Below are 72,089 nucleotides of genomic sequence, written 5' to 3' on the forward strand. Positions count from 1 at the left end.
TCGAGCAGTGAATTTCAAACACAGATTCAACCACAAAGACCAGGGAGATTTTCCAATGCCTCGCAAAGAAGGGCACCTATTGGTAAAAACAAAAGCAAAGATTGAATATCCCTTTGAGCATGGTGAAGTTATTAATTACACTTTGGTGGGTGTATCAATACCCCACAGTCACTACAAAGATACAGACTCCCTACCTAACTAGCTTGCCAGAGAGGAAAGAAACTGCTCTGGGATTTCACAATGAGGAGGCCAATGGTGACTTTACATCAGTTACAGAGTTTAATGGCTGTGATAGGAGAACATTGAGGATGGATCAACAACATAGTAATTACTCCATAATACCAACCTAATTGACAGAGTGAAAATAAGGAAGCCTGTACAACAAGGCATTAAAGCAATACTGCAAAGAATTTGGCAAAGCAATTAACGTTTTGTGCTGAACACAAAGTGTTATGTTTGGGGCAAATCTAATAAAAACATTACTGAGTACCACTCTCCATATTTTCAAGCATAGTGGTGGCTGCATCATGTTAGGGTATGCTTGTAATCGTTAAAGACTGGGGAGTTTTTCAAGATAAAAAATAAATAAACGGAATGGAGCTAAGCACAGGCAAAATCCTAGAGGAAAACCTGGATCAGTCTGCTTTCCACCATACACTGGGAGTTGAATTCACCTTTCAGCAGGACAATAACCTAAAACACAAGTCCAGATCTACACTGGAGTTGCTTACCAAGAAGACAGAGAATGTTCCTGAGTGGCTGAGTAATTAATGTTCTTGAGTGGCCGAGTTACAATTTTGACTTAAATCTACTTGAAAATCTATGGCAAGACCTGAAAATGGTTGTCTACCAATGATCAACAGCGAATTGGATAGTGCTTGAAGAATATTGAAAAGAATAATGGGCACGTTGCACAATCCAGGTGTGGAAAGCTCTTACAGACTTACTTACCCAGATAGACTTACAACTGTAATGGCTGCCACAGGTGCCCCTACAATGTATTGACTCAGGGGAGTGAATTAATTGTCAATAAATTTGCAAAAATTGTGATGAGGTGTGAATGAAGGAGTCAGGCGCAGGAGGTAAAACCGAAGTCCAGAGTTTATTCCGTTTACATAAATAAAACGCACCAAGTGTCAAAACGAAACTATCACAAGGGAAATATTCCACCTTGGCAATAACAAATGGAAGAGTAGCTCAACCGAGCTACTCACTCTCACAATGAAACAATCCCTCACAAAGACAAGGGGGACAGAGGAAACACTTATACACATACTAATTAGGGGAATGAGCACCAGGTGTGTGTGATTGACAAGACAAGACATGACAAGTGGAGTGATGAGAATGGGATCGGCAGTAGCTAGTAAGCCTGTGATGATGAACGCCGAAACCTGCCCGAACAAGGAGGGGAGGCAGCCTCGGCGGAAGTCGGGACAAAAATGTCTAAAAACATGTTTTCACTTTGCCATTATGGGGTATTGTGTGTAGATGGGTAAGAACAAAATTATATTTAATCCATTTTCAATTTACTGTAGGTAGATGTTGCCCCTGAAAATAGCTTGGAGGTCACTCGAATGACACAATTTCTGAGTAACCAGAGATTAAATTCCTTCCTCCTTGCTTTAAAACAGCACTAGATGGCACAGTTTTGTGTTTCAAATTGTGCTTTATTGATGACCTTCTAATCCCCTCTCGAGAAAGTTAACTTTGTGAGTGGCAGCGGTGGTGACTGATCAATTACTCCACAACGAGGCAGTGCTGTTGCCTAACCTTAAGAATTCTGAGTTAATCCCTAAACTTAACCTTGGAATGATACAGAGAAGTAACCAAACACTTCGAAATATGACGTTTGAGAAACATGGATGAACGTCTAATTCTGATGTGAGACTGTGAGAGCTTGTTGGTGCTGTGGTGACCATGTACACCAGGTGAGTAATTTACTTCCAGGTGTGATGAATCACCATGGCCCCTGCCTCCTGACACTGCCACTCTGACGAGCCAATGAACCCACAAAACCAATTAGCCCAGGCTCTCTCTCTCTCTCTCTCACACACACACTTTCTTTCTCCATCTCTCTTCCTTTGTTTCAACAACAACTGACAGAATCGCTTCATCAGAGGGCTACAGGACTATTCCTCAACACTTAACACTGGTTCAACACCAAGATTCCTTTGCATGTGAACAACCATGGTTTCTTCAGAGGTCATGCTGTTGAAGCACAGTTTAGTTTGTTCAAAGTGCTGCATTGTAGTGATTGATGGACAGGTTAATTGACTGGGGGAATAAAGGTCATGAATTTTAGATAGCAGGTTAAGTGGTCCATGGAAAGAGAGAAGTTGTCACACACACACACCACACAAGCACGCACGCACACGCACACACACACACACACAGTGATGTTGATCAGAGGATCTTGAGGAAAAGGGAGGATTCATTAGGAAATCAGGCCATTTGAAGATGAATGGTAAATATCTGAGACACACTCTATTAAGATGATAGACATGGACATGGACATGTCCAGACATGGGCATTGGAACCATATGTACTGTACTCTACTGCGTAAATTAGTTTAGGTTTTGATAGGAGAATGACTAACAAATGTAAATTGAGGGTGCAGATTAAGTTAGTTACTGAAGTATGATTTGCTGGGCAGGACGATAAGAATGAACGGGATCTAAAACCTTATACACTCTTGCACATACTGTGTTGTACAGTAGATATTGCAACCACCCTCTAGTCTCAGTACAGTGTACCTTCTATTGTAGATCGTCATACCTGTCCATCACCCATCAGATCAGACAATGAAGTATATTTTCCTCAGCTCCAGCTCTCTCTCTCTTGCTCTTTTGTCTCTCTTCTCTCTCCAACCCCCCTTTGCCCTTCTCTGCAGTGGAGTGTCTCACTAGCCAGCGGATGTTATTCTATATGGATGGACCGGAGCAGACTGGAGCAGCTAGGCCATTTCCAAAGGTCCCCAGAGTGGTTCCACCAGGAACTACAAAGCAACCCAGGGTTTTTCAATCAATGGACCTTGGTTGCTTTGGCCCTGCTATCCATGGCCTCTGGGCACCTCTACAGAACACTGACCCTGCAGCTTATGATGAGTGGTGGAAGCAGTTCAAAGCAAACTCTTCTCTCTCTCTCTCTCTCTCTCTCTCTCTCTCTCTCTCTCTCTCTCTCTCTCTCTCTCTCTCTCTCTCTCTCTCTCAAATTTTAATTCAGATTCAATATGCTTTAAAGCTAGAATCCTTAATTAAAACAACAACCCGCCTCTGTTTCTGTAAAACGCTGAGGGATGGGCCTGGAGAAATGAAACCACTCTGAAATTCATAGACAGTCTATGGATGCGGGGACTGACCATCCATTATAGCAAACATATCGTTTTAACCATGTTTTGAGGCTATACAGTGTTTGTTTACATTTACATTGTTTACAAACATTGGTGTAAAACATGCTTATATTTTGGGTTCTGATGGGGTACGACAGATATACTAAGCTCATGAGTCAAGAGGCATTTATAAGTTATTAGATTCTTCAAGAATCAATGGGTATATATAAATAATTCAAAAAATTGATGTAGCAATTAAGGATTCTAGTTTTAATGGAATGAAAGACAAGGTCAATGTTGCCAAGGCGAAGTGGATAGCCTACACATAACAATTATGAACAATAAGAAGTAGCAATAGTACTTTCTTTCGGTCTCTCCTCTTACTCTCAGATATAAAGGATAACACATACACTATGATAATTCTTTTCAAATCAAATCAAATGTTATTTGTCACATGCGCCGAATACAACAGGTGTAGGTAGAACTTACAGTGAAATGCTTACTTACAAGACCTAACCAACAATGCAGTTTTAAGAGAAATAAGTGTTAAGTAAACAGTAGATAAGTAAAAAATTAAAGCAGTAAAATAACAGTAAAAATAACAGTAGCAAGGCTATATACAGGGAGTACCAGTACAGAGTCAATGTGCGGGGGCACCTGTTAGTCGAGGTAATTGCGGTAATATGTACATGTAGGTGTAGTTAAAGTGACTATGCATAGATAGTAAACAGAGAGTAGCAGCAGCGTAACAGAGGGGGTGGGGGGGACACAATGCAAATAGTCCAGGTAGCCATTTGATTACCTGTTCAGCAGTCTTATGGCTTGCGGGTAGAAGCTGTTAAGAAGCCTTTTGGACCTAGACTTGGCGCTCCGGTACCGCTTGCCGTGCGGTAGCAGAGAGAACAGTCTATGACTAGGGTGGCTGGAGTCTTTGACCATTTTTAGGGCCTTCCTCTGACACCTCCTGGTACAGAGGTCCTGGATGGCAGGAAGCTTGGCCCCAGTGATGTACTGGGTGGTACTCACTACCCTCTGTCGTGCCTTGCGGTCGGAGGCTGAGCAGTTGCCTTACCAGGCAGTGATGCAACCAGTCAGGATGCTCTCGATAGTGCAGCTGTAGAACTTTTTGAGGATCTGAGGACCCATGCCAAATCTTTTCAGTCTCCTGAGAGGGAATAGGCTTTGTCGTGCCCTCTTCACGACTGTCTTGGTGTGTTTGGACCATGATAGTTTGTTGGTGATGTGAACACCAAGGAACTTGAAGCTCTCAACCTGCTCCACTACATCCCCGTCGATGAGTATGGGGGCGTGCTCGGTCTTCTTTTTCCTGTAGTTCACAATCATCTCCTTTGTCTTGATCACGTTGAGGAAGAGGTTGTTGTCCTGGCACCTCCCTGTAGGCTGTCTCATCGTTGTCTGTGATCAGGCCTACCTCTGTTGTGTCGTTGGTAAACTTAATGATGGTGTAGGAGTCGTGCCTGGCCATGCAGTCATGGGTGAACAGGGAGTACAGGAAGGGACTGAGCACACACCCCTGAGGGGCCCCAATGTTGAGGATCAGCGTGGCAGATGTGTTGTTTCCTACCCTTACCACCTGGGGGTGGCCCGTCAGGAAGTCTAGGATCCAGTTGCAGAGGGAGGTGTTTAGTCCCAGGGTCCTTAGCTTAGTGATGAGCTTTGAGGGCACTATGGTGTTGAATGCTGAGCTGTAGTCAATGAATAGCATTCTCACGTTGGTGTTCCTTTTGTCCAGGTGGGAAAGGGCAGTGTGGAGTGCAATAGAGATTGCATCATCTGTTGATCTGTTGGGACAGTATGCAAATTGGAGTGGGCCTAGGCTTTCTGGGATAATGGTGTTGATGTGAGTCATGTCCAGCCTTTCAAAGCACTTCATGGCTACAGACGTGAGTGCTACAGGTCTGTAGTCATTTAGGCAGGTTTCCTTAGTGTTCTTGAGAACAGGGACTATGGTGGTCTGCTTGAAACATGTTGGTATTACAGACTCAGTCAGGGACAGGTTGAAAATGTCAGTGAAGACAGTTGGTCAGGGCATGCTCGGAGTACACATCCTGGTAATCCATCTGGCCCTGCGGCTTTGTGAATGTTGACCTGTTGAAAGGTTTTACTCACATCGGCTATGGAGAGCGTGATCACACAGTTGTCCGGAACAGCTGATGCTCTCATGCATGCCTCAGTGTTGCTTGCCTCGAAGCGAGCATAGAAGTGATTTAGCTCGTCTGGTAGGGTCGTGTCATTCGGCAGCTCGCGGCTGTGCTTCCCTTTGTTCTCTGTAATAATTTGCAAGCCCTGCCACATCCGATGAGCATCGGAGCCGGTGCAGTACGATTCAATCTTAGTCCTGTATTGACGCTTTGCCTGTTTGATGGTTCGTAGGAGGGCATGTCTTATATAGACATGTATGGTATGACATACTGATACACATGCCAAAACTAGTGAAGAAATGTTCTCCCCTCTCTCTCTCGCTCTCTCTGTCTCTCTGTCTGCCTCGCTGTCTCTCTCTCTCTCTCTCTCTCTCTCTCTCTCTCTCTCTCGCTCGCTCTCTCACCTCTCTCTCTTGCATGCACGCACACACAGACTCATAACATATCACCCATACATCTGATAGAGTAATCAACCAAATTATAAATGGTCATAACAGTTTTGGTCAAACACTCTGTGTTGATACAGACTAATGATGATTGATGGTGCTAGACGTTTAAAGTATTTGAAGTGATTCATCACAGCCTTAAAGCTTCAACACTCACTAACTGCACCATTATTACATTAATATGTTATAGCTGTAATTAGGGCACCACTAGGAGCAGGGCTGGGAATAAAGCATCCTCCTAGAAGAGCAGGGGGAAACGTTAAGTTTTTCTGAAGATCAACTTTTTCTGAGAACATTTGTCAAAACCTTAAAGGGATAGTTCACCCAAACTACAACCTAACTTTATCTCATGGGTGTGTTGAAAGTAGAGTGGGTATGAGGAGAGTTGGCTACATCTATACAGTAATGCTTTAGCATGGTTAAGTCCACAAGAGTGAATGGGAGTGGTAAGAGCCATAGGGCCTTTGTTAGCATGTTATAAACAGGATGCATTTCAGCTACAAGCATTTGATAGTAAGAATGTAAATAATCCGATTGTTTGACAAATCCTCTTGAAGGCAACTCTTGATGATACATATTGGTGACAAAGTAATTGTGCGTATTTATACTTTTCTTTCTTCTTCCTCTTTCAGTTTATTTTCCCATGCAGTTAACCTCCGTAGTCAGGTTTATGAGGCATTAAAAAGACATGATGAGGTTGTTGTCTTTTATTCCTCCAGTCCCTTCTTTTTATGACCTCATTATGAGTGTCCCGGGGGAGGACTATCTATGGTGGCACATCAGGGAGAGAGGGAGGAGATGAGAGAAAGGGATGGAGAGAGATAGAGAAAGCTAGGAAGAGGAAAGGAAAAAAGATAAGTGAAGGGGGTAGAGGAAAGAAATAGAGTGGGAGAGTGCCTGGGTTGATGTGCTCTTGATTAAAGCATTTCCTCTGAGCACATGAAAGGAGGACCTTGGGGACAGGAATATTAAAAGTTACCCAGGCTGCCTGAGAAGACGCTTTCCCCCGATCAAACGGTGCCTCCCTGGGGGGGCTGGGGTAAAGGGAGGGGGGGGTCTATGGAGGTGGAGGTGGAGGTGGTGTTGGTGACGAAGGGTGGAGGGGTGTGGACTGAGGATACCTCGTTTCCTCTTCATCCTGTGTCTCATAAGGACTTACGTACACACAGAAAAATTAGGGTTCCTCAATAGTTCTTTGGGAAGAGTGATGGTTCTTTGTGGAACCATACTGAACCAAAGAACCCTTTGAGCCCTTCAATGGTTCTTTGCAATTAAAAAATGGGTTATTTCCTCTTTTAGTGGTAATTAAAATATAGGGGTGGTGGCTCATTAGTATATTTTGGGGAGTAGTTTGTGCACAGCTCTTTTTGTGCAACTGTTAGTGGGAGTGTCATTCCAGTTGACCTAATCTGTTGTGTTATGACATTACAGGTTATGTATGACTATGGCTAGTGACGCATCTTGTAAAAGACTCATGTATGGTCTTGTGCCAGTTGAGAATGATTGATTAAGTCAGTAGTTCTCAATTGTCTCCTCAAGGACCCCCAGCTGTTCCAGAGCTAGCACACCTGCTTCAAAAATAATACAACCTATGGAATTTTTACAATATAGTATCGCTATTAAACCAGAATAATAAACCCTGCATGAGTCTTTATATAACCATTCTCCATAAAGGTTTGATAATGAACCATAGAAAAGTGTTGTACAGTATATACCCCCAAAAAGGGTTGTAACAGAACCCTTTTTTGGTGCTATATAGAACCTTAGGAAAGGGTTATTTATAGCACCCTACAGGTTCCATTTAGAACCTATGAGCATGGTTCTTTATTGAACCTTCAAAAAAAGGTTCTGCTATGGTTACAAGCCAAAGAACCCTTATTTGGCACTATATAGAATAAATGGTTTTTAGTGTATAGAGAGGGTGGTGGTGGAGGGGGTTGTTTTAAAATGAATGGTGTTAGGATGAACTATAGCAGAGAGAGAGAGAGAGAGAGAGAGAGAGAGAGAGAGAGAGAGAGAGAGAGAGAGAGAGAGAGAGAGAGAGAGAGAGAGAGAGAGAGAGAGAGAGAGAGAGAGAGAGAGAGAGAGAGAGAGAGAGAGAGAGAGAGATGCGGAGAAGAGCTACGTGTAGACTGAGGATACCTTGCCTCATATTGTGTCTCATAATGACTTTAGTTAGAGGGTGAAGAGCGGCTGTTTTAAAAGGGATACGAGGGATGTGAAGAAGAGCCTAGTGTGGACCGAGGATACCTCACATCATGCTATGTCTCAAAAGGAGGGAGGGAGGTTCTCATCATGAAATGTATGGTGTTGAGCTGGTATTGTGGTGTAGGATGAGAGAGAAAGACAGAGAAAAGGAGGGGTGTGGACTGAGAAGACCTCACTTCCTCTTTCCTCTTCAAATGTCGAAAAGGTGTTATATAATAGAGGGTAGAGGGAGTGGAGGTGGGGGGTTGTTATACCACCAAGCTTCTAACCAGCGAACAGGGAGATCTATACAACAGCTTCTATGGCAAGTTACAAAGGTCATGGTCATTCATTTGTCTTAATGTGTCTCCATTTATCTAGCTAGTTGAGGACAAAGGGTTAGTTTATGCTGAGTGTGTGTGTTAGAGACAGGGGAGACTAGCAGTAGTAATACATGGCAGTGCTGTGAACAGATAGGGTTGTAAGACAAATAGGGTTGTGAGAGTCTTATGGTAAATTATTCCAGACAGAGGAAGGTCAGCTGTCACAGAGAAATGGAATGTGTTTGTGTGTCTCTGTGTGTGTGTGTGCGCGCGCGCGTGTGTGTGTGAGAGAGAGAGAGGCATGTCAGCAGTCATTGGAACAGACAACCCAATTTCCCCACTGTTCCACACACACGCATGCACACACACACACACACACGCTGTCCTCTGACAATCTATCTTAGGTTAGGATGTAATCTATCATGTGCCGGGTAACTCCACAGTTAGAGTGTTAACAAAATACTAATACGGCATTGTAGTAATTTTCTGCCGTCTGTATCTTTCGCCTAGGGGTAAGAGATAGAGGACAAGACCCCTATATTGAGTCAAACCAATTATTACCGTGTAATTGTGTATGGAATGCACAGCTGGCGGTCAGGATGAGGTAACCACGATTTCTTGAGAAGTCTTGGTTAATCATGTAACCCTACTGTAGCATGACCTTATCAAATTGATAGACAGGTGTGATTAAAATGTCAGCAAATTCATTACATCTAATGATTAACACAGTAGAGGTGCCTTTGTAAAATGATAATGATCATAATGTGTCTATTAAAATGTCATAAACAGTTATTACAGACATACTGTAGCTAATGGTAATGGTGTGTTAATGATGGGTGTGGGTGGTAGGTCATTTTCTCAGCGGTGGCGTAATATTAGATTAGGTAAGTGTGATGAGGTCAAGATAGTGCTCTAGGGTGAGAGTAGAGAAGCATTCTCTATTTGGTATGACTGATTTAGAGTGCAAAGTGGAATTGTACATTCTTCAACACAAACTCCAAACTCCTTTTCTGTGTGGAATTTAGTACAAACCAAGATGTGACAAATACAGTGTCATCGGTTATGACTTGGCTTTTGTCTGTTAATTGCAGCTTTCCTCAGTAAACAAATGTATTATCTCCTGTTCAGAGTCAAGGCATTTGGCTTTATTTGACAACTGAATGTCAATGCTTGTCAGCACTAATACATTTTTAGCTGTACTTGAAAATGTAAAGTGATTTTCTCTGAATGAATGTAGACACCCTTTCTGGCATCTTGACAACTTAATCACTGAAAGTGATTGCATGACACGTGCAGATTTATTTTTTGCATTTCAGTTAGGTCTCCATTGATGTAGCTACTGGCTATGCTACTGACTATGCAGGAACACTTCTAGAACTTCTAAAGCCGAAAAGTATGTTATTTTAATTCCATCCGAAGAGCAAGTTCACAAGGTAAGTACCAAGGTAGGTTCAGCCATATATTAACAAGTTGCCATGTCGATGCCACAGAACAACCCAAACTCATTTAGTCTCTCTCTCTCTCTCTCTCTCTCTCTCTGGGCTGGTAAATCATTAATTGCCTTTCATTCAGGCACTCCTCCCATGGTAGAGTCCTGTCTCTCTGTCTGTCATATTGGGTTACTGTAATCTTAGTAGGGCACTCTCTCTGCTCTCTCCTGGGGCCGGGGAGAAACGCTTACAAGTTTATTGTGTGTGTGTGTGCGTGCGTGCGTATAGCACACTGATAATAGTAATACAGCCTTGCAGGCAGGATGGGATCAATACAGCCCATCAAAACATAGATTTTCCAACATGCCAAACTCTATGGATGATGGATTTAACTCTACAATTCTAACAAGGCGATTATGGTTGGTTGGAGAGGCCATGGAGGGGGTCAGGGTGATTTCCCCAGTAACAATATATACATCACTGTTTCTCACTCACTGTGGTAGGAAAACATCTGCCAGAGACCATGCTTCGAATGAAAACCCAAAGTCACTGCATCTAAGGCTACATGTACACTCCCCTATATATGCCTGTTGCAGCCCCGCAGTGAGCTGGGTTAGGATAGCGAGGTCCTCCAAAGGCTCTGTGGCTCATTGGCGTGGAGCGGCTGGGTGTCCAGAGCCCAAACGTAGCCACTGGAGGTCTCTGGGAAACCACTGCTATGAGAGTTAATCAATTCCACCGCCCTGGCCCCGTTCTTAATTAAATTTTAAATAAATAAATGAATTAATTAATTAAATAAATGTTTTATTCCATTCGTCAAGCTGAGGTAGACTCCATTACGACGCGGATTATGAATTGCGAGCCCCCAGAGGAGGCTTGTCATATGTCTTTCCTCCACCAGCGCTAAAGATGACACGGGGGGGAGAAAAATAAGAGAGAAAAAAATAGATAGAACCATCAGTGATGATGAATATTGATAGCAGCTTTTATGATGGAAAATAATATCTTCTCCTAAGGCCCGAGGGGATTTAACTGTTACAGTCCAAGGATGGGAACATGATAAATGAAGAGCGGTACAGAATAGAAAAAGGAATTCCGTCCCATCAAAGTCACTCGCTCTGTGAAGTGTCCATTTATTGTTAATAAAGTAAAATCATAAATCACTGTTTTATCATGAGTTATGCACTCAACCTCAGACCAGATGCCGGTCAGGTCATTTATTTTCATGACATATATACTCTATGTTGCATTTAAGGATTGCCTTAACACGTCACAGTATGGAATAACACAAACAATAGTTTAATATTATTCTACCTTTACTACAGTGTTGTTATCAAAGTATAAGTATCATATTGTAACAAGGTGAGTAGGATGGAGCCAGGCGCAGGAGGTGTGAATCAAATAATAGGGTTTATTTGGCCAATACAGCAGTCCGCAGCAATGTGTAAACCAAATACAGTGCGACTTCAATGTGAACTGGGAAAACAAAACACACGGGTGAATATCCCGCCGATAAAAGTAACATAATGCTCAACACGAGCTAGCGACATCTCCACATGGAACATTAACACACAAAGACATGGGGAGCAGAGGGAATAATTATACAGAGACTGATGAGGGGATATGTACCAGGTGTGTGTGAATAACAAGACAAAACAAATGGAATGATGAAAAGAGTAGCGGCAGTGGCTAGAAGGCCAGTGACGACAAACGCTGAAGCCTGCCAGAACAAGGAGATGAGGCAGCTTCGGAGGGAGTAGTGACACATAAACATATATTGTAGCAAACAATAGAGTACATGCTTGGGCCAAGAAACACGAGGGTGATGTTGGCCAATAGGGTAAGGAGGTACTTGGCAACAATGTGCAGGCACACGTAGACAATATGGCGTATTGAATAGACAGCGGTACAAATCAACTCAAGATAAAAACATTATATTCAAAATCAGTAAGTTAGACTAAATATTAGCATTTCATATATTCGCAGTTAATAAAATTCAATCTGGATAATAACACAAAACAAATCATAAGGCTAGAGAAATATATCGACAAATATTACAACAACACGCAACACCCAAACATGTCGGAAGATAAACGAGGAGAACCAATCCCCAAGAGAAAACGCGACTCGTCGACTGATACAGATGATTTATGCTTTCACCACTGGGTCTGGTAAGTGTGGAAAGCGACCTGTTGAAGTCGATAAATGACAAACTGGGCATACTAGAGTTGGTCAGTAAGGATGTAAAGGAGTTGAAAGCTAGTCTTGAAATGAGTGACGAAAAAGCTGCGATAATGGAGAAAGAAACCAAAAAATGTAAAGTGACAGTCACTAAGATGGAAACGGACGTTAGGGAACTTAAAAAGGAGAACAACCTTCTGAGAGAAGCCTTACTAGACATCCAAACTAGATCAATGAGAGAAAATCTAGTACTTACGGGTATTCAGGAAAAAGAGGGAGAAGTAACTGAGAATATTATGAAGGACTTCCTTCTTACAGCGCTGCAGATTCCACTCGAGGCTGTCGATAAAGTCCAACTCGAACGTGTACACCGTTTCGGACAAAGAGGACAGAAATACGAGTGTCCAATCGTTGCCAAATTTGCTTTTTTTAAGGATAAAGCAATGGTTAAAAGCCTAGGTAAAAGACTTGCTGGCACGAAAATAGGCATGAATGATCAGTTTCCGAGGGAGATTGCAGAAAGGCGCAAAGTTCTGTATCCAATCTTCAAGGAAAATAGATTAAAAGGGAAACGTGTTGCACTCGTTGTCGATAAACTGTATATTGACAACCAAATGTTCCGAGACACAAAGATTACTCCATGGCTATTCTGAAAGTTCTAATAGAGGAGTCGAATAATGGAACACCCAATACTAGCCAGGATAGGGATTGTAATATTAAAGAACATGCATAGTATTTTATAAAAGGATAAGACGATATAACAAGAAAAGATAACAAGCATAATAATACATCTTCAAATACAACTAATTAGAACATTGCATTTTTGGCAGGCAATTGTTGTTTTGGCGGACGGTTGTTATGGTTGGTCCTGTGTTCTCCCTGGCGTCCTTTCTCCCTTGCGGCAGCTGTGGGATGCAGGCGCGCGCTCGGCCCCTATCCTCCGCAATCAGCCATTTGGAGTGCGTTTTTGTGTTTGGAAAAGTCTGGCGTTAAGTGAGTGAGTGGGGATGGTTGCATATCCCAGAACCAACAGGTGTCTATGAGCAGCGGTTGTGAGAGGGAGCTTTCAATTTTGTGTAGATGAGGGATATACATTTTTAAATATAGTATACATCTAATCAATTTTAGTATTGTCCTATCATGATGGAACGATCCCCAACCCTATATCCTGGACACCCACCTGAGCGACCCACACACCAAAGAGAAGTTCCCATCTGTTTTATGGACCTGCTGTGAAGTGCCTATATGCAGGCTAAACAGAGAAATAAATGTGGTCAGAGACCTACTTGAGCAGCACCGCCCCCTCAAGATTCTGAGCCTGCCTGGCAGGGTTGGTCCTACAAAGCCAGAGCCCCCGATGGGGGAGCATAATATACAAGGAAATTCTCAAAGCTGCTAATGAGAACCTTGACGACCTTGTACCTCCACCCAGGTAGTGGCAGTGCTGGCAACACTGGCTGCAGTAACCCATATGGAGGGGGTCACACTCGGACAAACAGAGAGGGGGCATACTATTGTGGCCCAAGTGGCACAAAATAATCAAAGGTATGACTGCACGGAGATGTTTGGGAAAATGGTTACAACGGGGGACTCAGGTGAAGAGGGTCTCAGGTGAAGTTTGGGTCTCAGGTGAAGAGGGTGTTTGCTGAAGTGATAGTTGCTTGTTAAAAATCTAATGTAATACAATGGCAATTCGGGTTACAGGTTAAAATAGTACGCATGAATGCCGACATTATTACGCACATTAATTGATAATGATGGAAAATAAGATATGCAAGATATTTGAATAGATAGTTTTTAAATAGCTTTATAAATATATTGAGGTGAGAGCATTGGAAATGCTTTTGGCGGTTGACCTGCTTCTGTTTTGTGGGTGGCACTATGTGATGTTTTTGATGGATGGGTCCTGGCCCCTCAGGGGCACAGGGATCTGGGGGGACAGGGGTGGTATGCTGATCACTGGGATGACGGCCCAACTTGGGATGGGGAGGGGTTTTAGCGGGGTAATTAGTGGAGAACAATTGGAGGGTTATTCAGTAACATTGCAAATATCATGGTATAGCTATTTGGACACTCAATCACTATGGTATTTTCTATTGGTAAATTTACAAACATATATAATGACAAATAGATTTGAAACTTGTATCTCATTATGGTATGTGGTGAAATAACTATAGCCAGTTATAATTGTAATGGCTTAGCTGTCACGATCGTTTATATACGGGACGGACCAAGGCGCAGCGTGATATGCGTACATGTTTATTAAATATCAAACACAACGACAAAATAACAAACAAAACGAAACGTGAAGTCCAAGGCAGCACAACACAACATACCTTAACACGGAACAAGATCCCACAACCCACTGGTGCCAATAGGCTGCCTAAGTATGGTCCCCAATCAGAGACAACGAGCGACAGCTGCCTCTGATTGGGAACCAAACCGGCCAACATAGATCTGGACGATCTAGATCTAAACCTAGAAAATACAACATAGAACATAACCACACAGAAAATACACACCCTGACTCAACAAATACGAGTCCCCAGAGTCAGGGCGTGACAGTACCCCCCCCAAAGGTGCGGACTCCGACCGCACAACATAAACATAACAGGGTAGGGGCCGGGTGGGCATTCCGCTCAGGGCGTGACGACCACTTACTCTCCGCCTCCCTGTTGCGCCCCTGGTCTGGTCTGGACCTCGGCGCGCTGCTTCCCCTCTCCTTCCTCCCACGAAATACCAAGCCCTGTCCGGACCCTGGTGTGGGAGACCCCGAACCTGGAGAGGGGCTGACGTCTGGGTCTGGAGCCGCTGACCGGAGCTGGACCGGGCACCGGTGGAGCGGACTGCACAGGCTCCGGACTGGAGCCGCTGACCGGAGCTGGACTGGGAACCGGTGGAGCGGACTGCTCTGGCTCCGGAGTGGAGCCGCTGACCGGATCTGGACTGGACCCCGGTGGAGCGGACTGCTCTGGCTCCGGAGTGGAGCAGCTGACCGGAGCTGGATCAGGCACCGGTGGAGCGGACTGCTCTGGCTCCGGAGTGGAGCCGCTGACCGGAGCTGGACTGGACCCCGGTGAAGCGGATTTCTCTGGCTCCGGAGTGGAGCAGCTGACCGGAGCTTAACTGGGCACCGGTGGAGCGGACTGCTCTGGCTCCGGAGTGGAGCAGCTGACCGTTGCCGGACCAGGCACCGGTGGAACATGCACGGGCCGTGCCGGACTGGACACACGCACCACTGGCTGGGTGCAGGGAGCAGGAACGGGCCGGACCGGGCTGGCGACGCGCACCACGTGCTTGGTGCGGGGAGCAGGAACAGGCCGGGCCGGGCTGGCGACGCGCACCACTGGCTTGGTGCAAGGGGCAGGAACAGGCCGGACCGGGCTGGCGACGCGCACCACGTGCTTGGTGCGGGGAGCAGGAACAGGCCGGGCCGGGCTGGCAACGCGCACCACTGGCTTGGTGCGAGGGACAGGAACAGGCCGGACCGGGCTGGCGACGCGCACCACTTTTTGGTGCGAGGGGCAGGAACAGGCCGGACCGGGCTGGCGACTCGCACCACTGGCTTGGTGCGAGGGACAGGAATGGGTCGGGCCGTACAGGGAACACGCACCACTGGCTTAGTGCGGGAAGCAGGAACGGGCCGGACTGGACTGGCGACACGCACCACTTCCTTGGTGCGAGGAGCGGGACTGGGTTCCTTTATTAACCCCCGCTCCTTCTGCTGCCTAACCAGCTCCTCTCGCCGTGCCTCTACACTTTCCTTCTCCCTTATAGCCTCCTGTAGCGCCTCCCTCTGACCAAATAACTCCTGCTCCCTCTGTACCAATAGCCCCCGTAACATGGTGGCCTCCTCTCCTAACCTGCAGATCTGCCCTTTAACGGCCTCCTGCTGCCTCGTCATCCACACCGTGTGCCCCCCCAAATAATTTTCTTGGGGTTGCCTCTCGGGTCTCCGTCGTCGGCACTGTTGGCGCCATTTCTCCTCTCCTACCTGGGCATCCTCCTTCATCGCCTTCCGATAACAGACGGCCTCCTCCTCCGTAATTCTCCCCCATCCGAGGAGGACATCTACTAATGTAACCTCCTGTTGAATTCCCGGCGTTTGCTCCTGAACACGCTGCTTGGTCCTTGTTTGTTCGGATCTTCTGTCACGATCGCTTATATACGGGACAGACCAAGGCGCAGCGTGATATGCGTACATGTTTATTAAATATCAAATACAACGACAAAATAACAAACGAAACGAGAAGTCCAAGGCAACACAACATACCTTAACACGGAACAAGATCCCACAACCCACTAGTGCCAATAGGCTGCCTAAGTATGGTCCCCAATCAGAGACAACAAGTGACAGCTGCCTCTGATTGGGAACCACACCGGCCAACATAGATCTAGACGATCTAGATCTAAACCTAGAAAATACAACATAGAACATAACCACACAGAAAATACACAACCTGACTCAACAAATACGAGTCCCCAGAGTCAGGGCGTAACATTAGCAGATAATAACAAAAGAAGAACAATATTTACATGGCTCAAAGAGAAGGAACATAATATCTATTGTTTACAGGAAAAACAATTCAACAATTCTAAATGAAGTTGCGTGGAAAAAGGAATGGGGGGGCGAAATATACTTCTCCCATGGGCTAAGAAACTCAAAAGGGGTGATGATATTAATTAACAGTAATTTCGATCCGAATGTGTAAATTGTCCAAACAGATACGCAAGGTAGATGGATTATTTTAAATATGTTATTGGACCATAAACAAATATGGCTCATTAACCTTTACGGACCAAATAATGATGATCCACACTTCTTTGAAAATATATATAATAAGTTATCGAACTTGCAAGCAATTCAAGACTCTATCATTATGGTGGGAGATTATAATACCGTTTTAAATAGCTCAATGGACCGTAAAGGAAATCACACTACAAACAATCACCCTCATGCTCTTAAGGAAATCATGAATGTCATGGATACATTAGAACTAGTAGATACGTATATGGAGGCTTAAATATCCTGATCTAGTGAGATATACATGGCGGAGACTCAATCAAGCTAGTCGTCTTGACTTCTTTCTTATGTCATTCTCGTTGGCTCCAAAAGTTTAAAAAAGTGTTGATAGGGGACAGAATGCGGTCGGATCATCATATAATTGGCATATACATTACTCTTACTGAATTTCCACGTGGGCGAGGATATTGGAAATTTAATCAAAGCCTATTGGATGATAACTTATTTTTAACTAGGACAGAGGAATTTATAACTGTTTTTTTATAACATAGGTAAAGCAAATCCCCTTACTGTATGGGACACCTTTAAATGTGCCTTTAGAGGCCATGCAATTCAGTACTCATCTCGAAAACAAAAGCAATTTAGGTCAAAAGAGTCCACACTAGCAAAGGAAATAGAAGGTCTAACAAAACAGATAGATAGCAATAAAAACTGTAACATAGAGGCTCAGAATAAATTAGAGGAAAAACAAAAAGAAATGGAGAAGCTTATTTAAGAAAGATCAAGTGTAATATATTATAAAAATAAAGCAAACTGGATGGAATATGGGGAAAAATGCACCAAATTATTTTTTTATCTTCAACATAGGAATGCTACCAAAAATAATTTATTGAAACTGGTTACAAATGACGGAGTCACCCATGATTCACCAAATTATATTTTGAAGGAGGAAACAAAGTACTTTAAGCATATGTTTTCGTTTCAGTCGCCTCCATCTCCTTTCACTGAAACAAATTGTAGAGATTTTTTTTCTATTGATAATGTAAAATTAACAGCCATACAGAAAGACTCATGTGAAGGTTAAATTGCAGAGGAGGAACTTCTGGATGCAATTAAAGACTTTAAGTCCGGGAAAACTCCAGGGTTGGATGGCATACCAGTCGAGGTATACCAAACCTTTTTTGATATACTCAAAGGACCATTATTAGCATGTTTTAACCACTCCTATGTAAATGGTAGATTATCAGACACTCAGGAAGAAGGCCTGATTTCATTATTACAGAAACAGGATACAAGTGGAAAATATAAAGATCCAGTCCATTTAAAAAATTGGCGGCCCCTTACACTTCAGTGTTGTGATGCAAAAATTCTAGCAAAATGTATAGCGCATAGAATTAAAAAGGTATTGTCGGACATTATTCATTCTAATCAGACAGGTTTTTTACATGGGCGATACATTGGAGATAATATAAGGCAAGTACTGGAAACAATAGAACACTATGAAAGATCTGGGAAGCCAGGCCTACTATTCATAGCAGACTTCGAAAAGGCAGTTGATAAAGTACGACTGGGGTTTTAATATAAATGCCTGGAGCATTTCAATTTTGGAGAATCTCTTATAAATTGGGTTAAAATCATGTATAGTAACCCTAGGTGTAAAATAGTAAAGAATGGCTATTTCTTAGAAAGTTTTAAACTGTCAAGAGGAGTGAAACAAGGTTGTCCACTATCGGCATATCTATTTATTATTGCCATTGAGATGTTAGCTATTGAAATCAGATCCCACAATAATATCAAGGGATTAGAAATCCAGGGCTTAAAAACAAAGGTGTCATTGTACGCTGATGATTCATGTTTTCTTTTAAATCCACAACTTGATCCCTCCACAGCCTCATCGAGGATCTAGATACATTTCCTAACCTCTCTGGATTATAACCAAATTATAATAAATGTACTATATTACATACTGGATAAATAAAATGGTCTGATGGCGATGTGGATATACTCGGAATACATATCCCAAATGAAATAAATGGTCTTACTCCAAACAATTTTAATAGAAAGTTTGCAAAAATAGATAAGATCTTGCTACCATGGAAAGATAAATCTGTCAATTTGTGGAAAAATCACCCTGATTAACTCTTTAGTATTATCCCAGTTTACCTATTTGCTTATGGTCTTGCCTACGCCTAGCGAACAGTTTTAAATTATATGAGAAAAAAATATTCCATTTTATTTGGAACGGCAAGCCAGACAAAATTAAACGGGCCTATTTATATAATGAATATGAATTAGGAGGACAGAAATTATTAAATATTAAAGCATTAGACCTATCACTAAAAGCTTCAGTCATACAAAAATTATACTTAAATCCGAACTGGTTCTCTAGCAAACTAGTAAGATTGTCTCACCCAATGTTCAAGAAGGGACTTTTTCCCTTTATTCAGATTACAACCCCTCACTTTTAGGTATTTGAAAAGGAAATAATCTCCCAAATATCACTATTTCTAAAACAAGCCATAGACAGTTGGTTGCAATTTCAATTTAATCCTCCAGAAATGACAGAACAAATATTGCAACAAATATTGTGGTTAAACTCAAATATACTAATTGATAAAAAACCGTTATTTTTTGAGAAATTTAAAAAAGAAAGTATAATCTTCGTAAATGATATTATCGGTAGGAATGGTTATGTTATGTCGCACATGCAGCTAACAAAAACATATGGAAATGTCTGCTCTACCCAAAATGACAACCAAATAATTGCAGCAAAAATGGAAGAGGAAAGTGGAAGGAGGAAAAAGTAAGGAACTTGTCTGTCTGCATTAAATTACATAATTGGTTAAAGAAAATTGTGATAAATAAAAAAGTTTACCAGTTTCATTTAAGGACCAAAAGATTGACAGCCATCCCATATAAATTGCTAAATAGTTGGGAAGAGATTTTTGACGTACCGATTCCATTGCATAGTGTTTATGAGCTGATACGCAAAACGACGGCGGATTCAAAACTTAGAATTTTTCAATTTAAATTATTTTTAAAAATTCTTGCTACCAATAGAATGTTATTTGCATGGGGGATACAATCTTCCCAGCTCTGCAGATTTGGCTGTGAAGAGACAGAATCATTAGATAATTTGTTTTGGTACTGTCCATTTGTAGCTTGTTTCTGGACACAGGTCCAGGAATGGCTGAAGGATTGCAATATTTGCATGGAGCTGACCCTGCAGATAGCACTACTGGGTGATCTGAAAAGTCATAGTCAATCGATCAAAAATATAATAATACTTTGAGCAAAGATGTTTATTTTCAATTCACAATCTGTAGAAACAATGAGAATAGAAAGGTTCAGAACTTTTGTAAAACATCACAGTACAGTTGAAAAATATATGGCAAATAGAAATCCAATATGGATGATGTTAAGAGATAGATGGGAGGTGTTGAATGGAGCTGAAGGATGGGATTAATAACAACAACTAATAACAACAAGATAACTAGTGTAAGACATGCTGTGTCCATAATAAGTACAGTGGGGAAAAAAAGTATTTAGTCAGCCACCAATTGTGCAAGTTCTCCCACTTAAAAAGATGAGAGAGGCCTGTAATTTTCATCATAGGTACACGTCAACTATGACAGACAAAATGAGAAAAAGAATTCCAGAAAATCACATTGTAGGATTTTTTATGAATTTATTTGCAAATTATGGTGGAAAATAAGTATTTGGTCAATAACAAAAAGTTTCTCAATACTTTGTTATATACCCTTTGTTGGCAATGACACAGGTCAAACGTTTTCTGTAAGTCTTCACAAGGTTTTCACACACTGTTTGGCCCATTCCTCCATGCAGATCTCCTCTAGAGCAGTGATGTTTTGGGGCTGTCGCTGGGCAACACGGACTTTCAACTCCCTCTAAAGATTTTCTATGGGGTTGAGATCTGGAGACTGGCTAGGCCACTCCAGGACCTTGAAATGCTTCTTACGAAGCCACTCCTTCGTTGCCCGGGCGGTGTGTTTGGGATCATTGTCATGCTGAAAGACCCAGCCACGTTTCATCTTCAATGCCCTTGCTGATGGAAGGAGGTTTTCACTCAAAATCTCACGATACATGGCCCCATTCATTCTTTCCTTTACACGGATCAGTCGTCCTGGTCCCTTTGCAGAAAAAACAGCCCCAAAGCATGATGTTTCCACCCCCATGCTTCACAGTAGGTATGGTGTTCTTTGGATGCAACTCCGCATTCTTTGTCCTCCAAACACGACGAGTTGAGTTTTTACCAAAAGTTATATTTTGGTTTCATCTGACCATATGACATTCTCCCAATCCTCTTCTGGATCATCCAAATGCACTCTAGCAAACTTCAGACGGGCCTGGACATGTACTGGCTTAAGCAGGGGGACACGTCTTGCACTGCAGGATTTGAGTCCCTGGCGGCGTAGTGTGTTACTGATGGTAGGCTTTGTTACTTTGGTCCCAGCTCTCTGCAGGTCATTCACTAGGTCCCCCCGTGTGGTTCTGGGATTTTTGCTCACCGTTCTTGTGATCATTTTGACCCCACTGGGTGAGATCTTGCGTGGAGCCCCAGATCGAGGGAGATTATCAATGGTCTTGTATGTCTTCCATTTCCTAATAATTGCTCCCACAGTTGATTTTTTCAAACCAAGCTGCTTACCTATTGCAGATTCAGTCTTCCCAGCCTGGTGCAGGTCTACAATTTTGTTTCTGTTGTCCTTTGACAGCTCTTTGGTGGAGTTTGGAGTGTGACTGTTTGAGGTTGTGGACAGGTGTCTTTATACTGATAACAAGTTCAAACAGGTGCCATTAATACAGGTAACGATTGGAGGACAGAGGAGCCTCTTAAAGAAGTTGTTACAGGTCTGTGAGAGCCAGAAATCTTGCTTGTTTGTAGGTGACCAAATACTTATTTTCCACCATAATTTCCACCAGATTTTTTTTCCTCATTTTGTCTGTCATAGTTGACGTGTACCTATGATGAAAATTACAGGCCTCTCTCATCTTTTTAAGTGGGAGAACTTGCACAATTGGTGGCTGACTAAATACTTTTTTTCCCCACTGTATATATATATATATATATATATATATATATGCGATAATAAAGAAGAAAAAATACATATGGGGGATTGGAAGTGATGCAGACAATTACATTGATGGAAGTTACAATCTATCTGCAATATTAAAGCTGATCTACCCCCTAAAAAAAAAAGAAAGTAAATGTATAATAAACCATAAATAGTTTCACACATCTTCACACATCTTAATTTAATTCATTACTAATTGCCTGTTGCTCAATCCAGAAATGCTTTGACATACAAATATGTCATGGAATACTCTACCCATCACATCAACTGTTTGTTGATTGTTCAAGTACTATATTGTATTTGATCACCTACCAACCAGTAAGAATTCCGGCTCTCACAGACCTGTTAGTTTTTCTTTAAGAAGCCCTCCTGTTCTCCACTCAATAGCTGTATTAACTGCACCTGTTTGAACTTGTTACCTGTATAAAAGACACCTGTCCACACACTCAATCAAACAGACTCCAACCTCTCCACAATGGCCAAGACCAGAGAGCTGTGTAAGGACATCAGGGATAAAATTGTAGACCTGCACAAGGCTGGGATGGGCTACAGGACAATAGGCAAGCAGCTTGGTGAGAAGGCAACAACTGTTGGCGCAATTATTAGAAAATGGAAGAAGTTCAAGATGACGGTCAATCACCCTCGGTCTGGGGCTCCATGCAAGATCTCACCTCGTGGGGCATCAATGATCATGAGGAAGGTGAGGGATCAGCCCAGAACTACACGGCAGGACCTGGTCAATGACCTGAAGAGAGCTGGGACCACAGTCTCAAAGAAAACCATTAGTAACACACTACGCCGTCATGGATTAAAATCCTGCAGCGCACGCAAGGCCCTCCTGTTCAAGCCAGCGCATGTCCAGGCCCGTCTGAAGTTTGCCAATGACCATATGGATGATCCAGAGGAGGAATGGGAGAAGGTCATGTGGTCTGATGAGACAAAAATAGAGCTTTTTGGTCTAAACTCCACTCGCCGTGTTTGGAGGAAGAAGAAGGATGAGTACAACCCCAAGAACACCATCCCAACCGTGAAGCATGGAGGTGGAAACATCATTCTTTGGGGATGCTTTTCTGCAAAGGGGACAGGACGACTGCACCGTATTGAGGGGAGGATGGATGGGGCCATGTATCGCGAGATCTTGGCCAACAACCTCCTTCCCTCAGTGAGAGCATTGAAGATGGGTCGTGGCTGGGTCTTCCAGCATGACAACGACCGAAACACACAGCCAGGGCAACTAAGGAGTGGCTCCGTAAGAAGCATCTCAAGGTCCTGGAGTGGCCTAGCCAGTCTCCAGACCTGAACCCAATAGAAAATCTTTGGAGGGAGCTGAAAGTCCGTATTGCCCAGCGACAGCCCCCGAAACCTGAAGGATCTGGAGAAGGTCTGTATGGAGGAGTGGGCCAAAATCCCTGCTGCAGTGTGTGCAAACCTGGACAAGACCTACAGGAAACGTATGATCTCTGTAATTGCAAACAAAGGTTCCTGTACCAAATATTAAGTTCTGCTTTTCTGATGTATCAAATACTTATGTCATGCAATAAAATGCAAATTAATTACTTAAAAATCATACAATGTGATTTTCTGGATTTTTGTTTTAGATTCCGTCTCTCACAGTTGAAGTGTACCTATGATAAAAATTACAGACCTCTACATGCTTTGTAAGTAGGAAAACCTGCAAAATCGGCAGTGTATCAAATACTTGTTCTCCCCACTGTATGTGTGCTTGTGCATGTTCACGTGTGTGTGTTTGTAAGTGTGTGTGTGTGTCTCCCTAACCTGTTGTCATAGAGGGTAAAGAGGTCCTTTAGATAATGGATGGAGCTCCTGCGGTGTGGGTTTCTTTTTAATTACTTTGCCTTAATAAGCAATTTGCATTTGGTGAGGTGGCTTACAAAGGCTTGCCAGTTAATTCACACAAATCCTTTTTAATTAATGCAAGGTGGAATTTAGGGCTCTTGGAGGAAATTGATTAATAGATGTAGAAACACAGCGAGTGTTTAACCCCATATGCCTTAAGGTTACTGACCTTAGAATGTTTTGTATTCCATGTCTGTACAGTATCAATTGCAACTTCATCTATTAGCTAATGGCCATTCAATCCATTCATAGTGATGTTGTAATGGCAGAATTGTCTCTCATTGTACTGCTAATGTACATACAATAGATAATGTGTATATATAATTAAGTGATAATGCCCGTTGTATAAAGTCATAATGCCCTCGAAGCCGGTGTTTGGAGGATATATTGATACGGTTTGCCGGCCCTCGACTTCGTCACGGGCCTAACAACACCTGTGCCAGTATATCCTCCAAACATCGGCTTCGAGGGCATTATCACTTTATACAACAGGTTACCAACATATTCAAATAATGATTGACATGTTTTCATAAAAAAAGTTATTTTGATGAATTTATTCATACTATTTCATCCTTCCAAAAGATATAGTCCCGACACAAATCTAGGGTTGCTACCCAAGCCGGCTGGTCGTTCGTTCTATCGATTCGGTTGCCAGAGACGCGACCCAGTCGTACAGTCTTTTTATTCTGTATCTATGGACACGACCCAGTCATTCGTTTGAAATGTTCCATTGCCATACTTGCTGGCAACATTCTTATCCCTTGCTTGCTAGATAGCAATCTACGGCTAACTTACAGTCACGTCAAAAAGTGCAGTTAGAATAAGAGTAAATTAGCTGCATTTTTCGTTTGTTTAAGCTGTTTTCTAGTGACATTTATTTGGATACATCCATAACAATGAGCTAATGATGCACGATTTCGTCTGGCATAGAAAATGTGCTCTCTTGTCAGGACGCTGTTGTTCAGAGGAGCTAGCCAACAACACAACTAACACAATCACTTCAAACTGAAGCTGGAAAGACAGCAAACTAGCTGCACTTCGTTTAGTTTTACCTGTTTTCTACTGACAGTTATTTGTATATATCCATAAAAATTATGCTGATTCATGATTTCGACTTGCTGAGAAAAGCTGCCTGTCTGTTTGTCTCATCCCGACTCCCGACACGTTCATTACTACAGGACAGCTGGAGATCTAATTAGAATATTGAAACAATGTTGCAAATGTCGGAGAGACAGACAGCAAGGTTTATACAAATCTCCACTGTTGAAAACTAAATGTTAGTCTAAAAGAAATGTGAGATAATGTCTGGATGCTTTTTATAGTGGAGATCAAGTTTATAAATTGCCTGTCTGGGCTGATGAGACAGTGGATTGCGCAGTCAGATGGAACAGAGTAAATAGACATTTTAATGTCATGTATTTAGCCGGTGGTAACTTGTGGAATAGACACCGGCTGGCATGCGGTTTTAACCAAGCAGCATTCAGGATTAGACCCACCCGTTGTATAATAAGGTAATATCAACTATGTACAAGTTATAATCTTGCAATGACTCGAGGAGTAGTAGTATTAAAGTCAGAGCAGCATAAAACTTAAAAAAATCAGAGAAGGGAAAAACTGACAGAAACAAATCATTCAGACTTTTCAAGTCAAGACACTTTCCTATTGGTTGTCCTTTACGGGGGTGAAAACATATGTAAATAAAACGTTATTCCTCTTTTCAGAAAGTATCTGTTTTTGAGCGGATTGATGAGTTTCCTTCAGCTTGCCTGGCCAACTGTGTAATCCTGTGTCATACAGCCTCAATTAATTTGTGTGGCGAGCGAGCAGAGAATACTAATGAAGCCTTAGTTTTGCATGCCCTCTTACTGGGAGGAGACTTCTCTTCTTTCATGTTATATCGATCCCCTAAAGTCAGTGTAAGGCAGTGCTCAGTATAAGTCTGCTCAATGTAAATCTCTGTGTATATTTGTGTGTGTGGGGGGGTGCTTGTGTGTTTGTGTGTATGTGTGTGATGCAAGTGGGTACTTCAGTTTGTTTACATGCACTTGCTTGCGTGTGTGTGCATGCATATGCACCCATGCTCTGTATCCACCTCCCTCACGCAACATTCCCTGCTGTTTCACCAACATTCAGGAATTAGTTTACTGTAACACCATAGCATGTTAACTCACTAGCACAACAAATCATCATCACATGTCTACTGTAATTGCTTCTGTCATTACTTGGGTCTCAGTTAAAACAGGGAAACCATGTGTATCTAGCTTTGATGTGTGTGTGTGTGTGTGTGTGTGTGTGTGTGTGTGTGTGTATGTGCCAGTGGAACGAGCTCTGATAAAGTCTTCAGCATTTTCCAGGTCATTTAACTTCTCCTCACCCCTCCAAATTAACGAGACAGGAGGGTTAGGTTCCAGAACATTAAACAGACTCCCATGCTGACAGATCCCCTTATTTATTCATATTTATATCTCGTGTTTATTTCCCCTTCCGAAATGTACAAGTATAATTATAGGTAGGTAACTGCCCACACTTGCTTGGTTTGAACTTGGTTATTCCCCACTGACAGCGCAGTCACTGTGAACAGTCTTCAAGGAATTATGCTTAGACAATTCATCTGACACAAGGTCATCTGTTGCCTATAGTGCACAAAAATTCTTTACCCAAAAGGCACTCTACGGAGAATCCCTAATTTCACGGGTTTGTGTTATGGGTTTTCACTTAGGAATGCCTAAATTAAAGTGAATAGTGAAAAATAGTTGTCAGTTGAATAAAGTTGTAACATACCTGTAGTTGGGGAAGGAAGTTAGTTTTAATAGTTTTATTAAAGTGTCACACATCCTGTTTGTAAAATGTATTTTTTGATGACTCATTGCACTTTAGAAATCTAGACCTTGATAGTTTTAATTAAGTGTGTCACACATTCTGTTTGTTAAAGGCTTTAGGAAGTTTGACTGAACGTTTTTATGTATTATTTAATTACTCATTGCAGGCTTGTTCAAAGCACTTTAGATTTAGGGTACCTTGACCACGGCATTTCTGTCAGATGCTCCCATATCTGCAAATACAGTGGGGGAAAAAAGTATTTAGTCAGCCACCAATTGTGCAAGTTCTCCCACTTAAAAAGACGAGAGAGGCCTGTAATTTTCATCATAGGTACACGTCAACTATGACAGACAAATTGAGAAAAGAAAATCCAGAAAATCACATTGTAGGATTTTTAATGAATTTATTTGCAAATTATGGTGGAAAATAAGTATTTGGTCACCTACAAACAAGCAAGATTTCTGGCTCTCACAGACCTGTAACTTCTTCTTTAAGAGGCTTCTCTGTCCTCCACTCGTTATCAGTATTAATGGCACCTGTCCACAACCTCAAACAGTCACACTCCAAACTCCACTATGGCCAAGACCAAAGAGCTGTCAAAGGACACCAGAAACAAAATTGTAGACCTGCACCAGGCTGGGAAGACTAAATCTGCAATAGGTAAGCAGCTTGGTTTGAAGAAATCAACTGTGGGAGCAATTATTAGGAAATGGAAGACATACAAGACCACTGATAATCTCCCTCGATCTGGGGCTCCACGCAAGATCTCACCCCGTGGGGTCAAAATGATCACAAGAACGGTGAGCAAAAATCCCAGAACCACACGGGGGGACCTAGTGAATGACCTGCAGAGAGCTGGGACCAAAGTAACAAAGCCTACCATCAGTAACACACTACGCCGCCAGGGACTCAAATCCTGCAGTGCCAGACGTGTCCCCCTGCTTAAGCCAGTACATGTCCAGGCCCTTCTGAAGTTTGCTAGAGGTCATTTGGATGATCCAGAAGAGGATTGGGAGAATGTCATATGGTCAGATGAAACCAAAATATAACTTTTTGGTAAAAACTCAACTCGACGTGTTTGGAGGACAAAGAATGCTGAGTTGCATCCAAAGAACACCATACCTACTGTGAAGCATGGGGGTGGAAACATCATGCTTTGGGGCTGTTTTTCTGCAAAGGGACCAGGACGACTGATCCGTGTAAAGGAAAGAATGAATGGGGCCATGTATCCTGAGATTTTGAGTGAAAACCTCCTTCCATCAGCAAGGGCATTGAAGATGAAACGTGGCTGGGTCTTTCAGCATGACAATGATCCCAAGCACACCGCCCGGGCAACGAAGGAGTGGCTTCGTAAGAAGCATTTCAAGGTCCTGGAGTGGCCTAGCCAGTCTCCAGATCTCAACCCCATAGAAAATCTTTGGAGGGAGTTGAAAGTCTGTGTTGCCCAGCGACAGCCCCAAAACATCACTGCTCTAGAGGAGATCTGCATGGAGGAATGGGCCAAAATACCAGCAACAGTGTGTGAAAACCTTTTGAAGACTTACAGAAAACGTTTGACCTGTGTCATTGCCAACAAAGGGTATATAACAAAGTATTGAGAAACTTTTGTTATTTACCAAATACTTATTTTCCACCATAATTTGCAAATACATTCATTAAAAATCCTACAATGTGATTTTCTGGAAAAAAAATGCTCATTTTGTCTGTCATAGTTGATGTGTACCTATGTTGAAAACTACAGGCCTCTCTCATCTTTTTAAGTGGGAGAACTTGCACAATTGGTGGCTGACTAAATACTTTTTTCCCCACTGTATGTTCAAATCTGCCAATATTCTTCTTCTTTACACTACTAGATAAAACTATTTGTTGATTCATTGATTCATCCATTCATTCATTGATTCATTCATTTGTATGACTTGTAAAATATTCTACATAGACTGCATTCGGAAAGCATTCAGACCCCTTGACTTTTCCCAAATTTTGTTACGTAACAGCCTTATTCTAAAAGGGATTATATCATTTTTTTCCTCATCAATCTACACACAATACCCCATAATGACAAAGCAAACACAGTTTTTTTGAAATTTTATCAAATATATTAATAATAAAAAACAGAAACACCTTATTTACATAAGTATTCAGACCCTTTGCTAGGAGGAGACTCGAAATTGAGCTCAGGTGCATCCTGCTTCCATTGATCATCCTTGAGATGTTTCTACCACTTGAAGTCCACCTGTGGTAAATTAACTTGATTGAACATGATTTGGAAAGGCACACATCTGTCTATATAAGGTCCCACAGTAGACAGTGCATGTCAGCGACAAAAAAACTAAGCCATGAGGTTGAAGGAATTGTCCATAGAGCTCTGAGAAAGGATTGTGTCGAGGCACAGATCTGGGGAAGGATACCAAAAAATGTCTGCAGTATTGGAGGTTCCCAAGAACACAGTGGCCTCCATCATTCTTAAATGGAAGAAGTTTGGAACCACCAAGACTCTTCCTAGAGCTGACCCGCCCGGCCAAACTGAGCAATCGGGGGAGAAAGGCCTTGGTAATGGAAATCAGCTCCAGAGTTCCTCTGTGGAGATGGGAGAACCTTCCAGTAGGACAACCATCTCTGCAGCACTCCACCAATCAGGCCTTTATGGTAGGGTGGACAGACAGAAGCCACTCCTCAGTAAAAGGCACATGACATTCCGCTTGGAGTTTGCCAAAAGGCACCTAAATGACTTTCAGACCATGACAAAGAAAATTCTCTGGATGCCAAGCGTCACGACTGGAAGAAATCTGGCACCATCCCTACGTTTGAAGCATGGTGGTGGAAGCATCATGCTGTGGGGATATTTTTCAGCAGTAGGGACTGGGAGACTCGTCAGAATCGAGGGAAAGATGAACGGAGCAAAGTACAGAGAGATCCTTGATGAAAACCTGCTCCAGAGCGCTCAGGACTTCAGACTGGGGCGAAGGTTCACCTTCCAATAGGACAACGACCCTAAGCACACAGCCAAAACAACGCTGGAGTGGCTTCGGGACAAGTCTCTGAATGTCCTTCATTGGCCCAGCCAGAGGCCGGATTTGAACTCGATTGAGAGAGACCTGAATATAGCTGTGCAGGGACGCTCCCCATCCAACCTGACAGAGCTTGAGAGGATCTGCAGAGAAGAATGGGATAAACTCCCCAAATACAGGTGTGTCAAGCTTGTAGCGTCATACCCAAGAAGACTTGAGGCTGTAATCGCTGCCAAAGGTGCTTCAACAAAGTACTGAGTAAATGGTCTGAAAACTCATGTAAATGTGATATTTAAGTTTTTTATGTTTAATACATTTGCAGAAATTTCTAAAAACCTGTTTTTGCTTTGTATTTATGGAGTATTGTGTGTAGATTGATGAGATTTGTTTTATTTTTTATCCATTTTAGAATAAGTCTAGAACGTAACAAAATGTGAAAAAAGTGATGGGGTCTGAATACTTTCTGAATATACTGTATATAGCAAAGCTATCGTTGCTCATTGTGTATTTATTCCTTGTGTTACAATTTTTTTATATTATTATTATAAATGTGTTATTGTATTCTGCATTGTTGGGCAGGGCTCATAAGTAAGCAATTCACTATAAGTCTACACCTGTTGTTTACGAAGCATGTGACAATATTTATTTTATTTTATTTGATTAATGTGATTTTTTCATATATATATTTTTTGTAAGGGCTTACTCCCTAATCAGCATCATCCTTCAGTAGAAGAACACCTCAAATGGCATCCTATTTTTCACAGTGCACATGGAGAAGAGCGTCGTCTACTGTTCGTGTGATGTTGCTGATACACTGATACTCATCGTAGAGGAACAACTGAAGGGCCAGCCTAGACTAGCATCCCCTTGACCTAATTTATCTTCATTTTGCAGCCCAGGAGAGGAAGGAGGGCGGATAAAGGAGAACAAATAAGAGAAGAGTAACATTTGCAGGGTTTATGGGATGTGTAAAAGGCCAGTGCATGTTACGTGATGGATTGTGGTCCCTCGTCCCCAGCCGCACGGAGAGAGGGCCCCCTGAGACCACACATTAATTCTCTCACTCTCTCTCTCTCGCTCTCTCTCTCTCTCTCTCTCCTGGCTGCTGCCTGGCGGAGGCCACTGATGCCTGAATAATCTGTCTTCATTCCCTCCCAAGGCCCTGAGCTGCATCGACATGCACAAGACACAAATGATGCTGGAGCTGGAACGGTCTGTCCGCCTGGCAGCTGGAACCGCCTGGGATTCATTGGATCCTCAGAGGATAAATCACAGCTTTGAAGAACAAACGGGTTGTGGTTAGTGATCAAGTGTGTGTGTGTAGCAGCTGTCTTTATGCAGAATTCAGTCCCACATAAAAAAAATACTACAGTTTACTATAGAATACTACAGTACTTACTGTAGAATACTATACTTCACACTGTAGTATCCCTCGATCATGTGTAGTACTTAGTATAGAATTTTGTAGTATACTGTAGAATACTAAAGTATTATCAAAAAGAAAACACTGTAGTAAATACTATATAAAATGTCCGCAAAAACACTACAGTCTGCAAAAAGATTTTTAAAAAAATCTATAGTAAATACTACCAAATTGAATTTGGATAATACCCATTCCCCTACCCCATATCCCAATGTGTGCCACCCGTAAGTGAGAAACCTACATGCCAAGTATAGATCATATATTGTGTTCCCTATAGTTATAGAAAACAGCAGAAGTGCTGAACTCTCTGATACAGTCCTACAGTATCTACCTATAGGTTATGGAACATTTACTGTTTTAGTATTTCTCCAGTAGGTTTCCTCAAGAACAAAGCCCCCCTACTTCTATGTCAAAGATAATAAAACAAAAACTCTTTAGTAAATACTACAGTAATGCCCCCAAAAACACTACAGTAAATACTACAGTGTTCTACAGTCCACAAAAACACTGCAGTAAATATTAGTGATAGGAAACCAAGGCTTTCTGAAGGCTTCGGCACTTTCACCAAATCTCAATTTCATTATCTGTTCACAATGTATATTAGGGACATCTACTGGTCAGCAATAAATAGCAGCGTGTGATTATCAGATGATTTTGTTCTCCCCTGTTTTCATCAAAATTCTGTGGCGCAGTGGTAAATCGTTGGCATTAGTAGCCTGTAATCAGTTGAAATACCAGGTTTCCATCATGCTTCCCTTTTTTGGGAAACATGATTTCAAAAACGGAATCTATGGCATTATTTAGGATGCTTAAGACAGAAGCTTACACTATACTAAACAAAACTAATTATTTCAACAGTGCAGAAATGCGGTTTCACATACAGTGGGGAAAAAAAGTATTTAGTCAGCCACCAATTGTGCAAGTTCTCCCACTTAAAAATATGAGAGAGGCCTGTAATTTTCATCATAGGTACACGTCAACTATGACAGACAAATTGAGAAAAAAAATCCAGAAAATCACATTGTAGGATTTTTTATAAATTTATTTGCAAATTATGGTGGAAAATAAGTATTTGGTCACCTACAAACAAGCAAGATTTCTGGCTCTCACAGACCTGTAACAACTTCTTTAAGAGGCTCCTCTGTCCTCCAATCGTTACCTGTATTAATGGCACCTGTTTGAACTTGTTATCAGTATAAAAGACACCTGTCCACAACCTCAAACAGTCACACTCCAAACTCCACCAAAGAGCTGTCAAAGGACAACAGAAACAAAATTGTAGACCTGCACCAGGCTGGGAAGACTGAATCTGCAATAGGTAAGCAGCTTGGTTTGAAAAAATCAACTGTGGGAGCAATTATTAGGAAATGGAAGACATACAAGACCATTGATAATCTCCCTCGATCTGGGGCTCCACGCAAGATCTCACCCAGTGGGGTCAAAATGATCACAAGAACGGTGAGCAAAAAATCCCAGAACCACACGGGGGGGACCTAGTGAATGACCTGCAGAGAGCTGGGACCAAAGTAACAAAGCCTACCATCAGTAACACACTACGCCGCCAGGGACTCAAATCCTGCAGTGCAAGACGTGTCCCCCTGCTTAAGCCAGTACATGTCCAGGCCCGTCTGAAGTTTGCTAGAGTGCATTTGGATGATCCAGAAGAGGATTGGGAGAATGTCATATGGTCAGATGAAACCAAAATATAACTTTTTGGTAAAAACTCAACTCGTCGTGTTTGGAGGACAAAGAATGCGGAGTTGCATCCAAAGAACACCATACCTACTGTGAAGCATGGGGTGGAAACATCATGCTTTGGGGCTGTTTTTCTGCAAAGGGACCAGGACGACTGATCCGTGTAAAGGAAAGAATGAATGGGCCCATGTATCGTGAGATTTTGAGTGAAAACCTCCTTCCATCAGCAAGGGCATTGAAGATGAAACGTGGCTGGGTCTTTCAGCATGACAATGATCCCAAACACACCGCCCGGGCAACGAAGGAGTGGCTTCGTAAGAAGCATTTCAAGGTCCTGGAGTGGCCTAGCCAGTCTCCAGATCTCAACCCCATAGAAAATCTTTAGAGGGAGTTGAAAGTCCGTGTTGCCCAGCGACAGCCCCAAAACATCACTGCTCTAGAGGAGATCTGCATGGAGGAATGGGCCAAACAGTGTGTGAAAACCTTGTGAAGACTTACAGAAAACGTTTGACCTGTGTCATTGCCAACAAAGGGTATATAACAAAGTATTGAGAAACTTTTGTTATTGACCAAATACTTATTTTCCACCATAATTTGCAAATAAATTCATAAAAAATCCTACAATGTGATTTTCTGGAATTCTTTTTCTCATTTTGTCTGTCATAGTTGACGTGTACCTATGATGAAAATTACAGGCCTCTCTCATCTTTTTAAGTGGGAGAACTTGCACAATTGGTGGCTGACTAAATACTTTTTTTCCCCACTGTAAAACCATTTTCTAAATAGTGTACCTTCAACAGGATTTGACTTCACACCCTCACAACCCTGAATTATTTATAGCTCCTTACTCTACCTGCTAAGCTACTGGTCAGGTGAAACCTTTTGTACAAAATCCTAACCACATTTGTAAGTACGGTGTCCAGTAGAGGTCGGTGTTTGAAAGCAGCTTATACACAAAGAAAGCACCAGAACCATGGCAAAATCTGTGGGATCTTGCATTTTGCAACACACAGTTAAAAAAATTTTTTTGATCAAACTAAGCTTCGGACATCATTGATGACATACTTCTGATAAAGTGATACGCATCAGCACACTGCCTCGAAGTTAGCTGTTTAGCTCGGAGCTCGGGTGTCAAACGTCACATAATTAGTAAATAAGTGGCTTGCGAAAGTATTCACCCCTCTTGGCATTTTTCCTATTTTGTTGCCTTACAACCTGGAATTAAAATTGATTTTTGGGGGGTTTGTATCATTATATTTACACAACATGCCTACCACTTTGAAGATGCAACATATTTGTTATTGTGAAACAAACAAGAAATAAGACGAAAAAACAGAACTTAAGCGTGCATTTAAATGTTTCCCCTTAAACCACTCGAGTGTTGCTTTAGCAGTATGCTTAGGGTCATTGTCCTGCTGGAAGGTGAACCTCCGTCCCAGTCTCAAATCTCTGGAAGACTGAAACAGGTTTCCCTCAAGAATTTCCCTGTATTTAGCGTCATCCATCATTCCTTCAATTCTGACCAGTTTCCCAGTCCCTGCCGATTAAAAACATACCCACAGCATGATGCTGCCACCACCATGCTTCACTGTGGGGATGGTGATCTCGGGGTGATGAGAGGTGTTGGGTCTCCCACATGGCTTTTGGCGAATACCAAACGTGTGGTAAGCAATGTTAAAAAAAAAAATCTGGCCACTCTTCCACAAAGCCCAGCTCTGTGGAGTGTATAGCTTAAAGTGGTCCTATGGACACATACTCCAATCTCCACTGTGGAGCTTTGCTGCTCCTTCAGGGTTATCTTTGGTCTCTTTGTTGCCTCTGATTAATGCCCTCCTTGCCTGGTCCGTGAGTTTTGGTGGGCGGACCTCTCTTTGTAGGTTTGTTGTGGTGCCATATTCTTTCAATTTTTTTATAATGGATTTAATGGTGCTCCGTGGGATGTTAAAAGTTTCAGTAATTTTTTTTTACAACCCAACCCTGATCTGTACTTCTCCACAACTTTATCCCTGACCTGTTTGGAGAGCTCCTTGGTCTTCATGGTGCCCCTTGCTTGGTGGTGCCCCTTGCTTAGTGTCACGCCCTGACTCTGAGGACTTGTATTTGTTGAGTCAGGGTGTGTATTTTCTGTGTTGTGTTTGCTATGTAGATGTTCTATGTTTAAGATCTAGAATGTGTAGATCTATGTTGGCCTGTGTGGTTCCCAATCAGAGGCAGCTGTTGCTCATTGTCTCTGATTGGGGACCATACTTAGGCAGCCTGTTGGCACCATTTAGTTGTGGGATCTTGTTCCGTGTAAGGTATGTTGTTTGTATGCTACCTTGGACTTCACGTTTCGTTTGTTGTTTTGTCGGGTGTTTATTCAGTAGATAAATAAACATGAATGTTTATCACCCTGTGCCTTGGTCCTTCTCGTTCGTAAACGATCGTGACAGAAGATCCCACCAATCCTGGACCAAGCAGTGTGCCGAGGAGAGAGGATGGACTTGGGAGGAGATGAGCGAGAGTCTGGCAAGAAGGATGGAGGCCATGATCACGGGGGAGAGACAACCACCCAAAAATGTTTTGGGGGGCACAAGCCTTGGACGACGAGGCAGTGGGAGGCCGCGATAGAGCGGTTCCGCTGTTTAGCAGAGGAGGCCTTTAGATTAGGGGGGCCATTGGTTCAGAGGGAACAGAAGGAAAGTGTAGAGGCACGGCGAGAGGAGCTGGATAGGCAGCAGAAGGAGCGGGGGTTAATGAAGGAACCCAGTCCCGCTCCTCGCACCAATCAAGTGGTGCGTGTCGCCAGTCCGGTCCGGCCCGTTCCTGCTCCCCGCACTAAGCCAGTGGTGCGTGTTCCCAGTACGGTTCGGCCCGTTCCTGCTTCCCGCACTAAGCCAGTGGTGTGTGTTCCCAGTACGGTTCGGCCCGTTCCTGCTCCTCGCATCAAGCCAGTGGTGCGCGTCGCCAGCCCGGTCCGGCCTGTTCCTGTCCCTCGCACCAAGCCAGTGGTGCGCGTCGCCAGCCCGGCCCGGCCTGTTCCTGCCCCCTCGCACCAAGCCAGTGGTGCGCGTCGCCAGCCCGGTCCGACCTGTCCTGTCCCTCGCACCAAGCCAGTGGTGCGGCGCCGCCAGCCCGGCCCCGCCTGTTCCTGCTCCCCGCACCAGGCCAGTGGTGCGCGTCGCCAGTCCGGCACGGCCCGTTCCTGCTCCCCGCACCAAGCCAGTGGTGCGCGTCGTCAGCCCAGTCCGGCCCGTTCCTGCTCCCCGCACCAAGCCAGTGTTGCGCGTCATCAGCCAGGTCCGGCCCGTTCCTGCTCCCCGCACCAATCCAGGGGTGCGTGTGTCCAGTCCGGCACGGCCCGTGCCTGTTCCACCGGTGCCTGGTCCGGCACTGGTCAGCTGCTCCACTCCGGAGCCAGAACAATCCGCTCCACCGGGGTCCAGTCCAGCTCCGGTCAGCGGCTCCACTCCGGAGCCAGAGCAGTTCGATCCACCGTCGTCGGGTCCAGCTCCAGTCAGCGGTTCCAGTCCAGACCCAGACATCAGCCCCTCTCCAGGTTCGGGGTCTCCCACACCAGGGTCCAGACAGGGCTTGGTACGTCGTGGGAGGAAGGAGAGGGGAAGCAGCGCGCCGAGGTCCAGACCAGACCAGGGAGGCGGAGAGTAAGTGGTGGTCACACCCGGAGCCGGATCCGCCTCCGAGGCGGAATGCCCACCCGGCCCCTACCCTGTTATGTTTATGTGGCGCGGTCGGAGTCTGCACCTTTGGGGGGGGAGTACTGTCACGCCCTGACTCTGAGGACTTGTATTTGTTGAGTCAGGGTGTGTATTTTCTGTGTTGTGTTTGCTATGTAGATGTTCTATGTTTAAGATCTAGAATGTGTAGATCTATGTTGGCCTGTGTGGTTCCTAATCAGAGGCAGCTGTTGCTCGTTGTCTCTGATTGGGGTCCATACTTAGGCAGCCTGTTGGCACCAGTTAGTTGTGGGATCTTGTTCTGTGTAAGGTATGTTGTTTGTATGCTACCTTGGATTTCACGTTTCGTTTCTTGTTTTGTCGGGTGTTTATTCAGTAGATAAATAAACATGAATGCTTATCACGCTGTGCCTTGGTCCTTCTCGTTCGTAAACGATCGTGAAACTTAGTGGTGTTGCAGACTCTGGGGCCTTTCAGAACAGTTGTATTCATACTGAGATCATGTGACAGATCATGTGACACTTAGATTGCACACAGGTGGACTTAATTTTACTAATTATGTGACTTCTGAAGGTAATTGGTTGCACCAGATCTTATTTAGGAGCTTCATAGCAAAGGGGGTGAATACATATGCATGCACCACTTTTCCGTTATTTATTTTTTAGAATTCTTTAAACAAGTTATTTTTTTCATTTCACTTTACCAATTTGGACTATTTTGTGTATGTCCATTACATGAAATCCAAATAAATATCCATTTAAATTACAGGTTGTAATGTAACAAAATAGGAAAAACGCCAATGGGGATGAATACTTTTGCAAGGCATCGTACATTATACGACAGTCTGCAAAAACACTCCAGTAATTAATATAGTATATAATACTATTTTTTTACTACATTATTTATACTATAGTAAACTGTAAATACTACAGTATACTGCAATAAAGTATGCAAAAACACAAGAGTGAATGCTGTAGTATTTACCAGGTACTCCTTTACAGCAATGACCTGGGGAACAGTTATAGGTATGAATGAGCCAATTCAAAGCTGGGGATGATTAGGTGGCCATGATGGTCAGATTGGGAATTTAGTCAGGACGCCCATTTGACATCCCCCTACACAGGGCAATGTCCACATTCACTGCTGTGGGGAATTGGGATATTTTATTTTAGACCAGAGTTAAGAGTGTCTCCTACTGGCCCTCCAACACCACTTCTAGCAGCATCTGGTCTCCATCCAAGGACTAATCCTGTTTAGCTTCATAGGCAAGCCAGCAGTGGGACGCAGGGTGGTATGCTACTGGGGTGACATGCACTGGTGTCGGAATTCTGCATGACTAAAATTGTGTTTTAGTGTTCCCATTTATTCAAATTCAATACCCTCCCAGCAAAGCCTTGAATACAAATGTAATTGGTTTTACCTTGAGCATATGCTCATAGAAACAGCCAGGAAGCGTGGAATCACCAAAACAGCATTTAATCAAACGTTTGATTGATACTACTGCAGAACTCCTTGAGGGTCAGTGTCTCAGACATAGCCTTTCCTACTAACAGGGTGTTCGTCGGCCCATAAGGCTCTGCTTCTTGGTCTTTATGTCTTAAGGCAATGCAGCCTGTTCTTACAGTGCAGTTGGCTGTATCTCTTCCACTCAGATTTAACCTCTTAAGGATCTGACCTTTTTTTTCAATCTTCGCCTAAAATGACATACCCAAATCTAACTGCCTGTAGCTCAGGACCTGAAGCAAGGATATGTATATTCTTGATACCTTTTGAAAGGAAACACATTGAAGATTGTGTAAATGTGAAATTAATGTAGGAGAATATAACACATTAGATCTGGTAAAAGAAAAAAAAAAAAAAACATGCGTATCTCAGACTGTCCATTTGAATCTTTTATTTTTATTGGCCAGTCTGAGATATGGCTTTTTCTTTGCAACTCTGCCTAGAAGGTCAGCATCCCGGAGTCGCCTCTTCGCTGTTGACATTGAGACTGGTGTTTTGCGGGTACTATTTAATGAAGCTGCCAGTTGAGGACTTGTGAGACGTCAGTTTCTCAAACTAGACACTCTAATGTATTTGTCCTCTTGCTTAGTTGTGCACCGGGGCCTCCCACTCCTCTTTCCATTCTGGTTAGAGCCAGTTTGCGCTGTTCTGTGAAGGGAGTAGTACACAGCTTTGTCCGAAATCTTCAGTTTCTTGGCAATTTCTCGCATAGAATAGCCTTCATTTCTCAGAACAAGAATAGACTGACGAGTTTCAGAAGAAAGTAATTTGTTTCTGGCCATTTTGAGCCTGTAATCGAACCCACAATTGCTGATGCTCCAGATACTCAACAAGTCTCAAGAAGGCCAGTTTTATTGCTTCTTTATTCAGCACAACAGTTTTCAGCTGTGCTAATGTAATTGCAAAAGGGTTTTCTAATGATCAATTAGCCTTTTAAAATGATACACTTGGATTAGCAAACACAACGTGCCATTGCAACACAGGACTGATGGTTGCTGAAAATGGGCCTCTGTACGCCTATTTAGATATTCCATTAAAAATCAGCCGTTTCCAGCTACAATAGCCATTTACAACATTAACAATGTCTACACTGATTTCTGATCAATTTGATGTTATTATATAAAATTGCTTTTCTTTCGAAAACAAGGATATTTCTAAGTGACCCCAAACTTTTGAACGGTAGTGTAACTATAGAGAACATACAAAAATGATATGGTAATACAAAATGTAAGTTTACACACTCCCAGGAATGTCATACATGATTGATAATTCGCTTATACACTAACTTTCACACATCTAGATGGCCGGGCATGGTGGGTGTGGAGCCAGAGACAGCAGGGGTTCAAACTGTAGAACCCAGTTCCTACATTTGAATATAAAAATGAATTTTATCAAACAAAACTATGCTACATTTTATCTCTGGGACCCTTAGGATGACAAATCAGAGCAAGATTACTGAATGTAAGTACATTATTTACCTTCAGAGGGGAATGTATCAAACCAGTTGCTGTTATCATTTTTGTTGCTCTCTCCTCAAACAATAGCATGGTATTTTTTCACTGTAATAGCTACTGTAAATTGGACAGTGCGGTTAGATTAACAAGAATTTAAGCTTTCTGCCCATGTAAGACATGCCTATGTCCTGGAAAGTTTGCTGTTACTTACAACAGTTATGCTAATCACATTAGCGCACGTTAGCTCAACCGTCCCGTATACGGGACACCGATCCAGTAGAGGTTAAAGCAGCATGTAGAAACTATTAAATCAGAGAAGTGTAGTGTGAATATGTTTCTGCTATCACCAGAGGGTTGAGTCCCCTGCCCTTTCCCCCACTGCTTCCAAATTACAGAATGAACATTATATTACCAATGACTTATTGGCCTTTACGCTGAGAGAAGAGTTTCTGTTATCAGGGTGAAACAGACGGCCTCTGTCGAACCGTGGTTCATATGTGCTTAGAGGGGTTAGGGAGAACGCTGCGGTGGATTTGTGCTTAAAGCAGGGGTTAGAAAGGTTATGGTCATAGTATTAAAGTATGACATCAAACTTTTTGAATGGAACCAGATAGTCAGAGTTGCTCTGTTTCACAGGGATATCAAGATAGAGGTACAGCTGATGATGCTTTGGCTAGTGTTTTTTTTTTTTTGGGGGGGGGGGGGGGGGGGGGTTGGCATGTAATGGAAACATAAGCGTTGCTTTCCTTTGCTCTTTCATCTTTAACAGGTTTACCAAGACATGCAAAATCAATTATTCATAATCCATAACATTTTACAGTCAATCAATCATCCAATCAAAAATATTTATAATGAATCCCTGGAGCATTGTCACATATCATTCACTTTATAGTTTTCTCTGTAGGGTGACAGGGGCCCAGGGGGGCCATTCTAAATGAATCAATAAATATCTCCAATCTATCGCCCCAGCATTACAGACTATAGGGGTTTAAGGCACTTCATCATAAAACACATAATCCATCCACTTGTGTATACACACACAGGCACTCACACATGTAAACACACGCGCGCACACACACACACATGCGTCATTAAGGCAGGTCAGGTCAGGAGAGAGATTTGAGCAGTAATCTGCAACATGTTCATATTACAACAGAGATATTACGTTTATTTGTGAAATATTAATCCTACGGATTAGAGGATTTATGTTTCAGCATTTTATTATTCCATCTATCTGGATTCTTCTGGAAATAGAAAAGCCAAGTCTAATTATGGTTGGCTATCACACACAAAAAATGTGGGTTCCTCCAGGGTTCTTTGGGAAGGGTGTTGGTTCTATGTGGAACTATACTGACCCAAAGCCCTTTAATGGTTCTTTGCCATTCAAAAAAGGGTTCTTTCATAATTAAAATGTATTGGGGTGGCGGTGGCTCATGAGAATATTTTGGGGCGTGGTTTGTGCACAGCTCTTTTTGTGCAACCATAAGTGAGAGTGCCATTCCAGTTTCTGTTGTCAAATGTAAGTTGTAGTCATCACTAGTGATGGGAAGCTTTTTGACGTCTTCAGTCAAAATAACTAATCTTTCAACTCATTTCGTGTATTTGAGTCAGTAATGCACAGAGCACGCAGGACCCTCCTACCAGCGAACGATGAACTGAAAACTGGAAAGAGTTATGGTTTTACGACCCTCTCGTTCACATCATTCAACATAGGGGGCTTATTGGAGCTGTCATTTTTGTCTGAGACTTGTAAACCTGTGCTTTAAACAATGTATATTTGTTGATTGCTAGGCACACAGATTATTTATTGATCAATTTGAAACGAAGTCTAGTTGTGTCCGTAACCAGACTAGATTGTGAAAGACTTGGCGGAATGCATTGCTTGACTGCCTTGAGGATGATAAGTAGCCTGACGACACACCCAATTATTGCGCTGCTCTGTTGTTTGATACATACATCTAATTACGGAGAAGAAACTAACGTCCGTGGGCGTGGCATAGTGTTTGGCCATAGCATTTCTATGGCAAGGAGTCTGTGTCTTATAGCTCAGTGGTCTGGGTAGTCAGGCAAGGTGATAAGCACAGCAAAGTTGTTCGCGAACCTTAGCCCCCCCCCCCCAAACGATTAGTTCTCGAGTTCGAGTTTGTTGAGCAGAGGCAGTGAAGGTTTTGGTTCTACAAAGCTGTGTCCATAATTATGTGATAATGCCCGAGAAGCCAGTGTTTGGAGGATATATAGGCACGGGTGTTAGGTCACTTTTATACAACGGGTTAAAAACATATTCAAATAATGATTGACATATTTTCATTAAAAACTTTATTTTTATGAAGTTATTCATGCTATTTCATCCTTCCACAAGTTATAGTCCCGACACAAATCGTTCTATTGGTTCGGTTGCCAGAGACGCGACCCTTTCGTTCAGTCTTTTTGTTCTGTATCTATGGAGTCATTTGTTCTAAATGTTCCATTGCCATACTGGCTGTCAACATTATTATCCCTTGCTTGCTAGCAAGCCAACTACGGCTAACTTACAGTCACGTCAAACAGTGCAGACAAAATAACAACAGTAACTGCATTTACATTTGTTTAAGCTGTTTTCTAGTGACATTTCTTTGGATACATCCATAACAATGAGCTAACGAGGCACGATTTCACCTGGCATAGAAAATGTGCTCTCTCGTCAGGACACTGTTGTTCAGAGGAGCTAGCCAACAACACAGCTAACACAATAACTTCAAACTGAAGCTGGAAAGACAGCAAACTAGCTATACCTTTTTTCAATTGACATTTCTTTGTAGACATCCATAAAAATTATTCCAGCTGATTCATGATTTCGACTGGCTGAGAAAAGCTGCCTGTCTGTCTCGTCCTGACTCCCAACCCCTACACGGTCATTACTATGGGACAGTTGGAGATCTAATTTGAATATTGAAACAATGTTGCAAATGTCGGAGAGACAGACAGCAAGGTTTATACAATCTCCGCTGTTGAAAATGAAATGTTAGTCTAAAAAGAAATGTGAGATAATGTCTAGATGCTTTTTATAGTGGAGATCAAGTTTATAACTTGCCTGATGAGACAGTGGATTGCGCAGTCAGATGGAACAGTGTAAATAGGCATTTTAATGTTATAGATTTAGCCGATGGGAACTTGTGGAATAGAAACCGTCTAGAATGCGCTTTTTTTTTTTTTTTGAGAACTCTGTTTATTAAGTTTTACACACACACAGACAAGACAAAGCAATATAAATAATATACTCAACTAGAAAAAAAAATACAAATAATACATATAAAAAAAAAATAACTTTAAAGATACCATACTTTAGACAAGTTAAACACACCAGGCAGAAGGCTACAAAAGGTTAAAGGGCAATCTATAGAATAGGGACAGAGCAAACACCTCACCATTGTTCCTGTAAACAGTTAAGGGATGGGGTGGAGAGATGCAACCACTCACAGACAGTCAAGGCCACAGACCAATCATCCACTGGACCAAAAATAAAAAGTTTACAATGCTTTAAAATAAAAAATGAATATTGATAATTTTATGTAGGCGTGAACAGAATTAAAAAATAAAAATAACTTTCAGATTGGAGTAGTTGGCGCTCTTTATGCAGATCAGAGGAAGGAACCGTGGCATACTTCTCATCCAATGTGGCTATGGATTCGCTCAGGTCCCGAAGTCGCTGAGAGCGAACTCTGTTTTGGTTGGCTGTATAAGAAATAATTTGGCCACGTAGGTATGCTTTGAGAGACTCCCATATGGTAGAGCAGGACATACCTGGTGTTGAATTAGTTTCTAGGAATAAGGTGATTTCAGAAGAAATTAAATTGACAAACTCCTTATCTGAGAGTAAAATGGGGTTAAGACGCCATTGATAACACATAGGAGGTCGCTGGGGAAACTCTAGTTCAAGCACTAATGGTGAATGGTCCGAAATAACAATACTCTTGTAAGTACACTGCCGAAGGTTAGGCAAAAGTTTTTTGTCCAAAAAGAAGTAATCAATCCGGGGAGTATGTTTGATGAACATGAGAATAAAAGGAATACTGTCTATCTGTAGGATGTAGGAAACGCCAGGCCTCAAACATGGCATATTTCTGAAGAAAGGCTTGAATAAGTAGGGCACATTTAGATGGGCCTGTAGTTGTTCGTGAGGACTTGTCAAGAACTGGGGACATTTTGCAGTTGAAATCCCCCCTAAAATCAATAAATGAGAATCTAAATTGGGTATAGCAGACAAAAAGGAAGAAATGAAACTTGTGTCATCCCAATTGGGAGCATAAACACTAGCCAAAACAAGAGGGGTAGAAAACAGTTTACCGGTTACTATGACGTATCGTCCCTTAGGATCAGCGATAACCTCAGAAGCTACAAAGGGAGTGACTTTATCAACCAAAATGGCAGCCCCTCTTGATTTACTATGAAAGTTAGAGTGGAACACTTGACCAACCCAGTCCCTACGCATCCTAAAGTGCTCACCAGTCCTCAAGTGAGTCTCTTGTAGAAATGCAACATTCGCATTCAAACCCTTTAAGTGTGTCAACACCCTCTTACGTTTCACTGGGTTATTAACCCCTTTGGTGTTCCACGAAATGTATTTGATCGCATTGTTTCGGCCCCTCTGGGCATTCCCGTTATACAACCCCGTCATTAGAGCATAGAATGGAAAAGCAATGAGCGCCCAGAAACCCCAGAATAACTTGTCTCAGAGTAATAATGTACGGTGGTAGATGTTGAGAAAAAGTACAGAAAAAAAAACAAAAAAGACAGAATGACAACATTAGAACTGAACAATTCAACCCCTCCCCCCACCCCCTCCCCCCATCCCCCCATCCCAGACAGTACCTCCCCAAACGAGGTACAAGCCTAAATAGAGCATGTTCTCTTCGCACAGTATGTCTGTGAGAGTGCGGTCTTAAACCTAAACCCACAGTCCCGCTCTTTAAAGTCGTGTTTTGTTAGTGGATCAAACAGCAAAAAGAGATAATCATTTTTTAAATAAAAGAAATTAAGGTGAATCCCTTGTGCAGACGAAATTACAAAAGCACCACTTGTAGATGTATATAATTATATTCCCAGTCTTATAACAGGCATTTGAGAGAGAAAATAAAGAAAATAAATAGAATGTGTAAAGGCTCTCAGCCGAAAACCTAATTTGAAGTAAGGAAATCGTAGTAAGACAATCAAAAATGATAACAATTATTATTATTATAATAGTTGTCTAGTTGAATGCTGAGACAGCTTACAACCAAGACCAAAAAACTACGTGTGCGCAACGTTTAACGCTTGCTGGGCATAAATGACGCTCAGAACTTTAAAATTTAAGTGAAGACCCCAAAAAAACGTGTCGCCTCGGGAAGCATTTACTGTTTACTGGGTCAATGCAAACGGATGCAGTAAGCAAATAACCAAGAATATTTTGTGTCACTGAGACACTATGTAAACAAACTGAATAGGTGAGCAAGACAGCCTAGAAAACACAGGAGTATAGTAAAACCGCAATACAATGAAATTAAAATGACTGAATGCTTGTAAGGCAAGCACACTAGATAATCAAAACATTAGATCACATCAAATAAGCCTGAATGGGTACGCCAACCCCCAACTATACAAAATTAGCATGTTGTAGCTAAACATAGTTGTACCACAGGTGGGTTACTTACTATCCACAGTTCGCTAGCAACAGTTGCTGAACTATGAGCAAGTTCAAGACTTCTTGATGTGACGTTGAATGTGAGAGAGAGCCTCATCCGGAGATTCAAATGTGTAGTCTTTACCATCATGAGATAGCCATAAACGGGCCGGGAATCGCAGTCCGTACTTCACACCTGGATGGTCCCGAAGTAGTCGTTTGGCCTGTCCGAAAGCTGCGCGCTGCCTGGAAACAGTGGGGGAGTAGTCCTGGTAGATGGAGAAGCTCTGTCCTTGAAAGCTCAGAGTGGTATTGCGGGCTCGTCGGAGAATCTCCATCTTCTCATGGAAAAAGTGCACTCGAAGAATTATGTCACGGGGCCTCTCCCCATCCCGGGGCTTTGGGCGCAGCGACCGGTGGGCACGATCAATCAGGGGCTTTTCATCTAAGGCTAGAACATCTTTCAGCAGCCCAGAAACGAAATCCGTGGCGCGAGGCATTTCCGCTGACTCCGGGACTGATACAAGTCTCAGGTTATTGCGGCGAGAGAATCCCTCCAAACTTACACAGCTCTCCTTCACCTTTTTCAAATCTGCAGCTAGGCGTTTCACGTCAGCCTCCAGGGATGTAGTTAAGTCGGAGACATTTGTAGCGAAGGTCTCCAGTGCTGCAATCGTTGTAGTGTGCGACTCCATTGTTGTTTTGAGTGATGCGATTGCCGGCACCGTCTCGTTCCGCAGGATGGTTAGATCTGCTTTTAAAGTATCAGAAACCTCCTTTATTCGGGCCTCAATCGTAGCAACCACCTCCGTTTTCATTTCAACTATCTCAGAGCGTAGTAGTTTGATGGCCTCGAGAATGTTCACTTCAGCGCCGCCAGGCCAAGCCGCCCCCCCGGGTAGAGTATCAGTCCCCGGGTCGTCAGGCTCAGGGGAGGGCGGTGATGAGAGTGTGTCTTGTAGGCCGGGTTTTCTCAAAGTCATGTTTTTGGCCTTATGTTTCGTCGACATGCTGATATTTGGAAGTAAAGTAGTCTTGGTTTTTACGGGAAGGGATCACCAAAATAATATATGAAAATAAATACGGTTTTGCTGCAAAATTCACATAAACTTTAAAAATACCACGGGAGCAAACGGAAAACACGTCAGTCGCACATGGCGTCCCTCCAATCCCCCTCTAGAATGCGCTTTTAACAAATCGACGTTCAGGATTAGACCCACCAGTTGTATAACATTCAATAATCAATGAATTGCAGTCATTCTTGCACAATGCAAACAATTATAATTTCTAAACACGTATTTTCCTTCTCTATGCTCATTATCTATTTTCATGACAGACAGTTGGTGGTCGGAGCACTTCTCTGGAGCCGCTGAGCCGGAGGAGCGTGTATTAATCCTGCTGTGTAGGACTCATTGCGGCCAGCACTAGCAGGTCAAACAAAAAACTAAAATGAACGAGTCACTCAGAAAAACGAATTATGACTCTAGTCAGTAAAAAGAGTTGTTCAAAAATAACTCATAGTTCGCGAAATGCACATCAGTATTCGTCACATGCGTCGTAAACAACAGATGTGGACCAACAGTAGAATGCTTACGGGCCCTTCCCAACAATGCAGAGAGAAAGAAAATTTAGAAATAATAGAAAGGTAAAACATGTAACTAAAATTAAAAAATATGAGTGTACAAAGCTGTCATCAAGGCAAAGGGGGACTGTTTGAAGAATCTCAAATATAAAATATATTTAGATTTGTTTAACACTTTTTTGCTACATGATTCCATATGTGTTATTTAATAGTTTTGATGTCTTCACTATTATTCTACAATGTAAAACATTGTAAGAAATAAAGAAAAACCCTTGAATGAGTAGGTGTGTCCAAACTGAAGACGATAAACTCACCTCCCGGACAAATCACTGGTACGGCTGATTAGCTGTCCTAAGTAAAGTATCTTCAAAATCGAATTTAAGTAGAACCATTCTGTTACTCTGCTCAAACCACCAAATTACACTACTCTCATCACTCCACTGGGGAACCATCAATAAGGCTGTCTAGCCTATTTTCAAAGAAGCATCTTCAAGAGCGAATGGAAGGAAAATCAACTCTTCAGTTCTGTTCAGGACTACACGACAAGTCACCGGATACCAGACTACTACGAAGAAGGACAACAGGAGAAGAGTAGTTTGAACCATTTCAGACAATCAGAGCCTTACAAGGGTCCCTTCCGGGACCACTTCCGTATTGAGCGTGTCACTGGTACTTCCTGTTTGAGTTTTTGCTTGTAAGCAGGAATCAGTATAATAGTGTTATGGTCAGATTTGCCAAATGGAGGGCGAGGGAGAGCTTTGTATGTGTCTCTGTGTGTGGAGTAAAGGTGATCTAGAGTTTTTCGCCTCTAGTTGTACAGATGACATGCTGGTAGAAATTAGGTGAAACGGATTACAGTTTTCCTCCATTGAAATCACCTGTCCCTAGGAGCGCCACCTCTGGATGAGCTTCTTGTTTGCTAATAGCTCTTTAAAGCTTGTTGAGTGTGGTCTTAGTGCCAGCTTCGGTTTGTAGCGGTAAATAGACAGCTACAAAAAATATAGATGAAAACTCTTGGTAAATAGTATGGTCTAGAGCTTATCATGAGGTATTTTAACTCAGGCGAGCAGAACGTTGAGACTTCCTTAATATTAGAGATTGTGCACCAGCTGTTGTTAACAAAGAGACACACACCACCCCCCTTGAGCTTATCCGACTCTGCCATTCTGTCGCTTTCGATGAATAGGAAAACCAGCTACAATTTTATCCATGTCCTTGTTCAGCCAAGTTTCTGAGAAACACAGGATATTACAGTTCAGGTCCCGTTGATAGGATAGTCTTGAACGGAGCGTGTCCAATTTGTTCTCCAGTGATTGTACATTCGGCAATAGAACAGAGGGTAGAGGCGGATTATTTACTCTCCGCCTTAGCTTCATCAGGCTACCCGCAAGTCGGCCTCTGTATCGCAGTCTTTTTCTATTTCATGTGTCGGGGATTAAGGCGTGGTCCGGGGTGAGCAGTAATGTCCTGCACCGCCGACTCATTGAAGTAGAAATCCTCATCCAAATCGAGGCTAGTGATCGCTGTTCTGATGTCCAGAATTGGTCAGGAGCCCGTAAAACGTCTGCTATACTTTCCATTGCCATTCCATTAAAAAAACGGTGTTATTTAATGTTATATATGACTATGGCCTGTGGTGGTGTCTTGTTAAAGACACACATTTGGCCTTGTGTCAATTGAGAACAGTTGACTAAGTCATTAGTTCTCAAGTCTTTCCTCAGGGACCCCAGCTGTTCCAGAGCTAGCACAGCTGATTCAACTTGTAAATAAAAAAAGGGTTGTAACCATATGGAACCTTTTGTTAATGGTTCTTTATATAACCTTAGGAAAGGGTTATTTATAGCACCATTCAGGTTCCATTTAGAACCTTATGAGCATGGTTCTTTATAGAACGAATGAAAAAAAAATGTATGCACTCACTAACTGTAAGTCGCTCTGGATAAGAGAGTTGTCAGTAGCTGAGTGTAGATGCGGTGAGGAAATCAAGCGCAGGAAACACGGGCGTTCGTCAACAGACTTTAGTTAACAAAATGTAGCACCAAACAGGCGAACAGCCAACCCAACCGGGAGGCAAAATACAAATTACGCACAACACACACAGTGCGTAAAAATGAAGATAGCGCACACAGTGCGGACTCTCGGAAAACAACAAACACGAGAGTAATACAAAAAGAGCAACAGCTTGACAATAAACAATACCACATAACACCTGCCCCCACACACGAAAACTAAATAGGCAACCAAATCAAACACTAACAAGGGACAGGTGTACAAACAGACAAAACCAAACAAACATGAAACATCGAACGGTGGTAGCTAGTACTCCGGGGACGACGACTGCCGAAGCCTGCCCGAACAAGGAGGAGGAGCAGTCTCGGCCGAAACCGTGACAGTACCCCCCCCTTGACGCGCGGCTCCAGCCGTGCGCTGATCCCGGCCTCGGGGACGACCAGGACGACGCGGAGCAGGGCGCGTAGGATGACCCCGATGGAACTCGGTCAGCAGGGACAGGTCTAATATGTCCCTCCTCGGCACCCAGCACCGCTCCTCCGGGCCGTACCCTCCCACTCCACGAGATATTGGAGACCCCCATCCGGCATCTCGAATCAAGGATGGACCTCACAGTGTACGCCGGAGCCCCCTCGATGTCCAACGGGGCGGAGGAGTCTCTTCTATCTCATAGTCCTGGAGTGGACCAGCTACCACCGGCCTGAGGAGAGACACATGGAACGAGGGGTTAATATTCCTGTAATCAATAGGCAGTTCTAACCTGTAACACACCTCGTTCAACCTCCTCAGGACTTTGAATGGCCCCACAAACCGCCGACCCAGCTTCCGGCAGGGCGGACGGAGAGGCAGGTTTCTGGTCGAGAGCCAGACTCAATCTCCAGGTGCGTACACAGGCCCCTCACTGCGGTGGAGATCGGCGCTCGTCTTATGCCGACGGATGGCCCGCTGCAGATGAACGTGGGCAGCGTTCCATGTCTCCTCCGAGCACCGCACCCACTCATCCACCACAGGGGCCTCGATCTGGCTCTCGTGCCAAGGTGCCAGAACCGGCTGGTACCCTAACACACACTGGAAAGGGGTTAGTTGGGTGGAGGAGTGGCGGAGAGAGTTCTGCGCCATCTCGGCCCACGGAACGTATCTCGCCCACTCCTCCGGCCGGCCCTGGCAATAAGACCTCAGAAACCTACCCACATCCTGGTTGACACGTTCAACCTGCCCATTACTCTCCGGGTGGTAACCCGAGGTAAGGCTCACCGAAACCCCCAACCGTTCCATAAACGCTCTCCACACTCTGGAGGTGAACTGGGGGCCTCGATCAGACACTATATCCTCGGGTACCCCGTAATGCCGGTAGACATGGGTAAACAGAGCCTCAGCGGTCTGTAGGGCAGTAGGGAGACCCGGCATGGGAAGGAGACGACAGGCCTTCGAGAACCGATCCACAACGACCAGGATGGTAGTATTCCCCTGTGAGGGGGGAAGGTCTGTAACAAAATCCACTGAGAGGTGGGACCAGGGTCGTTTGGAACGGGCAGGGGTTGTAGCTTACCCCTGGGCAAATGTCTGGGCGCCTTACACTGGGCACACACCGAACAGGAGGAGACATAAATCCTCACATCCCTGGCTAACGTTGGCCACCAGTACTTAGTGCTAAGGCAGTGAACTGTCCGGCCGATACCTGGATGTCCAGAGGAGGGGGACGTATGAGCCCAATAAATGAGGCGATCGCGTACCTCGAGCGGAACGTACGTCCGACCCACTGGACACTGTGGAGGACTTGGGTCGGTGCGTAACGCCCGCTCGATCTCTGCATCGACCTCCCATACCACCGGTGCAACCAGACAAGACTTTGGTAGTATGGGAGTGGGCTCAACGGACCTCTCCTCCGTGTCATACCGCCGAGACAGGGCATCTGCCTTCCCGTTCTGGGACCCAGGGATGTAAGTGATTTTAAACACAAACCGGGCTAGAAACATAGTCCTGCGGGCCTGGCGTGGATTCAGTCTCCTAGCTGCCCGGATGTATTCCAGGTTACGGTGGTCAGTCAAAATGAGGAAAAGGTGTTGAGCCCCCTCAAGCCAATGCCTCCACACCTTTAGGGCCTGTACCACGGCTAACAGCTCCCTGTCCCCTACGTCATAATTCCGCTCCGCCGGACTGAGCTTCTTAGAATAAAAAGCACAGGGGCGGAGTTTAGGTGGTGTGCCAGACCGTTGGGAGAGAACGGCCCCAATACCGGCCTCGGAAGCGTCTACCTCTACCTGGAATGGTAAAGCGGGATCCGGATGCGCCAACACCGGCGCCGAAGTAAACAGGTCCTTCAGTCTCCCAAAAGCCCTGTCGGCCTCAGCTGACCACCGCAAGCGCACCGGACCCCCCTTCAACAGAGACGTTATGGGAGCTGCCACCTGTCCAAAACCCCGGATAAACCTCCGGTAGTAATTCGCAAAACCCAAGAACTGTTGCACCTCTTTCACAGTGGTTGGGGTTTGCCAATTACGCACAGCTGACACCCGGTCAACCTCCATCTTCACCCCTGACGCAGACAACTGATAACCCAAAAAGGAGACCGACTTCTGAAAGAACAGACATTTCTCTGCCTTGACATATAGGTCATGCTCCAACAGCCTCCTCAACACTCGGCGCACCAGGGCTGCATGCTCTGCTCGGGTAGAACTGTACACCAGAATATCGTCTATGTACACGACTACTCCCTGCCCCTGCATGTCCCGGAAAATCTCATCGACGAAGGATTGGAAGACTGAGGGAGCATTCATTAACCCATATGGCATGACGAGATACTCGTAATGACCGGAGGTCGTGCTAAACGCTGTCTTCCATTCATCGCCCTCTCTAATGCGCACCAAGTTGTATGCGCTCCTGAGATCCAATTTTGTGAAGAACTGAGCACCGTGTAATGATTCCGTCATAGTCGCAATCAGAGGAAGTGGATCAATCAATCAATCAATCAATTTTATTTTATATAGCCCTTCTTACATCAGCTAATATCTCGAAGTGCTGTACAGAAACCCAGCCTAAAACCCCAAACAGCTAGTAATGCAGGTGTAGAAGCACGGTGGCTAGGAAAAACTCCCTAGAAAGGCAAAACCTAGGAAGAAACCTAGAGAGGAACCAGGCTATGAGGGGTGGCCAGTCCTCTTCTGGCTGTGCCGGGTGGAGATTATAACAGAACCATGCCAAGATGTTCAAAAATGTTCATAAGTGACAAGCATGGTCAAATAATAATCAGGAATAAATCTCAGTTGGCTTTTCATAGCCGATCATTAGAGTTTAAAACAGCAGGTCTGGGACAGGTAGGGGTTCCATAACCGCAGGCAGAACAGTTTAAACTGGAATAGCAGCAAGGCCAGGCGGACTGGGGACAGCAAGGAGTCACCACGGCCGGTAGTCCCGACGTATGGTCCTAGGGCTCAGGTCTCTCAGTTGGCTTTTCATAGCCGATCATTTAGAGTTGAAAACAGCAGGTCTGGGACAGGTAGGGGTTTCGTAGCCGCAGGCAGAACAGTTGAAACTGGAATAGCAGCAAGGCCAGGCGGACTGGGGACAGCAAGGTGTCATCATGCCCGGTAGTCCTGACGTATGGTCCTAGGGCTCAGGTTCTCAGAGAGAAAGAGAGAACGAGAGAATTAGAGAGAGCATACTTAAATTCACACAGGACACTGGATAAGACAGGAGAAGTACTCCAGGTATAACCAACTAACCCCAGCCCCCGACACATAAACTACTGCAGCATAAATACTGGAGGCTGAGACAGGAGCGGTCCGGAGACACTGTGGCCCCATCCGAAGAAACCCCGGACAGGGCCAAACAGGAAGGATATAACCCCACCCACTCCGCCAAAGCACAGCCCCCGCACCACTAGAGGGATATCCCCAACCACCAACTTACAATCCTGAGACAAGGCCGAGTATAGCCCACAGAGGTCTCCACCACAGCACAAACCAAGGGGGGCGCCAACCCAGACAGGAAGATCACGTCAGTAACTCAACCCACTCAAGTGACGCACCCCTCCCAGGGACGGCATGAAAGAGCACCAGCAAGCCAGTGACTCAGCCCCTGCAACAGGGTTAGAGGCAGAGAACCCCAGTGGAGAGGGGAACCGGCCCGGCAGAGACAGCAAGGGCTGTTCGTTGCTCCAGCCTTTCCGTTCACCTTCACACTCCTGGGCCAGACTACACTCAATCATATGACCTACTGAAGAGATAAGTCTTCAGTAAAGACTTAAAGGTTGAGACCGAGTCTGCGTCTCTCACATGGGTAGGCAGACTGTTCCATAAAAATGGAGATCTATAGGAGAAAGCCCTGCCTCCCGCTGTTTGCTTAGAAATTCTAGGGACAATTAGGAGGCCTGCGTCTTGTGACCGTAGCGTACGTATTGGTATGTACGGCAGGACCAACTCGGAAAGATAGGTAGGAGCAAGCCCATGTAACGCTTTATAGGTTAACAGTAAAACCTTGAAATCAGCCCTTGCCTTAACAGGAAGCCAGTGTAGGGAAGCTAGCACTGGAGTAATATGATCAAATTTCTTGGTTCTAGTCAGGATTCTAGCAGCCGTATTTAGCACTAACTGAAGTTTATTTAGTGCTTTATCCGGGTAGCCGGAAAATAGAGCATTGCAGTAGTCTAATCTAGAAGTAACAAATGCATGGATTAATTTTTCTGCATCATTTTTGGACAGAAAATTTCTGATTTTTGCAATGTTACGTAGATGGAAAAAAGCTGTCCTTGAAACAGTCTTGATATGTTCGACAAAAGAGAGATCAGGGTCAAGAGTAACGCCTAGGTCCTTCACAGTTTTATTTGAGACGACTTTACAACCATCAAGATGAATTGTCAGATTTAACAGAAGATCTCTTTGTTTCTTGGGACCTAGTACAAGCATCTCTGTTTTGTCCGAGTTTAAAAGTAAAAAGTTTTCAGCCATCCACTTCCTTATGTCTGAAACACAGGCTTCTAGCGAGGGCAATTTTGGGGCTTCACCATGCTTCATTGAAATGTACAGCTGTGTGTCATCCGCATAGCAGTGAAAGTTAACATTATGTTTTCGAATAACATCCCCAAGAGGTAAAATATATAGTGAAAACAATAGTGGTCCTAAAACGGAACCTTGAGGAACACCGAAATGTACAGTTGATTTGTCGGAGGACAGACCATTCACAGAGACAAACTGATATCTTTCCGACAGGTAGGATCTAAACCAGGCCAGAACTTGTCCGTGTAGACCAATTTGGGTTTCCAGTCTCTCCAAAAGAATGTGGTGATCGATGGTGTCAAAGGCAGCACTAAGGTCTAGTAGCACGAGGACAGATGCAGAGCCTCGGTCTGACGCCATTAAAAGGTCATTTACCACCTTCACAAGTGCAGTCTCAGTGCTATGATGGGGTCTAAAACCAGACTGAAGCATTTCGTATACATTGTTTATCTTCAGAAAGGCAGTGAGTTGCTGCGCAACAGCTTTTTCTAAAATTTTTGAGAGGAATGGAAGATTCGATATAGGCCGATAGTTTTTTATATTTTCCGGGTCAAGGTTTGGCTTTTTCAAGAGAGGCTTTATCACTGCCACTTTTAGTGAGTTTGGTACACATCCGGTGGATAGAGAGCTGTTTATTATGTTCAACATAGGAGGGCCAAGCACAGGAAGCAGCTCCTTCAGCAGTTTAGTAGGAATAGGATCCAGTATGCAGCTTGAAGGTTTAGAGGCCATGATTATTTTCATCATTGTGTCAAGAGATATAGTACTAAAACACTTAAGTGTCTCTCCCGATCCCAGGCCCTCGCAGAGCTGTGCAGATCCAGGACAGCTAAGCCCTGGAGGAATACGCAGATTCAAAGAGGAGTCCGTAATTTGCTTTCTAATGGTCATGATCTTTTCCTCAAAGAAGTTCATGAATTTATCACTGCTGAAGTGAAAACCATCCTCTCTTGGGGAATGCTGCTTTTTAGTTAGCTTTGCAACAGTATCAAAAAGAAATTTTGGATTGTTCTTATTTTCCTCGATTAATTTGGAAAAGTAGGATGATCGAGCAGCAGTGAGGGCTCTTCGGTACTGCACGGTACTGTCTTTCCAAGCTAGTCGGAAGACTTCCAGTTTGGTGTGGCGCCATTTCCGTTCCAATTTCCTGGAAGCTTGCTTCAAAGCTCGGGTATTTTCTGTATACCAGGGAGCTAGTTTCTTATGACAAATGTTTTTCGTTTTTAGGGGTGCAACTGCATCTAGGGTATTGCGCAAGGTTAAATTGAGTTCCTCAGTTAAGTGGTTAACTGATTTTTGTCCTCTGACGTCCTTGGGTAGGCAGAAGGAGTCTGGAAGGGCATCAATGAATTTTTGTGTTGTCTGAGAATTTATAGCACGACTTTTGATGCTCCTTGGTTGGGGTCTGAGCAGATTATTTGTTGCGATTGCAAACGTAATAAAATGGTGGTCCGATAGTCCAGGATTTTGTGGAAAAACATTAAGATCTACAACATTTATTCCATGGGACAAAACTAGGTCCAGAGTATGACTGTGGCAGTGAGTAGGTCCAGAGACATGTTGGACAAAACCCACTGAGTCGATAATGGCTCCGAAAGACTTTTGGAGTGGGTCTGTGGACTTCTCCATGTGAATATTAAAATCACCAAAAATTAGAATATGATCTGCTATGACTACAAGGTCTGATAGGAATTCAGGAAACTCAGAGAGGAACGCTGTATATGGCCCAGGAGGCCTGTAAACAGTAGCTATAAAAAGTGATTGAGTAGGCTGCATAGATTTCATGACTAGAAGCTCGAAAGATGAAAACGTCATTTTTTTTTTTGTAAATTGAAATTTGCTATCGTAAATGTTAGCAACACCTCCGCCTTTGCGGGATGCACGGGGAATATGGTCACTAGTGTAACCAGGAGGTGAGGCCTCATTTAACACAGCAAATTCATCAGGCTTAAGCCATGTTTCAGTCAGGCCAATCACATCAAGATTATGATCAGTGATTAGTTCATTGACTATGACTGCCTTTGAAGTGAGGGATCTAACATTAAGTAACCCTATTTTGAGATGTGAGGTATCACGATCTCTTTCAATAATGGCAGGAATGGAGGAGGTCTTTATCCTAATAAGATTGCTAGGGTGAACACCACCATGTTTAGTTTTGCCCAACCTAGGTCGAGGCACAGACACAGTCTCAATGGGTATGGCTGAGCTGACTACACTGACTATGCTATTGGCAGACTCCACTAAGCTGGCAGGTTGGCTAACAGCCTGCTGCCTGGCCTGCACCCTATTTCACTGTGGGGCTAGAGGAGTTAGAGCCCTATCTATGTTGGTAGATAAGAGGAGAGCACCCCTCCAGTTAGGATGGAGTCCGTCACTCCTCAGCAGGTCAGGCTTGATCCTGTTTGTGGGTGAGTCCCAGAAAGAGGGCCAATTATCCACAAATGTTATCTTTTGGGAGGGGCAGAAAACAGTTTTCAACCAGCGATTGAGTGCTGAGACTCTGCTGTAGAGCTCGTCACTTCCCCTAACTGGGAGGGGGCCAGAGACAATTACTCGATGCCGACACATCTTTCTAGCTGATTTACACGCTGAAGCTATGTTGCACTCTGGATAGCTGTACTTCACCGTAATCTGATTGAGACCGCGGTAATCAATACACGGGCGCAGACCTCCATCCTTTTTCTTCACAAAAAAGAAGCTAGAGGAAGCGGGTGAAGTGGAGGCCCGTATGTATCCCTGTCTCAGAGACTCGGCGATGTAAGTTTCCATCGCCTTCCTCTCCTCTTGAGACAAGGGATACACATGGCTCCGCGGGAGGGCTGCTCCTAACTGGAGATCTATCGCACAATCCCCCTGTCTATGAGGCGGCAGCTGCGCCGCCCTAGTCTTACTAAACACCAGTGTCAAATCCTCATACTCGGGGGGGAATATGCAGTGCAGGCATTAGATTCGGACTTTCCACCGAGGTCGCCCCTATGGAAACACCCAGACACAGCCCCTCACACTGAGCAGACCACCCTTTAAGAGCTTTCTCCGCCACGAAATAGTAGGGTCATGGGTAATCAACCAGGGAAGCCCCAGCACCACCGGATACGCAGGAGAGTCAATCAGATAGAGCTGAATCGTCTCCTCATGACCCCCTGCGCCTCCATCTTAAGGGGCGCTGTGACCTCCCTAATCAACCCAGATCCTAACGGACGGCTATCTAGGGCATGTACAGGGAAAGGCTTATCAACGGGAAGGAGAGGAATCCCTAATTCTACACAGAACTGGCGATCTACAAAGTTCCCAGCTGCGCCTGAATCGACTAGCGCCTTATGCTGGGAACGAGGTGCTACCTGTGGAAAACAAACAGGCAAGGTTATGTGAACGACAGAAAGCTCTGGGTAAGTAGGGCGCCTACTCACCTGGGAGGACTCCCCAATGCGTGGCCTGCCTTCACCTCCACCGGGGGACCTTCCCCAACACCTAGCCGCGGTGTGCCCTCCACGGCCACAGTTGGTGCAGGGGACGGCCCCCCTCGGGTTCCTACTCCTCCTTTCTCTAGCGCCAGCACCTCCGAGATCCATAGGGCTCGGCTCGGAGGTGCTGGAGGGTGAAATGGGCGACCCCCATCCGGGACATCCACAGGTGGCGAGCAGGGTGTCCAACCGAATGGCCATGTCGACTAGTTGGTCAAACGTCAACATGGTATCCCTGCACGCCAACTCTCTTTGGACGTCCTCCCGGAGGCTACAACGGAAGTGGTCTATGAGGGCCCGCTCATTCCACCCTGCATCTGCCGCTAGAGTCCGGAACTCCAGGGCAAAATCCTGTGCGCTCCTCATCCCCTGTCGGAGGAAGAACAGACGCTCCCCCGCCGCCTTCCCTTCTGGTGGATGGTCGAACACGGCCCGGAAGCGGCGGGAGAACTCCGCATAGGTGATGGTAGCGGCGTCCATTCTCCTCCATTCGGCGTTGGCCCACTCCAACGCCTTGCCGGTGAGACAGGAGATGAGGGCGGAGACGCTCTCGTGTCCCGAGGGCGCCGGGTGTACGGTGGCGAGGTAGAGCTCCACCTGTAGCAGGAACCCAGCGGAGCCGTCGTACGCCCTCGGGAGCGAGAGCCGAATCCCACTGGGTTCCGGAATGTGGACAGGAGGATTGACCGATGGGGATGGTCCGGTAGGTGGGGGCGTGGGTACCCCGCTGCTTTCCCATCGGTGGAGAGTGTTCATCACCCGATCCAAGGCGTGACCGATCTGGTTAATCCGGTCCTCCTGTCCACGAAGACGGTCCTCCATGACCTCTGTCGGCGCGGGTGCTCCTGCTGACTCCATGATGTGATGTGGTATTCTGTCAGTAGCTGAGTGTAGATGCGGTGAGGAAATCAAGCGCAGGAAACACGGGCGTTCGTCAACAGACTTTAGTTAACAAAATGTAGCACCAAACAGGCGAACAGCCAACCCAACCGGGAGGCAAAATACAAATTACGCACAACACACACAGTGCGTAAAAATGAAGATAGCGCACACAGTGCGGACTCTCGGAAAACAACAAACACGAGAGTAATACAAAAAGAGCAACAGCTTGACAATAAACAATACCACATAACACCTGCCCCCACACACGAAAACTAAATAGGCAACCAAATCAAACACTAACAAGGGACAGGTGTACAAACAGACAAAACCAAACAAACATGAAACATCGAACGGTGGTAGCTAGTACTCCGGGGACGACGACCGCCGAAGCCTGCCCGAACAAGGAGGAGGAGCAGTCTCGGCCGAAACCGTGACAAGAGTCTGCTAAATGACTAAAATGTAAAATGTAAAATGTAGAAGCAAAAAAGGTTCCTCTATGGTTACAAGCCAAATAACCCTTATTTAGCACTATACAGAACCATTCATTTTTAGTGTGCAGGTTGATCCTGAATGCACAGTGGAAGGGAACAGGAGCTGTCATATTTTCAGCATCCATGAGCTGACTTTTGTCTTGGCTTCCATTCCCAACAGATCACAGCAGGGCAACAGTGGCTCAGTCATGTACGCTGTAGCTTGTCTCTAAATCATTGTGAAAACACAGCCATGGAGTGTCTCTAAGGAATAAACACTTTGTGTGTGTGGCTCTATGTGTTTTTTGCGTGTTTTTTTCAGACGTTTGTGTGTGCGTGCGCCCTTTCATATGTGTGTGTGCGCGCCCTTTCATATGTGTTTGTGTGTGTCTCTGTAGTGTGCCCTCATAATGAAGACAACAGCTCATGTCAAAGTGTGGCGGGTCCCCAGTGCTATTACTCCAACAAAGGATTGTACAGTGTAAAAGCTGACTGGCAGCGACTGATTGCCTGCTATCAGGAGGACTATGAGTTCTGGTTGTGTCCGAATTTTAATTTAAATTTTTTACCTTGATTATGACAGGGAGTCATGATGAGACCAAGGTCTCTTTCACAGATGAACCCTGCATACACATAAACACCCATCAAATACACATCCACATACTGTACAATAAACACATCAATATTCAATGTATTTCTTTATTTTTTAAATACGGCACTACTTTTAGAGCACTATATAGGGAACATGGTGCCATTGGGATGCATGCTATTATGTGTTTCCCCTTTGTTGCTGTTCCACAACAATCCTCTAAAGATCTGGCATAATCAAAAACCCATCTACAGATGAGGAGCTCTCGGCTTTGCTATGTGGTGATTTGATATGTGTTTGGCCTCCTCGACTGTTCTCTCTCTCCTCCTCCCATAAAACAGAGCGAAAACTAATAATTGAAAGTACAAGAGCAGAGAGCACGGAGTTAGGCGACGTGGTAGAGAATACAGCTCTGGAAATAAGGCACACGATTCCCTAAGGAATAAAGAGAGGCTGTTGTTCTGTTGTGTTCTGGGTCTCTCCTCCTCTCCTCTCACTCTGTATGCCGAGTCATAAGGCCCAGACAAGACCCAGCACTGTTTTTTATATTGAGTGTCTGTCTGGATGATACATTCTGTCCCAACATGAAGTGACCCTCAATTTGTCACTCTGTCCCTGACTGGAAAGACATCCCAACAAAGGACATTTTTCAGGGCTCTGGTGTCTTGCAGGATTGTAAAGATGGATGAAAACACACACCTGAGTTATTGTCAGGAAGCTGACTGGACTTAGTAGACCTGAGTAGATTTGATTTGTGTTTGTAATAGATCAGTATTTCAAAACCCTTACCTAGGGGACAACCAGACAGTCCACCTTTTTTTCCAACCATGCAAGGACACTCCTGATTCAACAAATCACCAAGCTCTTGATTAGTTAAACCATGGGTGTTTCTCAATATGCATACTACAGTGTCCAAATCAAAGTATGCGAAATGGAGCACGGATGGCCCTTCTCGGGTGCGTACTCCGTTTGTACATATAGTTGCAGCCAAATATATTGGCACCCTTGCAGTTTTATTAAATATTATAGTTGCCTCGCAGGCTGGTAAGGATAACTACAGTGGGGAGAACAAGTATTTGATACACTGCCGATTTTGCAGGTTTTCCTACTTACAAAGCATGTAGAGATCTGTAATTTTTATCATAGGTACACTTCAACTGTGAGAAACGGAATATTGTATGAATCACATTGTATGATTTTTAACTAATTAATTTGCATTTTATTGCATGACATAATTATTTGATCACCTACCAACCAGTAAGAATTCCGGCTCTCACAGACCTGTTAGTTTTTCTTTAAGAAGCCCCCCTGTTCTCCACTCATTACCTGTATTAACTGCACCTGTTTGAACTCGTTACCTGTATAAAAGACACCTGTCCACACACTCAATCAAACAGACTCCAACCTCTCCACAATGGCCAAGACCAGAGAGCTGTGTAAGGACATCAGGATTAAAATTGTAGACCTGCACAAGGCTGGGATGGGCTACAGGACAATAGGCAAGCAGCTTGGTGAGAAGGCAACAACTGTTGGCGCAATTATTAGAAAATGGAACAAGTTCAAGATGACGGTCAATCACCCTCGGTCTGGGGCTCCATGCAAGATCTCACCTCGTGGGGCATCAATGATCCTGAGGAAGGTGAGGGATCAGCCCAGAACTACACGGCAGGACCTGGCCAATGACCTGAAGAGAGCTGGGACCACAGTCTCAAAGAAAACCATTAGTAACACACTACGCCGTCATGGATTAAAATCCTGCAGCGCACGCAAGGTCCCCCTGCTCAAGCCAGCGCATGTCCAGGCCCGTCTGAAGTTTGCCAATGACCATCTGGATGATCCAGAGGAGGAATGGGAGAAGGTCATGTGGTCTGATGAGACAAAAATAGAGCTTTTTGGTCTAAACTCCACTCACCGTGTTTGGAGGAAGAAGAAGGATGAGTACAACCCCAAGAACACCATCCCAACCGTGAATCATGGAGGTGGAAACATCATTCTTTGGGGATGCTTTTCTGCAAAGGGGACAGGACGACTGCACCGTATTGAGGGGAGGATGGATGGGGCCATGTATCGCGAGATCTTGGCCAACAACCTCCTTCCCTCAGTAAGAGCATTGAAGATGGGTCGTGGCTGGGTCTTCCAGCATGACAACGACCCGAAACACACAGCCAGGGCAACTAAGGAGTGGCTCCGTAAGAAGCATCTCAAGGTCCTGGAGTGGCCTAGCCAGTCTCCAGACCTGAACCCAATAGAAAATCTTTGGAGGGAGCTGAAAGTCCGTATTGCCCAGCAACAGCCCTGAAACCTGAAGGATCTGGAGAAGGTCTGTATGGAGGAGTGGGCCAAAATCCCTGCTGCAGTGTGTGCAAACCTGGTCAAGACCTACAGGAAACGTACGATCTCTGTAATTGCAAACAAAGGTTTCTGTACCAAATATTAAGTTCTGCTTTTCTGATGTATCAAATTCTTAGTCATGCAATAAAATGCAAATTAATTAGTTAAAAATCATACAATGTGATTTTCTGGATTTTTGTTTTAGATTCCGTCTCTCACAGTTGAAGTGTACCTATGATAAAAATTACAGACCTCTACATGCTTTGTAAGTAGGAAAACCTGCAAAATCGGCAGTGTATCAAATACTTGTTCTCCCCACTGTAGTTGCCTCCCAGGCTGGTAAGGATAACTAGTTGCCACGCAGGCTGGCATATAATAAAAGGTTCCTCCCAGGCTTGTGTAAAATAAAGGCTTTTAAAAATAAATTTTCGTTGACAGTTACACCCTTCTCAAAACTGTATACAGGCACAGGAAGACGATTTAGAAGATCAAAGTAACATGCTGTTTATTATAATGGCAGCAATAAAATAATAAAATGAACACTTATTAAATAAAAATGTGTGTCTTTGTATACTGTTTATAAAATTATCAATGGCCTTGATCATGGCAAAAACATACAGTTTTCACTTTATTACAGAACATCAGGTAGCCTACTATTAAATGGTCAGTCTGGGATTGGTACTTTATTTTATTTTGTTGATATATAGCCATTGATTCTTCAAAAATGTGCTTAGTTCAACTGCCTTACCCCAGCAGAACCCAATATAAGAATGATTTACTCCATTGTTTGTAAACAACGTAATTGTAAACAAACACTGTATAGCTTCAAAACATGGTTAAAACTATCATTTTATCTAATGAATGGTGAGTCCTTGCATCCATAGCCCCATCTATGTACACTGAACAAAAATATAAACACAAGATTTAAAGTGTTGGTCCCATGTTTCATGAGCTGAAATAAAAGACCCCAGAAATTGTCCATACGCACAAAAAGCTTATTTCTCTCAAATTGTCTTCACAAATTTGTTTACATCCCTGTTGGTGAGCATTTATCCTTTGCCAAGATAATCCATCAACCATACAGGTGTGGCATGTCAAGAAGCTGATTAAACAGCATGATCATTGCACAGGTGCACCTGTGGGGACAATAAAAGGCAACTCTAAAATGTGCAGTTTTGTCACACAACACAATGCCAGAGATGTCTGAAGTTTTGAGGGAGTGTGCAATTGGCATGCAGACTGTAGGAATGTCCACCAGAGCTGTTGGCAGAACATTGTATGTTAATTTCTCTACCATAAGCCGCCTTCAACGTCGTTCTAGAGAATTTGGCAGTATGTCCAACCGGCCTCACAACCGCAGACCACGTGTAACCACTCCAGCCCAGGACCTCCACATCTGGTTTCTTCACCTGAGGGATCGTCTGAGACCAGCCACATGGACAGCTGATGAAACTATGGGGTTGCACAACCGAAGCTCATTTGCGTGCTCGTCGTCCTCACAGGGTCTTGACCTGACTGCAGTTTGGCGTTGCAATTGACTTTAGTGGGCAAATGCTCATTTTTTATGGCCACTGGCACGCTGCAGAAATGTGCTCTTCACAGATGAATCCCACTACTGTAGATGGCGGATGGCGTCGTGTGGTCGAGCGGTTTGCTGATGTCAACATTGTGAACAGAGTGCCCCATGGTGGCGGTGGGGTTATGGTATGAGCAGGCATAAGCTACAGACAACAAAAACAATTGCATTTTATCAATGTCAATTTGAATGCACCGATACCGTGACGAGATCCTGGGGCCCATTGTCGTGCCTTTCATCCGCCGCCATCACCTCATGTTTCAGCATAATAATGCACGGCCCCATGTCACAAGGATCTTTACACAATTCCTGGAAGCTGAAAATGTCCCAGTTCTTTCATGGCCTGCATTCTCACCAGAGATGTCACCCATTGAGCATGTTTGGGATGCGCTGGATCGACGTGTACAAGAGCGTGTTCCAGTTCCTGCCAATATCCAGCAACTTTGCACAGCCATTGAAGAGGAGTGGGACAACATTCCACAGGCCACAATCAACAGCCTGATGAACCCTATGTGAAGGAGACGTGTCGCGCTGCATGAGGCAAATGGTGGTCAAACCAGATACTGACTGGTTCTTGATTCATGCCCCTCCTTTTTTTTTTAAAGGTATCTATGACCAACAGATATATATCTGTATTCCCAGTCATGTGAAGTTGTCACGCCCTGGCCTTGAGAGGCCTGTTGTCTTTAGTTGGTTTGGTCAGGGCGTGATGATCTATGTTAGAATTTCTATGTTTAGGATCTAGAGCCGGGTGTGATTCCCAATCAGAGACAGCTGTCGCTTGTTGTCTCTGATTGGGGATCATACTTAAGTAGCCTGTTTGCCTACGTTAGTGGTGGGATCTTGTTCTGTGTTAGGCTTGTATGTGTATAGCCTGAGGACGTCACGTCACGTCACGTTTATGTTTATTGAGTTAAATAAACATGTACGCTTTTCACGCTGCACCTAGGTCTGACCCGTCTCTCAACGTTCGTGACAGAAGTCCATAGATTAGAGCCTAATGAATTTATTTAAATTGACTGATTTCCTTATATGAACCGTAAATCAGGAAAATCTTTGAAATTGTTGCATGTTGCATTTATGTGTGCTCAGTGTAATTCCCTTTTTCTTTTCAAATAAGTTGAAATTCAAAAATCTTTGTCGCCCCACCTTGTATGTGGATTTCCAACATTGCAGAACTAATAAAAAATGTGTAAACTTAACTTTATAATTTTAATCTAGAAAATGAAGACAAATGGCATGGACAAAATTATTGGCACCCCGTAGCAAGTACTTGGTTTTACAGCCTTTGGCCAAGATAACTGCTGACAAACACTTCTGATAGCCACTTTTTACTGGCAATTTGGCCCACTCTTCAGCAGCAAACTTCTCTAATTCTTTAATGTTTGAGGGATGCCCTTCACCAACGTCTGTTGTCAGATCTCGCCATGGGTTTTGGATGTGATTCTTCGCTGGACACTCCAGAACAGTCCAGTGTTTCTTCTTGAACCATTCCAGGGTGCTTTTGATGTGTGTTTGGGGTCGTTGGCCTGCTGGAAGACCAAAAACCTTCAACCTTGATAATCTGCTGATTTCAGTGCAGGGGTAGTGCAAATATATTGTGCATGGAAGCAAGAGAGTACTGCTATATTCATTATTTGAAATGTGTCTTGCTGGATTCTAGACTTACTTAGGCCTACCTCACAATACATACTAACCCTAACAGAGACTTACCCCTTATTACCCACTCAAGGTCTAAAGTGATTATTTTGTTTACATTTACGTCATTTAGCAGACGCTCTTATCCAGAGCGACTTACAGTTAGTGAATACATATTTTTTTTATACTGGCCCCCCGTGGGAATCGAACCCACAACCCTGGTGTTGCAATCGCCATGCTCTATCAACTGAGCTACATCCCTGCCGGCCATTCCCTCCCCTACCCTACCCTGGACGGTTTCATCAGACCAGAGAATCTTGTTTCTCATGGTCTTAGAGTCTTTAGGTGCCTTTTGGCTAATCCAAGCGGGCTGTCATGTGCCTTTTACTGAGGAATCGCTTCCGTCTGGCCACTCTACCATAAGTGCTACAGAGATGGTTGTCCTTCTGGAAGGATCTCCCATCTCCACAGAGGAACTCTGGAGCACTTTCAGAGTGACCATCGGGTTCTTGGTCACCTCCCTGACCAAGGCCCTTCTCCCCCGATTGCTTCTTCCATTTAAGAATGTTGGAGGCCACTGTGTTCTTGGGGACCTTTAATGCTGCAGACATTGTTTGGTACCCTTCCCCAGATCTTTGCCTAGATACAATCCTGTCTCGGAGCTCTACGGACAATTCCTTCAACCTCATGGCTTGGTTTTTGCTCTGACATGCACTGTCTACTGTGTGACCTTATATAAACAGGTGTGTGTCTTTCCAAATCGTGTCCAATCAATTGAATTTACCACAGGTGGACTCCAATCAAATTGTAGAAACATCTCAAGGATGATCAATGGAAACAGGATGCACCTGAGCTCAATTTCGAGTCTCATAGCAAAGGGTCTGAATACTTACGCAAATAAGGTATTTCTGTTTTAATTTTTTAATACATTTGCAAACATTTCTAAAAACCTGTTTTTGCTTTGTCATTATGGGGTATTGTATGTAGATTGATGAGGACATAAAAAAATGATTTTTAGAATAAGGCTGTAATGTAACAATATGTAGAAAAAGGGAAGGGGTCTGAATACTTTCCAAATGCACTGTACATATAAATAGTATACATATTTACTACTGTCCATTGGGGGGTGGGGGCAGGGTAAATGTCCGTTGGGGGGTGGGGGGGATAGGAAGTCTGTGGGGCAGGAGGGGGACAGGGGGAGCAGATAGCTGCCTAGTGGTGGCTATTCAGCATCCTGGTGGTCTTGGGGTAGAAGCTATTGGCCAGTCTGTCAGGTTTTGCCATGATGGTCCTATACTGCCTGCTTCTGAGTGATGGAAGCGGGGAGAACAGGTCATGGCTCGGGTGGCTGAGGTCCTTGATGATTTTCTTGGCCTTCCTGCGGCACCTGGTGATGTAGGTGTCCTGGAGGGCAGGCAGTGTGCACCCAATGGTGCGTTCATCTGAATGTACCACCCTCTGTAGAGCCTTGCGGTCAGGGGTGGTGGAGCTGCCAAAGCAGGCAGTGATGCAGCCCAACATTATGCTCTCGATGGTGCTCCTGTAGATAACTGTGAGGGCCCTCTGGGACAGGCCAAACATCTTCAGCCTCCTGAGGTTGAAGAGTCGATGTTGTGCCTTCTTCACCACGGTGTCCGTGTGGTTTGACCATTTCAGCTCCTCTGAGATGTTTACGCCAAGGAACTTGAAGTTTTTGACCTCCACGGTGTCCCCGTTGATGAGGATGGACGTGTACCCAACCTGGTTCCTCCTGAAGTCCACAATCAGCTCTTTTGTTTTGCTGACATTGAAGGAGAGGTTGTTTAACTGGCACCACGCTGTCAGAGTGCCTACCTCCTCTCTGTAGGCCGTCTCGTTGTTGTTGGTAATCAGGCCTACTACTGTCGTGTCGTCAGCGAACTTGATGATGGAGTTGAAACTGTGTGAGGCCACACAGTCGTGGGTATACAGGGAGTACAGGAGGGGACTGAGGACGCACATTTGTGGGTCTCCGTGATGAGGATCAGGGTGGAGGAGGTAATGCTGCCTACATTCACCACCTGGGGGCGGCCCGTCAGGAAGTCCAGGACCCAGTTGCATAGGGAGGAGTTCATTCCCAGGGCTGTGAGCTTTGTGGTGAGCTTAGAGGGCACTATTGTATTGAATCAAATCAAATTGTATTTGTCACATGTTTCTTAAACAACAGCTGTAGACTAACAGTGAAATGCTTTCTTACCGGTCCTTCCCAACAATGCAGAGAGGGAAAAAGAGAAATATGTGGGAAAACTAGAAAGAAATACAAAAATAATACAGCATGAGTAATAAGTAATGATAACTTGGCTATATACACGGGGTACCAGTACGGAGTCGATGTCACGCCCTGGCTCTGGGGACTCTTATATGTTGAGGCAGGGTGTGGATTTTCTATGTGTTATTTTCTATGTTTTGTTCTAGTTCATGTATTTCTATGTTGGCCAGGGTGGTTCCCAATCAGAGGCAGCTGTAGCTTGTTGTCTCTGATTGGGGCCCATACTTAGGCAGCCTGTTTGGCACTGTTTATTGTGGGATCTTGTTCCGTAAGGTTTGTTTTGGTGTTGTAACCTCAGGACTTCACGTATCGTTCGTTTTGTTGTTTTGTTCGTGTTGTTGTACTGAAATAAAATGTACGCTTATCACGCTGCGCCTTGGTCCGCTTCATCTTATAACGATCGTGACAGAAGATCCCACCATAAAAGGACCAAGCAGCGTTACCAAGCAGGAGGAGTTGGCGATGTCCCAGGTGGGCGAATGGTGGTCTTGGGAGGACATATTCGCGGGCAGAGGGCCCTGGGCAAAGGTACAGGCCCTGGCAAGAGAGGAGAAACGGCACCAACCGTGCCGACGACGGACACGCGAGAGGCAACCCCAATACATTTTTTTGGGGGGGCACACGGCATGGACGACGGGGCTGCTGGAGGCAGCTACAGGGCGCAACGGCGATTTAGGAGAGGAGGCCACCAGGTTTGGGGGGCTGGAAGGGTGGTTGGCGGAGCCTAGAGGTAGAGCAGAGCCAACTCCCCGTACTCAGGCTAGACAGCGTGAGACTGGGCAGGTTCCGAGTTATGCGGAGCTACGTACTGTGCCGCGAGTGTTTCGGCACAGTCCTGTACGTCCTGTGCTAGCAATGCAGCCAGGACGGAGTGTGCCGGCTCAACGCTCGTGGTCTCCAGTACCCCTCCTCGGTCACGGATATCCTGCGCCAGTGCCACGTGCTGTAGTGTCAGTACGAGTGCACAGCCCTGTACGTCCTGTGCTGATGCCTCACACAGAGTGTGTGGAAATAGGCATTCAGCCAGGACGGGTTATTTCAGCTCTCCGTCTCCACAGTCCAGCCCGGCCTGTTCCTGTCCCTCGCACCAAGCCTGTGGTGCGCGTCGTCAGCCCGGTCCGGCCTGTTCCTGCTCCCCGCACCAAGCCAGTGGTGCGCGTCGCCAGCCCGGTCCGGCCTGTTCCTGCTCCCCGCACCAAGCCTGTGGTGCGCGTCGCCAGCCCGGTCCGGCCTGTTCCTGGTCCCCGCACCAAGCCAGTGGTGCGTGTCGCCGGCCCGGTCCGGCCTGTTCCTGTCCCTCGCACCAAGCCTGTGGTGCGCGTCGCCAGCCCGGTCCGGCCTGTTCCCGGCTCTCGCACCAAGCCTGTGGTGCACGTCGCCAGCCCGGTCCGGCCTGTTCCTGCTCCCCGCACCAAGGCAGTGGTGCGCGTCGCCAGCCCGGTCCGGCCTGTTCCTGTCCCTCGCACCAAGCCTGTGGTGCGCGTCGCCAGCCCGGTCCGGCCTGTTCCTAATCCCCACACCAAGCCAGTGGTGCGCGTCGCCAGCCCGGTCCGGCCTGTTCCTGTCCCTCGCACCAAGCCTGTGGTGCGCGTCGCCAGCCCGGTCCGGCCTGTTCCTGCTCCCCGCACCAAGCCAGTGGTGCATGTCGCCAGCCCGGTCCGGCCCGTTCCTGCTCCCCGCACCAAGCCAGTGGTGCGCGTCGCCAGCCCGGTCCGGCCTGTTCCTGTTCCTCGCACCAAGCCTGTGGTGCGCGTCGCCACCGGTCCGGCCTGTTCCTGTCCCTCGCACCAAGCCTGTGGTGCGCGTCGCCAGCCCGGTCCGGCCTGTTCCTGCTCCCGCACCAAGGCAGTGGTGCGCGTCGCCAGCCCGGTCCGGCCTGTTCCTGTCCCTCGCACCAAGCCTGTGGTGCGCGTCGCCAGCCCGGTCCGGCCTGTTCCTAATCCCCACACCGAGCCAGTGGTGCGCGTCGCCAGCCCGGTCCGGCCTGTTCCTGTCCCTCGCACCAAGCCTGTGGTGCGCGCCGCCAGCCCGGTCCGGCCTGTTCCTGCTCCCCGCACCAAGCCAGTGGTGCGTGTCGCCAGCCCGGTCCGGCCCGTTCCTGCTCCCCGCACCAAGCCAGTGGTGCGCGTCGCCAGCCCGGTCCGGCCCGTTCCTGCTCCCCGCACCAAGCCAGTGGTGCGCGTCGTCAGCCCGGTACGGCCCGTTCCTGCTCCCCGCACCAAGCCAGTGGTGCGCGTCGTCAGCCCGGTCCGGCCCGTTCCTGCCCCCCGCACCAAGCCAGTGGTGCGCGTCGTCAGTCCGGCACGGTCCGTGCCTGTTCCACCGGTGCCTGGTCCGGCACCGGTCAGCTGCTCCACACCGGAGCCAGAGCAATCCGCTCCACCGATGTCCAGTCCAGCTCCGGCCAGCGGGGCCAGACCAGATCAGGGGCGCTACGGGGGGGTAGAGAGAGAATGGTGGTCACGCCCGGAGCCGGATCCGCCTCCGAGGCGGAATGCCCACCCGGACCCTACCCTCTTGTGTTTGGTTGGCGCGGTCGCAGTCCGCGCCTTTGGGGGGGGGTACTGTCACGCCCTGGCTCTGGGGACTCTTATATGTTGAGCCAGGGTGTGGATTTTCTATGTGTTATTTTCTATGTTTTGTTCTAGTTCGTGTATTTCTATGTTGGCCAGGGTGGTTCCCAATCAGAGGCAGCTGTAGCTTGTTGTCTCTGATTGGGGCCCATACTTAGGCAGCCTGTTTGGCACTGTTTATTGTGGGATCTTGTTCCGTAAGGTTTGTTTTGGTGTTGTAACCTCAGGACTTCACGTATCGTTCGTTTTGTTGTTTTGTTCGTGTTGTTGTACTGAAATAAAATGTACGCTTATCACGCTGCGCCTTGGTCCGCTTCATCTTATAACGATCGTGACAGTCGATGTGCAGACGTACGAGGAAATTGAGGTAGATATGTACATATAGGTAGGGAAAGTGACTAGGCAACAGGATAGATAATAAGCAGTCACAGCAGCGTATGTGATGAGTCAAAAGAGATTAGTGCAAAAAGGGTCAATGCAAATATTCCGGGTAGCTATTGGTTAATTATTTAACTAACTATTTAGTAGTCGTATAGCTGTGCAGGTTCCAGTTGGTTCCAGACTTGGTGCATCAGTACTGCTTGCCGTGTGGTAGCAGAAAGAACAGTCTATGACTTGGGTGACTGGAGTCTTTGACAATTTTTAGGGCCTTCCTATGACACCGTCTGGTATAGAGGTCCTGGATGGCAGGGAGCTCATCCCCAGTGATATACTGGGCTGTACGCACTACCCTCTGTAGCGCCTTGTGGTCGGCTGCCAAACAGTTGCCATACCAAGCAGTGATGCAGCCAGTCAAGATGCTCTCAATGGTGCAGCTGTAGAACTTTCTGAGGATCTGAGGGCCCATGCCAAATCTTTTCAGCCTCCTGAGGGGGAAGAGGCGTTGTCGTGCCCTCTTCACGACTGTGTTGATGTTTGTGGACCATGATAGTTATTTAGTGATGTGGACACCGAGGAACTTGACACTCTCGACCTGTTCCACAACAGCCCCGCCGACGTGGAAGGGGGCATGCTCAGCCCTCCGTTTCCTTTAGTCCACGATCAGATCCATTGTCTTGCTGATGTTGAGGGAGAGGTTGTTGCCAGGTCTCTGACCTCCTCTCTGTAGGCTGTCTCGTCGTCGGTGATCAGGCCTATCACCGCTGTGTCGTCTGCAAACTTAATTATGTGTTGGAGTCGTGCGCAGCCACGCAGTCTTGGGTGAACAGGGAGTAGAAGATGGGACTAAGCACGTACCCCTGATGGGCCCCTGTTTTGAGGGTCAGCATGGCGGATGTGCTATTGCCTAACCTCACCACCTGGGCGCGGCTCATCAGGAAGTCCAGGATCCAGTTGCAGAGTGAAGTGTTTAATCCCAGGGTCCTTAGCTAAGTGAGGAGCTTGGAGGGGACAATGGTATTGAACGCTGAGCTGTAGTCAATGAACAGCATTCTCACTTAGGTGTTCGTTTTGTCCAGGTGGGAAAGGGCAGTGTGGAGTGCAATAGAGATTGCGTCATCTGTGGATCTGTTGGGGCAGTATGCGAGTGGGTCCAGGGTGTCTGGGATGATGGTGTTGATGTGAGCCATGACCACCCTTCCAAAGCATTTAATGGCTATAGATGTGAGTGCTATTCGGCGATAGTCATTTAGACAGGGTACCTTGGCGTTCATGGGCACAGGGACTATGGTGGTCTGCTTGAAAGATGTAGGTATTACAGACTGGGTCAGGAAGAGATTGAAAAGACACTTGCCAGCTGGTAACGCCACCTGGTAATCCGTCTGGCCCTGCGGCCTTGTGAATGTTAACCTGTTTAAAGTTCTTACTCACATCGGCTAAGGAGAGCGTGATCACACAGTCATCTGGAACAACTGGTGCTCTCATGCATAATTCAGTTTTGCTAGTGTAGTGTATTGAGATTATGATGGTGTTAAATGTTTTTAAGTGGAACTGAAAGAATGTTCATTTTAGTATCAAGAGGGAATGTTTTAGTGTAATGTTACATACAACAGACAGGAAGTGTGTTGTAGACAGGGGAGACTGGTGATTGGCCAGAAGAGGGAGCCCATCTTTTTGCATTGTTTATAAATAGGGGCTAGACTACAGAAAGGGCAGAGCAGCCATTCTGAGGCGTCGCTCTCCGGGTGTCATGTCACCTGTCACTTATGCTGAAAGCTTGTGATCTGAATAAACTTATGATCAAGGATTCAGTATGAGCGGACTCCTTTGTTTATCAGCAATAATTGCCACCACTCACTCGATACGACAAATGGCTCCCAACGTGGGGCTGGTCTGCATCTCTCCTCTGCTTCATTTGTAGCCGCCAAGCTAACTCAAGCTAACTCGGTCTGAAGTCATGACCAGACAAGGGTGAGTTTTTTCCTCACAAGCTTTGTGAGATTGTTAGTTTTGATACTGCTTGTGTACACTGGAGAGGTGTACCATACGACCGTGCCTCGTGGAGTTATTGCTGATTACTGGGGGTCTGGCTAATCATTATAATTTGTTTCACTGGTAGACAGGGCGAAAAGGGGGAGAGTAGGCTTGGAATTTTAGAGCGATCGATGGTAGAGATATTAACGGCAGATATTGGCAGAATGAAGTCAGGAATACATATTTAGGGCATTGTGAATCTGGAAAGACCTCTCGAAACGAGGCGACTCGCAGGAGTGGGCTACAAATCCTGGGCGACGTATTAGACTTTGTCAGGTTGGTTCTGGGAACTATGACGTGAACGATTATATTCTA

Source organism: Coregonus clupeaformis, chromosome 31 (assembly GCF_020615455.1).
Source record: "Coregonus clupeaformis isolate EN_2021a chromosome 31, ASM2061545v1, whole genome shotgun sequence".
Lineage (NCBI taxonomy): Eukaryota > Metazoa > Chordata > Actinopteri > Salmoniformes > Salmonidae > Coregonus > Coregonus clupeaformis.